General features: G+C 41.9%; 1 protein-coding gene and 1 pseudogene across 1 annotated transcript; one reads left to right on the forward strand and one right to left on the reverse strand.

Annotated features, from left to right (window-relative positions):
- Nucleotides 1-23236: 23236 nt before the first annotated feature.
- Nucleotides 23237-60174, reverse strand: LOC142140326 (uncharacterized). The gene is made up of 5 exons (XM_075198119.1): nucleotides 59634-60174; nucleotides 32114-32174; nucleotides 28896-29021; nucleotides 24196-24588; nucleotides 23237-23365 (listed from the first exon to the last, which is right to left on the reverse strand). The coding sequence occupies exons 1-5, from the start codon at nucleotides 59673-59675 to the stop codon at nucleotides 23304-23306; spliced, it is 684 nt and encodes a 227-aa protein (XP_075054220.1). The 5' UTR covers nucleotides 59676-60174; the 3' UTR covers nucleotides 23237-23303.
- Nucleotides 45233-45350, forward strand: LOC142141927 (5S ribosomal RNA; annotated as a pseudogene).
- Nucleotides 60175-69907: the final 9733 nt, after the last annotated feature.

Here is a 69907-nt window from a genome sequence, read left to right on the forward strand (position 1 = left end):
CTCAGTGCAGGCGCCCGCCATGTTCTTGGTGGGAGAGACAATCAGAGTCACAACACAGGTGTGTGAAAGCTCCGCGTGTGACGTGAGCCCGCCCATACGTGCTCAGCGAACCAATCGGAACGCAGAGGCCCCCATTTTGTGTTATAGACATTATACCAAAATGAGGGCTGCAATTTTCACCAGGCGTGAGTTGAGAGTTCTTGCAGAGGGTATGGACAATGTACCCTCTGGAAGGTATGTGTCCAACAAGGTGAAGGTGCGGGCCTATCAAAGGGTCCGCAGACACCTCCGCCTCCGATATAACATTCGGCCGAGCACCGTTCAGCTACAACGGCGGTGGAGCGATCTCCGGCGCCGCCAGCCCCAGCTTCTGGAGGAGCTCCGTAGGGAGATCAGAATAAGTGAGTTCTCTACTAATCGCAAAAAAAAAGTCAACATATATATATATTTGCTCTATGGCCCTGATTCATGAAGGATCCTTAACTTGAGAAACTTCTTATTTCAGTCTCCTGGACAAAACCATGTTACAATGCAAGGGGTGCAAATTAGTAATCTGTGTTGAGCATAAATTAAATACTGACTGTTTTTTCATTTAGCACACAGATACTTGATAGATTATTTGTACACGGAAGTTTAAAGTTGATAATTGTGTGCTACATGAAAAAACAGTCAGTATTTAATTTATGCTCAAAACAGATTACTAATTTGCACCCCTTGCATTGTAACATGGTTTTGTCCAGGAGACTGAAATAAGAAGTTTCTCAAGTTAAGGATCCTTCATGAATCAGACCCTATGTTTGTAAATATGTTCACCCTAAACACCTGACATGGCCTACATAACAATGTGCAAGCACACTATAAAGGTCATGCCCCTTCCAGTGCACCCAATAAGCTTTGGCTCCTGTGTCCTAAATTTGTGTGCTATCCATTTACTGCCCTAAATGTTTTTGTGTGACAATTTTTACCAATAAGTGTGGTTTAGGAAATCAGGCATTCTAAGTCTTGACCCGAGTGCTGTAACTTGCTAGTCTAACCTTAAAAACATTTTGGAGTGGAAAATGTGTTGTCATTATTGGGTCAAGATTTAAAAGGCACGTTTCAAAGACAAAACACCTTAGTGTTTAGACTGATTTTTGCAAGCTCCCATAAGATGCAAACAGATTAGATAGTGTGCTAGATATAGCTAATCAATCATTACTTAACTGCCTATTTAGACTCTTTTAGACTGTAAGGTACTCCCAACAAAGGGTGATTTCCAAAGTATACTCAACATTCAAAGATTTTGACCTCCATCCACTAATTCGGTGGTCCTGTAAAGAGAGAACTAATTGACCAGGGCCAAGGGAGTTTGCTGACTTAAAAGCACCTACATGAAAAAAACATACTACGGGCAAATGTGAACAAAACCTAATTAGGCGGCCAGTAGTATGTTTGGGGAGTGTGGTAGACAACACATGCAAATATGGAGCAAGCCTCCAAACTCCACACATATGAAACTATCATCAGGGAGTTGAACTCCTGACCCCAGTGCTGTGAGGCAGATGTGCTAACCACTAGACCACTGTGCTGGGCTGACAAGTCATGTGAAATGCTTTGTGTTCATCATGTTTACCTCCTTGCATTGTTAGTAGCAAATATTTATGCCTGCTGACAATGTAAAGTTGATTAAATATGTATGATCACCTGATTGTCAAAATACTATAATTTTTTTCAAATGGTGATTGTGTTAACATGTCCTTTTGTTTATATTTCCTTTTTTCAAACAGACCGGGCACGCTGGGAACGCCGCCAACGCCGCCGGGCATTCATCGAGGCGCAGGCAGCTGAGGAGGAGGAGCAGCAGCCAGTGGCGGTGGCAGTGCCACTGTCATCGGAGGAGGAGGAGGATGCGGTGCCAGTGGCAGTGGCAGTGTCGGAGGAGGAGGAGGAGGCGGTGCCAGTGGCAGTGGCAGTGGAGGAGGAGGAGGAGGAGGCGGTGCCAGTGACAGTGGCAGTGGAGGAGGAGGCGGTGCCAGTGGCAATGGCAGTGGAGGAGGAGGAGGAGGAGGAGGCGGTGCCAGTGACGGTGCCAGTGGCAGTGGAGGAGCAGGAGGAGGAAGAGGTGGTGGCAGTGCCGGTGCCAGTGGCAGTAGCGGTGGAGGAGGACGAGGAGCAGGCTGACCGGGAGCCCCAGGATTTTGCGGACTCCACATCGGCCAGCCAAGAGGCAGTGGAGTTGGAAGATTGTAAGTATTTGCGATAAGTGATGGACATAGTTATATAAGATTGACATGTGCATTATACTTGTACATAATCCCTGCTGTGACATATGTTGATTAAATGGTGCCTTAAATGCCACAGGTTGAACACTTATAATATCTGCCTATACATTTTAGGCGCATTAAACACTCAAACCACAGCCATAGCCATCTTAACACATGGGCACGCAGGGCATTGGGCAAAAAAATGTGGCCGCTAGCCTGGTCAACTCGTCAGTATATTAATGACTTGTTTATAAAATCTAATATACACCAAAATCGTTGGAATTCCTGTGAGTGATTGTATAGGTAGTGGCCCATGTAGTGCATAGACCTGGGGCCAATAATGCTGGATAAGACAACCCTGTACATGGCCCTCTCCCCGTGGCTCACCAGAATTTAGTACATTGATTCGAATGCCTTCTCAATGTCTAATGTGCGTGCAAATGGTTTTGTGGCCAGAGGCATAACTTTTGGAAGTAATGTAACAGTAAACATCTCTAGTAAATCCTGTCTGTTTGATGAAATATGTATCCATGTATGTAATGTTTAATTTCTGATTTCTTTCAGCACCCACTGAGGAAGCTGCCAATTGGGCTCCACCACCACCCACCGCAGCAGAACTTATGGCCCACATGGGTGAAATAGCGGACGACCTGGAAGGCCTCCACCTACATTTGGCAAACATTGTAGCCAACATTCGCTTCAAATTGGCGTACTGGGGTCATTTCAATGATAAATTTTTTGTATTTTTTTTTCTGATGTAAATAGTTCATAAACATTGTTGCGTTGTACAAATATATACGTTTATCAAAAAACAAACCTTGGTGTGTGTGTCTTTATTCATCTCATTACACAACATGTGGGTATAAATAATAGTCCGAAAAGAGTAATGAAGAAAGATGTTTTGCTTATAACATCATTTGTATAGCACAAAAGGATTTCTTTAGCTGCTTGCATGTTATCCAAAAGTAACATGTGCCCTCCACGAACAAGCCACCCCTATAAGAGGTATTGCATCTGTAGGCCCTGTGTGCAAGATAAAATCCAAAAATGTCAAACGCTCTAGCTAGTTACCAATTCCCCCAAATACATATGTCATTGTAGTGATAGTCCAAGGTTACATTCAAGTAACAGAGCAAAGCCAGTGACACATTGAAGAGAGCCTCGAAAGTGTACCCAGAAGTGGCGTCAGTGGTGTAAGGCAGAAGTGCAAGCGAGGCAAAGGACCATGGTACTGGAGTGTGGAGAGCGGCCTGTTTGGATACAGCTGAGTACATGACAACGTGTACGCCATGGATCCAGATGAAAGTCTATTTGCTGACAATGTTGCATTTACCTCCAAGGAAGCTGTCACCTACAACACCCCCCCCCCTCTTAGTCCATTTAGAATACTCAATGTCAGCATGCACCTAATACTGTGCATGTGAAGTATAGGCCGTGAGGCTTCTTGGATTTTCCCTCCAAATAAATATTTACTTTCAATACAGTATAAATCAGAGGGCATATTTTACAATATGGTTGAGCGTGTATAACAAATGCAAAATAAAAAAAGAAAGCATTGTGTCCCATTTCTTGTTAGGATAATGATTCCAGTCCACACATTAGTTATGGGTATGCTCAGTATTTGAACTCATGTCTGCTGTGTTGTGAGTCCAAAGTGCTAACCAGTGAGCTACCTGTGAGATTGGTATTTTGTAAGTAATTTGTGTGAATAATGTAGAGTAGTATTAAGTGTGAGGTGTCTGTGTAGCACGCATGCTGTATTGTTGGTGTTGTCTGTGTATTTTCATGTCTCAGGTTGGGGGTAGCTGTCCCCATTTGCATACAGTCATTCCTGAGTTGTAATCCAGACAGAAACCCTTCCTCTGTGTGGAGGTTGTATACACTCTTGTGTGTATCCTTTATGGAAGAGTATGCTATGCATTCATTTTGCTGAAAAGGCAAAGATGTATTCACACCCCATACATTTTAATACATTCGTTATTCATGTGTTTTTAATGTAGCCATGTGCATGCATTTTGCATACTATACGGCGACTTGAAATCGAAGAAATCCTAAACACAGATCGTGAGCAATGTGTTTTTTACAAGTGTGTATTAGGTTAATTAGTAGCAAAGGAAAAACAACCGTCCAGAGTGTTGCACATCATTGTTATTTGTCAGTGATTAATGAGTAGAGAGCTATGTCGTAAAAATAAGCCCCAGGCATTTATGTTGTGTTGTGTGTAAACAAACTGTTGGTCCCTCCCACAGTGGGCGTGAGGTTTGCATTGCTTGGCTTGTCGTCAATCAGTTGAGAGCCGTCGCTTATGCGTGTAGCATGTTTAAAGATCCGCAGGTGGGTGTGTTTTCTAACGTTTGCGCTGCTTATTTCCATCACTTAGACCACATGGGGGTGTGTTTTTGCTGTTTGAGGTGCTTATTTCGGTTTACGTCACTCAAAGTATGCAAGGCAGATGCGTATGCATTTGCGAACTTGATGAATTGGGCCCCAGGTGTGTAAGTATTAGTTTTGTGTAAAGTGTATTAATAGAATCTGGAGTGCACTTTGGTTTGAGGCAATTCTTAGACACTGTTAGTTTTCAAAGGATGGTAATTATACAGTAGTATGACTCATTAACCTTACTATTTAGCATTGAGTTAAGCTATGAGCCATATTTGAGTATGTTTGCCTATTGACGCTGGTTTATTGTTACTGTTATCTTGATCTTGAACTCACACACAGAGAAGGAGGAGGCATATAACTCGGCTCATGTGGCTACCAGATCTGTCATAGAAAGGGCGTTTGGAGTCCTAAAAGCGCGATTTTGCTGCTTTGACCAGTCTGGTGGTGCACTCATGTATGAGCCGAGGAAAGCTTGTAAGATCATCACTCTGTGTGTGGTGTTCCATAATATTGGCATCCGGAGTGGGGCTCCAGGGGTCATGGACGAGGTTGCTGGGGTGGACGAGGACGAGGACGAGGAGGAGGAGGAAGATCAGCAGTGCGTGGCTCCAACTTCAGGCAGTATGTGGTGGAGAGATATTTTTGAGGTAAAATAGTTATTTGTACTGTTTCATTTTAAACAACAATGCTCTCTTCAGTAATAATGACCAAGCTTTCTCAAAATATAAATCACTAATGTATGGACAGACCAAATGTGGATAGAAATATACATGTGCTAGTGAAATGTGTTACATGTGTCCTAATAGTTAAATCAATGACAACCTGTAAGTTAGTTTTAATTTGTGTGTTGGATGTCTCGTTAAATGCCTCAAAGTGTTTTTTGTGAAGTGCACCTTAATGTGTTTGATTTCAACTACTGGCTAATGTGCCTACATCAATGTCCTTGTGTTCAAATGTAGAGTACAGTTTGAACAGTCCAAACATTGCACATTTGCTGCTTGTATTAGCTATTTAACTAAAAGGCAGAATGGTCTAGTATGTAAATGTCCACTAGTGTAAAAGTGTTAATTGCAAAAAATTGTATTGAAATTTGAGCCTAACACTGGTCAGTCAGGCATGTGAGTTTTATATGTTATTGTGCAACACATGCAGTGTTGAGAAGTGCACATTTGAGACACTTTGTTTGTGTTTTTTATATATACAGGCTGTTTCATCCATCAGGCCTATTGTGCTGGACTCAGTGCCATAGCACTTTCCATTGGAGTTGGTGGATGTGGCCATGGTGAAGGCTGTTGACAAATGTAAGTATCTACTGTGTTTTCAGCACTAAAATGTAACTGTCAAGTATGTGTGCTGCATACAATAATGACGTTTGTAAGCATTAAATGTGTGGGTCTGCTAAGTCAACGTATGGCCATGTGCTATGTATGTTACTTATGGGTTTGGGGTTACTTTCCTGTCAAATAGAAACTTTGAAACCAAGATATAGCTCAAACACATAAGCCAGTATTAGAGAATACTGTGTAGAACCTTACCAAACCTTTGGAACATTACAATACAGTGGCCACCTTCTAGTGCACCAAGGCATAAACTAGGTACATAAATGCAAGTTAGTTGTGAGCTAATATTGGCTTAGTAAATGTTTGTTTCACATTCAACAGGGCACGTTGGTCTGGATTTTGGAGTTGTGCATTACATGTTTCCCTACATGTTGAAGTATTTCTCCAATGCTCCAAGCCTGCTTATGTATTTCTTCACTTTGGCCAGATTGTCAGCTCTTCACCCAAGGAACTTTGCCACACAGACCACTGACTTCTTTGCTATGTCTTAGCCCAAGTAGTGAAACAGTCCAAGCTCAGTGGCGCACGCAGGGGGGGTTTCTGAGTCTCCAGAACCCCCCCCCTGCGCTAACTAAGTGGCCGCTATAGCTGCACTGTCCTATACAGCAGCCGTGGCGCTGTCAAAGAAGCGTCCGCGGTGGTGCTGTAGTGTATACAGCACCGCCGCAGACGCTTCTTAGACAGCGCCGCGGCTGCTGTATAGGACAGCGCTGAAGAAACGGAGCTGCTGCGCATGCGCAGCAGCTCTCGCGGGGGGTGTTTTGTTTTTTTTGGGGTCGGGGGGAAATCTCCCCCCCCCCCGACAATCCTCCGTTCGCCCCTGAAGCTGGTTTGCGTTTTGGAGTTGTGCATTTTGTGTTTCCCTACATGTTGAAGTATTTCTCCAATGCTCCAAGCCTGTTTATGTATTTCTTAACTTTGGCCAGATTGTCAGCTCTTCATCCAAGGAACATTGACACACAGACCACTGACTTCTTTGCTATGTTTTTGGTTGCAAGTTTGGAATCATCTATGTAATAAATAAAACTTAGTCTGCAATAGTGTCACCAATCTGTCCCCAGGAAGTATTTGCTGATTACTATACTGCAGTACTTCCTCTTTGCATACACAACAATCCATACATAGTGCTTTTGTTACCATTGTGGAACATGTCTACTTGTACAATATATTGAATCAATGTGTGGTTCTTTTTTCCTTTTCCACAGACACACCGTAGCCTACAAACCCACTCTCTGCAGTGGATTTAAACTAATAGCCATTATGGTTAGTTAGGAGGTTTGTATGTGTGGTTGCTTGTTTACTAGGCAATTTGTAGTCTTTTCTGAGCTTGAAGGTCAACATGGTATGTGTACACAAACCTCTTAATTTTGAAATAGACTCAGTCAAAAAATGTCCCTTAAATGTTAGAAGAGTTGCCTCAAACACTACCAAGCTTTGGACCTTTTGCCAAACAGGGCCAAAATAGACTTCTGCCTCAATTGCCACTTTGTTAACAAGTGGGCCCACACCCAAATGGCAACCACAAAACCCACACAAAAAACAAGGTAAACGCGATTGTTTCAGACGCTAGTGGAGCATTTTTTGAAGGCTGTATCCACATTACCTGTAAAACAACTTTGGGACAGCAGATAGACCACTATCCACCCTTTTCAGTGTGTATTTACATTGTAAGCTATTTGTGATATGTAATATATCACCTATATTGTTCATTGGTCCAGCCATGCAATGTTCCATTCACGGCCCACACAGATACTCTGTAAAATCTGTGTGGCTTATCCAGAAGAATGGTCGGACATCTATGAGTGGACAGCTCGGTGCTCCATAAATGTTCGTATCAAAGAAAACGCCAATAAATTGCTACATAGATGGTACTATGTCCCCTCTAGGCTCCATATCATATATCCTCAAACAAGTCCAACATGCTGGAGGGACTGTGGCCACACTGGTACCTTCATGCACACTTGGTGGGACTGTCCCAAATTGCGCCCGTTCTGGACAGAGGTTCTCGCACTAGCAACAACTATACTCGATACTCCTATACCCTCCGATCCTAAGTACATATTACTGCCTCTACCTCTCCCAGACCTTCCAACACACACCCATAAGCTCTTCAGCATGTAATCAGTGCAGCTACTTGCCAAATAGCTGCCCACTGGAGGAACCCCGTTCCTCCAACGCTCCAAATGGTCTGTGGTCAGGTCTGGCACACCTATCAGATGGAATATATCAAAAGCGTGCTTAGGGGCTCCTCCGTGTCCTTCAACAAAACTTGGGGGGCTTCATATTGCAATCAACCGCTACTTCAATTCTAGTCATGTTCGGTTTGTTACTGGAAATCCCAGATTTAATTATCACCTTCTGCTAAAAACTTAAAAGCGTGAATTCCACCTCCCCTCCCTTAACCTTCCCAATCTGCTCTTTCCCTTCCCCCATTTTGCCCTATACCATCCCCTTACTCCCCCTTCTTTACCTTTTTCTTTTTATTTGTATAATTTAAAACAAAATAACATCTCTATGGTACCATGCTCATATGAAGCTGAATTCGCTTTGTAAAAGCACTGTGAGTGTGTTACACACACTGCTAAATTTGTTAAACTTGTTAAATTTATATGTGCATTTGTCATCTCACTAATGTACCTTTCAAGAGTTTTATATTCTGTAATGCTGTTCAAGATTAGATGTTATTAATAAAACATATTTAAAAAAATATATATATCTGTGCGGCTTTTCCAGTGTGGATAATGTAGAAAACTGAACATGTTAATGTGACAAAGTACCATGGTGATTTTGTAGTTGAACTAAGGCCCTGATAGAGAAATGACTTATAGACACAAGGTGGCTAAGCTCACAGTTGTCTAACTAGTACTATGGTTACAGTCATCCAACCTAAATAGGGCTTTAGAACAAACATTTGATTTGTACCGTTTCTGCACTTCTTGCTTTCTACGCTCGAAGGTTGAACTTTCATTTATTTTTCTGGTGATTTCCGCCCATTTTTGAGCGCGTTCATGCCCCATTATTGGTCGATCCTCAGTGTGGAAAAGCAAGATCGCTTGCTCAACAAGTACTTCTAGCTCCGCTTCAGTAAAATTTTGCCTCCGGCGGGTTGGCAGCCCTTGGGCCCGCTCCGAGCTGGGTCCTGCATCAGACATATTGCTCTAAAAAAGAAAAGGAGTGTGTTTATTGGCAAAGCAAACAGTCAGGTGCAAAGATTGCATTTGGCAGACTCCAACCTATGTATCAAGCATATGCCCCTTAATCTAAAAAGCCTTGTTGTTTCTATATATAACTAGGGGTGTGCACCGGGCACTTTTAGTGTTTTGGGTTTTGGGTTCTGATTAGCTTGAGGTTTTGGGTTCTGATTTGTTTTGCCAAAACACCTGACGAAAGGTTTTGGTTCTGATATCGGGTTTTGGGTTCTGATTAATTTTTTAAAAAGCATAAAAAGCACTAAAATCCTGTTTTTTGGTTGTTTTCCACTCCTACGCTATTATTAACCTCAATAACATTCAATAACAATCATTTCCACTAATTTCCAGTCTATTCTGAACACCTCACACCTCACAATATTCTTTTTAGTCCAAAACGTTGCACCGAGTTAGCTTTCTGGACTGCGTAGTGGAGTGGGTCCGGTACCAAATTGGTACCGGGGCCACAATACCTCCGCCTTCAAATGGTCTCAATTCCACTGCACAGCTGCCTGCTCCTACATCCTCTGCAGCATATACAGGGTGTAGTTCGAGCGTGTCAATGCCTCTTGTTTTTGACGATGACAGGTCATTTTCATTAATTTTGGATTTGGACCCAACACTGAATGTAGTTGATACGCATCTATCTAAACTGCGTAGTGGAGTGGCCCCAGTACCCAATTTGGTACCGGGGCCACAATATATCACCCTCAACTGGTCTGAATTCCACTGCACAGATAAAAACAAAGAACATAGTATTAAAAATGGCAGTTCCCCTTATTTGGAACTAAAGAAAAAAAGAACGTAGTAATAGAAATGGCAGTTCCTCTTTTATGGAACTATAAAAACAAAGAACATAGTAATAGAAATGGCAGTTCCCCTTTTTAGGAACTACAGAAAAAAAGAACGTAGTAATAGAAATGGCAGTTCCTCTTTTATGGAACTATAAAAACAAAGAACATAGTAATAGAAATGGCAGTTCCCCTTTTTTGGAACCATAAAAACAATGACCATAGTAATAGAACTGGCAGTTCCTATTTTTTGGAACTACACAAACAATGACCGTAGTAATAGAACTGGCAGTTCTAATTTTTTGGAACTACACAAACAATGACCGTAGTAATAGAACTGGCAGTTCCTATTTTTTTAGAACTACACAAACAATGACCGTAGTAATAGAACTGGCAGTTCCTATTTTTTTTGAACTACACAAACAATGACCGTAGTAATAGAACTGGCAGTTCCTATTTTTTGGAATTACACAAACAATGACCGTAGTAATAGAACTGGCAGTTCCTATTTTTTGGAACTACAGAAATAATGAACGTAGTAATATAACTGGCAGTTCCTATTTTTTGGAACTACACAAACAATGACCGTAGTAATAGAACTGTCAGTTCCTATTTTTTGGAACTACACAAACAATGACCGTAGTAATAGAACTGGTAGTTCCTATTTTTTGGAACTACACAAACAATGACCGTAGTAATAGAAATGGCAGTTCCTATTTTTTGGAACTACACAAACAATGACCGTAGTAATAGAACTGGCAGTTCCTATTTTATGGAACTACACAAAAAATGACCGCAATAATAGAACTGGCAGTTCCTATTTTTTGGAACTACAGAAATAATGAACGTAGTAATATAATTGGCAGTTCCTATTTTTTGGAACTACACAAACTATGACCGTAGTAATAGAACTGGCAGTTCCTATTTTTTTAGAACTACACAAACAATGACCGTAGTAATAGAACTGGCAGTTCCTATTTTTTTTGAACTACACAAACAATGACCGTAGTAATAGAACTGGCAGTTCCTATTTTTTGGAACTACAGAAATAATGAACGTAGTAATATAACTGGCAGTTCCTATTTTTTGGAACTACACAAACAATGACCATAGTAATAGAACTGGCAGTTACTATTTTATGGAACTACACAAACAATGACCGTAATAATAGAACTGGCAGTTCCTATTTTTTGGAACTACAGAAATAATGAACGTAATAATATAATTGGCAGTTCCTATTTTTTGGAACTACACAAACAATGACCGTAGTAATAGAACTGGCAGTTCCTATTTTTTGGAACTACACAAACAATGACCGTAGTAATAGAACTGGTAGTTCCTATTTTTTGGAACTACACAAACAATGACCGTACTAATAGAATTGGCAGTTCCCATTTTTTGGAACTACACAAACAATGACCGTAGTAATAGAACTGGCAGTTCCTATTTTTTGGAACTACAGAAATAATAAACGTAGTAATAGAAATGGCAGGTCCTCTATTTTGGGACTGCAAAAATATATTGTTCTATAATATTTTTTATACTTTTTCATTTATTTTTTTATATATTTTTTTTAAAACATTTTTTTATTTTTTTTGGAGATTTTTCTTTAATTTTTTTAAAGATTTTTGGCTAATTAACAAATTGATATGGACTTATCAGAAACAAATACAGGACAAAAGCACCACTGGACTCAGCAGCACAGACACTGGCCAAAGCACCACTGGAATCAGCAGGACAATGCACTGGAAAAAGTACTGCTGCACTCAGCAGGACAAAGCAGCACTACACTAAATAAATCAGCAGGACAGAGCACTGGACAAACTACTAATTCACTCAGCAGGACAAAGCACCACCTTTGTAAAGTTATCAGCAGGACAGAGCACATCAACTTCCCTCTTCAGTAACCACAGGAAGAATGAAGCTGGCAGCTGCGAGCGGGGCATTTATGAGATCCGAGTCTCGCGAGATTCGACGCGAGACTTGGATGTCATAGCCTCTGTTTGGATGCATTTGGCGGCCGGAAGTTCCCGAACAGTGCTCGGATCCCGTCGGATCCGCACTGTTCGGGTGGGCTCGGATTAGTGAAATCCGAGCCCGCTCATCTCTATATATAACCAACAGTCACTTAGCCAACTGTATTTTGAAATTAGTTGCCTAAAAAAACTAATTCAACATTCTGCTAATACTACCACTCTCCACTTTATATTTTATTACATTGTTTATCATGTTGGCAACACAGTTAACTCACCTATCTCCCATTCAAAATCCTGAGCAGGAACACAACAATGTGATTGGAAATGTAAGGCGATTGCAAAATAAAGCCACCACCAGGATTAAGAGTGTATACTATAATTTTTTTTTTGATTCATCCAAATAAGTGCATAGATACATTTGCAGTAATCTGACCATCAATGCTAGTATCTACTTGATAGTGTGTTTTGTAGGGAGAAACCCATTAGCAGAGTGTAGCACTAAATTGTATACTTTCCATGTACATTTTGAGGGCAAGGCCAATCTTTCTTTGTTGAAAGCAAAGTAACCAATATTTCATCCTAAAAAGCTGGCTCCATAATGTGAGACAAACATTTTTTCTCACTAAAAATATATCACATCAAATTGTACTTACTGTTTGTTTGATTGATAATAATCACCACAAAATGTCTCAACATCGATAATACGCTTGGCCTGCCCTGAAAAATAGCAAATGATCACGATTGACAGCTAAGTCCAAGTGGGTTTAAAAGCATAATTTGATTAATAAACCGGGTGCACACTCTATTCATAATTGCAGAGCACAGAGTACTCGACTCACCTGCGACGGCCGCCATGTTTTAGGATGGAGAAGCAACCATTACACACACAGGTGTCAGAAAGATCCGCGTGAGACGTGAGCGCGCCCATACGTGCTGAGAGAACCAATCACTGAGCAGAATACTTCCATTTTGATTGCTTGCGAAAATCAAAATGAGGGCAGCAATCTTTATCCGACGGGAGCTCTGGTGCCTTACTGAAGGCATGGCTAATGTGCCCTCAGGTAGGTACATTAGCAATGAACTTAAGCTGCGGCGTATCAAAGAGTTTGCAGACACCTTGCCTGCGATACACCAGCAACAGGACTGTGGTACAGCTCCAGAGGCGCTCGAGCGACCTCCGGCGCCGTCAGCGCCAGCTGCTGCATGAACTCCGTCAGGAGATTATAAGAAGTGAGTTCTCTATTAATCGGCAAAAACACGTGTACACATATATCTTTTCTATATGTTTGAACATATGTTCACCCTAATCACTTGATATGGCCTACATATCAATGTTCCAGCTCCTGTCTCCTACATTTGTCTGCTGACCTGTCACTCACCGGACCATGAGTGCCTCTGCGCTGGTGCGTGGTTCTCTAGCCTTCCTGCCGGCGTCTGTCCTGAGCCGCGGTCGTCCGCCATCTTGATGGACTGCGCATGTGCAGCACCCAAGAACTCTTATGACCTTTGTTTTTAATCTAATTGGAGGATCAGGCACCTCTCCCTATTTAAGGCACCTGTGCTCATTACCTCGTTGCCTAATCTTGAGTCTCATTCCCTGTGAGTCTCTGAAGGTGTCTCCTGTGTCCTGCTCGTGTTTTCAGTTCCCTGCTGATTGCCTGCTCTACTCATCGGTGGTTCCCATACCCGCTACTGACTCCTGTGTCCTGCTCGTGTCTTCAACTTCCTGCTGATTACCTGCTCTGCTCATCAGCGGTTCTCATACCCGCTACTGACTCTTGTATCCTGCTCGTGTCCTCAGCTATCTATTGGATTACCTGCTCTGCTCACCTGCGGTTCCCATACCCGCTTCAGCCGTTCAGCGCTCCTGCTGTGCCTGCATATCCTCGTGGACAAGCTTCTCTACTCATCAGCGGTATGCTTACTTGCTATTGACTTTCAACTGTTACCTTGCATATCCGCTTAGGACAAGCTTCCCTACTCAGCAGCGGTATCCATACCCTCTATAGACTATTAGCTATAACGCTGCATATCTGTTTGGAGCAAGTTCCTCTGTGCTCTCATTGTATTCATACAACTATTGACTCTATTCATTCCTCCACTTATCCTCACCTGGACAAGTCCTCATCTCCTCGCAGTGGTACAACTTGCTGCCCGCAGACCACTGACGCCTCCTCTACCTACCTGCACCTGCACAAGTCTTCTCATCACAGCAGTGGTACAACTTGCTGAACGCAGACCACTGACTTCCCGCTACCAACCTGCACCTGGACAAGTCTTCCCTTCACAGCAGTGGTACAACTTGCTGAACGCAGACCACTGACTCTCCCATTACCTTCCTTCACCTGCTCACGTCCACCCGGCTCTCCGTGGTTGAAACCTGTCTTCCACTATAGCTGCAAGTCGCTGACTAATCTACCAGTATAGCTGCAAGTCACTGACTCATCTACCAGTATAGCTGCAAGTCACTGACTATCATCAGTTCCATTGGCATCCTCTCTCCATCTGCTGTTATATACGTTCCACTATTCACTCTACTGCCAGAGGACTGCTGTGCAAACTCCGCCCCTCTGGTAAGCATAGTCACCTGGTGAATCCTGGTCAGAACTCCTAGTGCCCGTGACATGACCATTTAGTTGTCTGAATGTCTTTGGGAGAAATTTTTGAACATTAAGGGAGGTTGAATCAGGATTTCCAACTCTTGACCCCAGTGCTGTAACTTGCTGACCTAACCTTAAAAACAGATTGGAGTGGCAGATGTTTTGTTATTATTGACAAAACATTTAAAAGGCAGGTTTGAAAACCCAAACACCTTAGCGTTTTTTCCAATTATTTGAAGGTCTCATAAGGTGTAAGCAGATTACCTACTGTACTATATATAGCTAATCAATCATTAATTAACTGGCTATTTACAATGTGAGGTAGTCCCAACAAAGGCTGATTTCAAAAGTATACTCATCATCCAAACTATTTGATATCTCTCCACTAATTCAGTGGCCCTGTACAGAGAGAACTAATTCACATCATTACCAGCCACATGGGAGTTTGAAGACTTAAATTCCCTAACATTTACACACAGACAACTCGCAATTTGTTAAAAAAACCAAATTACCCGCCCAGTAGTATGTTTTGGGAGCGTTGTAGTCAACACATGCAACTATGGAGCAAACATGCAAACTCCACACAGAAAAGGCTATGGTCATGATTCGAACGCCTGACCCCAGTGCTTTGAGAGCAAAGTGCTAACCACTAGGCCACTGAGATATTCCATATCCCTGTACCAAAAACAAACATTTGTGACCGGTCATGTGAAATGCTTTGCGTGTATCATGTCTAGCTCATTACTTTTAAAGAAGCTAATATTTGTGTCTGCTGGCAATGAGAAGTTTTTTAAAAATGTCTGATCACATGATTATAGTACTACTATTGTTTTTTTATGCTGAATCTGTTAACAATACCCTGTTTATTTGTGCCTTGTTTACAACAGACCGGGCACAGTTTGAACACCGGCAAAAGCGTCCAGCACCACCAGCCGGTGGGGGAGGAGGAGGAGGAGGATGAGGAGGAGCAGCAGTGCCAGCCGGTGGTGGAGGAGGAGGACCAGCAGCGCCAGCCATTGGTGGTGCTGGTGGAGGAGGCTGACCAGGAGGAGGAGAGGTCGGAGGAGGCAGCGGCAGCCAGCCAGGAGGCAGAGCCCTTGGGAGATAGTAAGTATTTGCTCTAACTGCTGGACATATTTGGATAACATTGGGATGTCCATTATACTTGTAAACAATCCCTGCTGTCACACATGTTAATTAAATGGTGACATAAATGTCACAGATTTAAAACGTAACGGTCCTACAAATTTTAATTTCTTTAAACACTAAAACCACAGCCAGAGCCATCTTAACACATGGGCACGCAGGGCAAGGGCGACACAAACAGATGGGCCTGATAGCCTAGTCAACTTGTCAGTATGTTATTCTATTTTTTTGGAATCCAAATCTAAACCAAATTATTGTTAATTCCTGTGAGTGGTTGTGTAGGTAGTGCCCCACTGTAGTGCTTTGCCCTGGGGCATACAATGCTGTTAAGACCACCCTGTCCACACCCCTCTCCCCGGGCCACACCAGAATGTAGTACATCTATCAAAATGCTACACCAAAGCCTTATCAATGACTATTGTGTGGCCAAATGCATTTGTATCTAGAGGCCTAACATTTGAAAGTAATGTAACAGTACACATCTCTAGTAAGTCCTGTCTGTTTTACAAATTAGGTTTGGATGTATATTTATTTTTGTTTTTTTGGTTTCTTTCAGCACCCATGGAGGAAGCCCAAATGTGGTCTCCCCCACCACCAACTGTGGGTGAACTCATGGCCCACATGGGCCAATTTGTGGAGGAGCTGGAAGCCCTCCACAACCGCCAGGGCCAAATCATTGGCGATCTACGCTTTAAATTGGCCTACTGGGCCTCATTGTTCTAATGTTTTTGTTTTTTTGTTTTTTTATTGTAAATATTATTATTTTTTATGTAAATAGTTGTAAATCATTCCAAAACTTTAAATTTATATAAGTTGATAAAAAAGAAATCATTGGTGTGTGTGTCTTTATTCATCTAATTACCCAATATGTGGGTGTAAGGATAAAAGAGAAAGTATATAATAATCCGAAAAGAGTAACATTTAAATAAGATGGTTTGTTTAGAACACCATCATCATTTCGATAGCAGAAAAGGTTTTGATTAGCTCTTTGCATGTCATCCAAAAGGAACATGTGCCCTCCACCAACAAGCCACCCCTGTAAGAGGTATGGCATCTGTAGGCCCTGTGTGCAAGATAAATTCCCAAAGGTTAAATGCCCTAGCTAGTTTACAATTTTCCCAAATCATGAGTCGTTGTAGTGATAGTCCAAGGTTACGTTCAAGTATCAGAGCTAAGCCAGTCACACATTGAAGAGAACATCGAATCTGTACCCAGAAGTGGCGTCAGTGGTGTAAGGCAGAATGCAAGCGAAGCAAAGCTCCATGCAGGGCTCATTTAACAACATTTTGGGCCCACGGGCAAAGCAGTGCACCGGGGCCCCTATATATACATTTATATTTAAAAAAAAAAAAAGTGACTATATATATGGGCCCTGCAGCCCAGGGGGGCCCGTTGGAGGCAGCACAACAAAAAAAACCTGAAAAAAAAGAAAGAAAATACTTACCTTGCGGTCAGCTGGCGATCCGGCTCCCGCCATGATCTCCTCCTCCGTCTCGCTCCACAATGGATGTCGGGCGGGCGTGATGATGTCACGCCCGACCTGCACTGTGAGCGCCACATGGAGGAGGAGACCATGGAGGGAGCCGGATCGCCAGCTGACCGCAAGGTAAGTATTTTCTTTCTTTTTTTTCAGGTTTTTTTTTTTTGTGCTGCCTCCAACGGGCCCCCCTGAGCTGCAGGGTCCCCGGGCACCTGTCCATTGTGTCCAATGGGAAAGACAGCCCTGGCTCCATGGTACTGGACTGTTTTGACCGTTCTGTTTGGATAAAGCTGAGTACATCACATAACCTGTACGCCGTGGATCCAGATAAAAGTCGGTTTGCAGGCAATGTTGCATTTAACTCCAAGGAGGCTGTCCCTTACAACCCCCCCTTAGTCCATTCATAGTAATAAATGTCAGCATGCACATAATAATGTGCATGTGAACTGCGGGCCCTAAAGCTTTTCGAAAGTTCCCCCCAAAAAATGAGTTTATTACAATACAGGATAAATATGAGGGCATATTTTACAATGTGGTTGAGCATGTAGAACAAATCAAAAAATAAAACTATTGTGTCAAGTTCCTTCTTAGCTTAATGATTACAGTGCACAATGTGCACACAATGTGCACACAATTGTTATGGGTATGCTTGGTATTTGAACTCATGCCTGCTGTGTTATGAGCTCAAAGTGCTAACCACTGAGCTACCCGTGAGATTCCAATTTTGTCAGTAATTTGTGTGAATAATGAAGAGTACTATTAAGTGTCAGTTGCCTGTGTAGCACGCATGCTGTATTGGTGGTGTTCTTCCAGCTTTTTTCAAATATCAGGTTGTGATAGTGGGTAGCTTTCCCACTTTCCATAAAGGCAGTTATGAGTTCCAATCCAGACAGAAACCCTTTATCTGTGTGGAGGTTGTATACACTCTTGTGTGTGTGTGTGTGTGTATGCTTTATGGAAGAGTATGCTATGCATTCTCCTGAAAACCCAGATGGATTTATAGTACAACATACATTTTTATTGATTCATAGATTCATGCTTTTAATGTAGCCATGTCCATGCATTTTGCGTACTATATGGGGACTTGAAATCCAAAACACAGAAAGGCCTTCAGCAATGTGTCTTTTAGGTAAAAGTGTGTATTATGCTAATTAATAGCAAACGAGAAACATCAGTTCACAGTGTGCCACATCATTGTTATTTGCCAATGATTAATGAGTAAAGAGCTATCCCGTGAAAATAAGCCACAGGCATTGTTTTGTTATGTGTAAACAAACTGTTCGGACCTCCTACATTGGGCGTGACGTATACATTTCTTAGGTTCAAGTCAATTGCTTGTGATCCCTCGCTTGTGTTTCTACCTTGTTTAAAGATCCGCAGGTGGGTGTGTTTTTTTGAATTTGCGATTCTTATTTCCATTCCTTAAGTGTAGAAGACCACAAGTGGGTGTGTTTTTGGAGTTCGAGGTTCTTATTTATCTTGCGTAAGTGTCTGCGTCACTCAAAGTATGCAATGCAAATACGGATGTGTTTGCGTACCTTGATGAATCGGGCCCCTGGTTTGTGTTTATTTATTTCATACAATATCTGGACTAAGTTTTGTTTATACTCTGCTATTCTTGGATTCTGTTTTGTTTTGCCATGTTCCATCTGCAACCTCAAGGCTCCATTATTTTTACTACTAAGTGTTTGTCATACAATAAATCAGTTATTCTATTCTACTACTACTGACTCCATTTACTATCATTGCAAGCAACCAATTACCATATGAACAGGCAGAGCACTGGCTGAAAGAAGATAGCCGAAGGTGGGCTTCACCCAGAAGTGAAATGGTGGGAGACAATGAAATTATTTGTTATTTTCAATGTTAGAGAGCATATGTGAGACATTGTAGACAGGGAGAGCAGCAACACTAATAAAAGCTCATTAGGCAAATAGCAGCAGCTTCAATAGTAATTTTAAAAATGAAGATAGACCAAGGTGTACTGTCCTCAAAACTGAAAGCTCTTGTAGCAGATGATCCCATCATGATCCTATGGGGATATATCAACATTTTGATTTTGAAAATATAAATTTTTAATTTTTATTGAAACATTCTGCTGTGTACCATATGAAAGCCCATAAAAGAGGTTTAAAATTAAACCTTTCCCAACTCTCTCGCTCAATCAGGTGAGCTACAAATGCAATTTAAAAAAAACGTTAAAAGCAAATCTTTTGTTTAAAAAGTGCAACTTTAAAGGCATGTAACTTCAAAACCAGCGCATATATGTAAGATTTGGTGGTTTTCTTTACACCAATGACAGCATTTATTATACCAAATTTCATTACAATCTGAAACGGTCAGTTTGAAACCCTGTGTTGATGTGGAATGAACCACCTATCTCATCAGTTTACAATGTGTTTCTCTCCTGACCTCATTGGACCTTTGGAATAAAAAAAAAATCCTTCCTGTTCTATGCAATCTTTGTCAGCAATAGAAGTTACTCTGCAATCCTAAACAACCTACTGTCTGAGATTCTTCAGTTCCTGTACCACACCAACAATTTCTTGGAGATTTCTCTGCATGGCTCCCTCACTTCTTATCTTCCAACATCTCCACCATTATCCTGGGTGATTTTAACATCCCCATTGCTAATCCACATTTTAATGATGTTTCCAAACTATTCTCTCTAACCTCTTCCCTCTGTGTTTCCCAATGGGATGAATCTTCTACTCATTGGGATGGCCATTGCATTGAACTTGTTTCCTCTAGTGTATGCTTAGTTTATGATTTCCTTAACACTCCTTTCTCCCTATCAGATCATCACCTTCTCAGCTAGACACTCACCCCCAGCACTGTAACCCCTCTGTTGTCAAACTCATACCTGCAGAAATCTTAACTCTATTAATTTTCAACAGTTTTCCACCTCTCTCCAACACCTTCTCTCCCCAATTTCTACATTCTCCTCCCTTGATATGGCAGCACATAATTTTCACGAAACCCTAGCAACAGCCATTGATCAAGTGGCTGCAGAGAAAATTCATACTCCATGTCTACTTCGATGCCAGCCATGGCACACTAAAGTAACACAAAATCTTCAAAAACTAAACTCGTAAAACAGAACGTCACTGTTGTAAATCTCGTACCTCTGATTTATGCACATATGCGTCATTCTACCACTCATATTAAAATGCTCTGGACACTGCAAAACAAACATACTTCCAGTTACTCATCTCTGCTCAGACTTCTAACCCCAAAGACCTTTTTAACATATTTAAATCTGTTCTCAACCCTCCCAACCCAAATTGTTCGACTATTATCAGTGCCCAGGATCGTGCTTCCTACTTCAATGACAGGATTGATAACATCATACTAGAAATGATACAATCTTTCTCGACAAGCAATCAGCTCAATTCCTTCCCAGCATTCTCTGACACCCTTTCTTCATTTGATCCCACAAATGAAGATGAAGTATCTACTCTCTTTTTATCTTTCTACTCTACCTCCTGTCCTCTTGATCCTAGACCCTCACAAATCTGTAGATTCCTGTCTCCTGTGCTCATTCCATGTCTAGCTAAAATCTCTAATCTCTCTACTGGTAACGTCTTTGCACAAGCACGCAGTGATTACTCCAATTCTGAAAAAACAAAATTCTGACCCAAACTATCTTTCAAATCACTATCCCATCCTTCAGCTCCCATGCCCCTCCAAGCTTCTAGAGAGACATGTCTACACTCTCACATGCTTCCTATCCGTAAACATCCGATTGGATCCTCTGCAGTCAGGCTTTCATTTTCAACAGAGACTGAGTTGACTAAGGTTATCACTGGTTTGATCACTACACAAACTAAAGGCCATTACGCTCTTTTAATTCTCCTGCATCTCTCTGCTGCATTTGACACTGTTAGCCACTCTCTTCTCATACACTACAATCCCTAGGTCTTCAAGACACTGTCCTATCCTGGGGCCTGATTCATCAAGGTACGGAAATGCATCGTTCCGCAGTGTCATTTGCGTAGCATACTGTGAGAGATGCAGATACTTACGCGAGAGAAATAAGAATCTCAAACTCAAAAAACACACTCACCTGCGGTTCTTTAGACAAGGTAGAAGCATAAGCAACGGATCCCAAGCAATTGACGTTAAGCTAAGAAACGTATACGTCATGCCCAATGTGGGAGGTCCGACGAGTTTGTTTACACATATCCAAACACAATGCCTGTGCATTATTTTGACAAGATAGCTCTTAACTAATTAATCATTTTCAAATAGCATTGATGTGGTACACTGTGATCGATGTTTCTCGTTTGCGATTAATTAGCGTAATCCAAATTGTTATCTAAAAGACAGATAGCTGAAGGCCTTTGTGTGTGTTTTGGAGTTCAAGTGGCCGTATAGTACTCAAAATGCATGTACATGGCTACATTAAAAGCAAATGAATAAAGAATCTATGAAAATGTATGGTGTAGTATAAATCCATCTGAGTTGTTAGGAAAATGCATAGCATACTCTTCCATAAAAGATACATACACAAGAGTGTATCCAACCTCCACAGAGATAAAGGGTTTGTGTCTGGGTTAGAACTCATGACTGCCTTTTTGGAAAGTGGGATAGCTAACCACTATCACAACCTGATATCTGAAAAAATAGGAAGAAAAGCAACAATACAGCATGCGTGCTACACAGGAAACTGAGACTTAATAGTACTCTTCATTATTCAGACAAATGACATACAAAATAGGAATCTCACAGGTAGCTCAGTGGTTAGAACTTTGGACTCACTAAACTGCAGGCGAGTTCAAATACCAAGCATACCCATAACATTTGTGTTCAGATTGTGGACTGTAATCATTCATCTAACAAACACCTCAGGAACTTGGATTTTGTTTTTTTATTTATCCTACACGCTCGACCACAATGTCAAATCTGGCCTCATATTTAACATGTATCTACCACTCTAATGCAACTTTATTATGGCAAGTTCCTTTTTTCATGCCTGACAATGTCAATGTTTGAACTTTCATAAAGCGGCATGGACCACAGTTGACATGCACATTATTATGCGCATGCTGACATTTAATACTATGAATAGCCCAAGAGGGTGGAGGGAGGGGGTGGATTTGGAGGGGACAGGCTCCTTGAAGCTAAATGCCACATTGCCGGCAAAACTAGTTTTATCTGGATCTATGGCTTACAGGTTATGTCATGTACTCAGCTTTACCCAAACAGAACACTCACCACACTTGAGTAGCATAGTGGTTTCCAGCAGTTGCACTTCTGCCTTACAGCACTGAGGACATGAGTTCAAATACCAAATATTGACTCATCTCTGTACAGTTTGGATGTTCTCTTCAATGTGTAATTGGCTTTGCTCTGACACTTGAAGTTAACCTTGAATTATCACTACAATGGCACATGATTTGCAGAACTAGTTTATTAGCTAGGGCATTTGCAATATACCTTTTAGAATTAATCTTGCCCACAGGGCACATTATTTATGTATCTGCTATTACTACGGATGGCCTACCTATTGGAGGGGCGTATTGTTGATGGAGGGCATATGTTCCTTTGGCTGACATGGAAATAGCAAATGCAAACCTTTTTTTCTTCAGCTACTGCTTGTGCTTGGATGTGATTTCACCATCTTCTTGTGTAGCAAAATACTATAGCCAACACCAGATCAGCATGGTGGCTTATAATTTAGCACCTTTGACTCCCTGTGCTGGAGTTGGATTCCTGACCATTGCCTTATGTGTATGGAGTTACTGTTCTTCCTATGTTAGTATGAATTTCCTTACAAAATACACTTTGTGTATCTTCATTTGCTGATAGTCACAATTAGTAGGGCTATATAAATGTTGCAGCGAAGATGGATTTGTGTAAAAAAAAAACCTGTCATTTAAATGTTTGGAATCCATATCCATTCTTTATTGACCATAGACCCACATATTGTGCATTTGTAATATATTAATAAAGACACACACACACACCAATGATTTGTTTAGATAATTTGTGATTATTGTCAGAAGAATACAAATTTCAAAACTATTTACATTCAATATAGAAATAACTATTTACATAACTAAAAGAAAATTAACAATGTGCCCATTCCCAGATTTTTTTTATCAATTTTTTAATTTTTTTTCTTCATGTTTTTGAATTTCCATTATATACTTGTTTATTTCAACACTAAGTTGTTTTGCAGATGGGTGGGGCACATTCCAGATTGCTCCACGTGTGCTGTAAAACAAATAAAGAAACAAGTCCATGGCACACTAATTTTACAAGCAGACAGGACTTACTAAAGACGTGTACTGTTACATGACTTTAAACTGTTAGGCCTCTTGCTCCAAATGCATTTGGCCGCACATTAGACGCTGATAAGGCTTTTGTGTTGCATTTTTTGAGATGTACAAATTTCTGATATGCCCCAGGGCCTTGGACAGGGTCGCCTTAACAGCATTATAGGCCCCAGGCCAAAGCAGTACACTGGGGCCCTACCTACACAATCACTCACAGGAATTAAACCAAAATTGTATTGAAAATTCAGCTCATCCTTATTGGTACCTCCAACAAATTCATTGTTTGACCATTAAAACGTCTGCTGCAGAGCAGACATTAATCTATAAACAATTGCCTAATATAACATGACCCTTGATTTGGTAAAGCAAGATTTTCCATACCATCATACAAACGGAGGTGGCTGTAGAAAATTCCAAGCAATTTTTTATTATTAATCAAGTGTTCAAACACACCTTTGCCTCACTTTATTACATGAGATTTGTTTTAGAATAGCATTTTAAATCAATAGAATAATATACTGACAAGTTGTCAAGCCTATCGGGCCCCTCTGCTCATGTGGCCCCTGCCCTGTGTGCTCATGTGTTAAAATGGCTCTGGCTGTTGTTTTCTGTTGTACACAAACTCACATTTAGATGGCCATTATGATTGAAACCTGTGACATTACTGTCACCTTTTAATCAACATGTATGACAGCAGGGATTATTTACAAGAATAATGGACATTGGAATGTTTTCAAAATCAGAAAAGCCTTTCCTGTAAATACGTACTCTCTCCTAACGCCTCATCCACTTGAGGCAACACCAGCTGCCCGTTGTCCTCCTGGGCCTCGGGTTCAGGCTCCGCCGCCGCCTCCAATTCCGACTCAGCGTCACCAGATGCGGAGATGGAGGACTGGGGCTCAGCCTCAGATTTGTCGGGCGACTCATCATCTGCCTTGCCCTGCCCCTCCACCTCCGTCTCTAGGTCGGCCTCGCCTTCGTCATTGGCGTCGCCATCCCCCTCTGCCTGCTGCTGCACTGGTGGCAGTGGCTGCTGCTGTGCTGTTGGCAGTGGCTGCTCTGGCTGCTGCGCTGGTGGCTGTGGCTGCTCCGGCTGTGGCTGCTGCTCATCCTCCTCCACCACCGGCTGGTGCCGTTGCCGCTGTTCCAAACGTGCCCAGTCTGTTGGAAACAAGCCACAAATAAACAGGGTATTGTTAACAGATTCACCAGCTTAATAAACGATAGCAGTATGATAATCATGTGATCAGACATTTTAAATAAAACTCATTGTCAGCAGAGACAAATATTAACTACTACTAAAGAAAGGAGATAAACATGATAGGCACAAGGCACTTCACATGACCTGTCACAAATGTTTATTTTTGGTGTCAGGATGCGGAATATCTCAGTGGCCTAGTGGTTAGCGCTTTGCTATCACAGCACTGGGGTCAGGAGTTTGAGTCCGGTTCATAGCCTTATCTGTGTGGAGTTTGCATGTTTGCTCCATTGTTGCATGTGTGGACTCAAAATTAGCCACCCAGTAGTCTGATTTGGGAGTGTTGTAGATATTAAAAATTGACAGTAGTCTGTGTGTATACTGTCAAAGTCAGCAAATTGGATAAAGTCATTTTAATTAATATCGAGCAAACTTGATTGTCTTTGTCTGAAATTATGCATAGAGCACGCTACGGCGTGGAAGGGCGTATCCAGCCGCAACACGTGGCAATAACAGTTTTTACACTTTTGTATACATTCGCACAAACACCCACATTTGTAAATAGTACACATTAGTCGTAGTTGCAACACATAGTTATTTATGTTGAAATATAGTAGTGTTTATGTGTAATATTATAAGTTATATGCATATTAGTGATACATATGGTTCAGGTTAAAGGAAATGTGTCATGTCTGATATCATATTAATCCCCTTTACATCAGTAGTTGTCCGGTGCATTCGGCGAATAGATCGCACATTGCATACTCTAGTTATTGATGTTAGGGAATAAACCTTTAATATGAGGCTGATTGTAAAATGCTAATGGACTGGTTGTAATTGGAGTTACAGCGGGAAGAACAGAGCACATCCCCTGGAGAGATGACCCTCACCTTTGGATTCCTTAGATTAAACCAGCCTATGATCTACAATCCCCTGGACCTTCCTTAAACTTGGACCAATAGAAGCAAGCCACGCCATCTGCATTGTTTTACTGTATTTCTGTTTGCATATAAGCATGAGCTTTTCATCCGGAGATCAGACATCTTGTCCACAGACTTCAGACCTGAATGACTGTTCGCTGGATCCAGAGCACCTGCGATAAGTAACGGCTGTACTTATTATTATTTCGCTTGAATTATTCTGCTTCTTTTTGAGAATAAATATTTGTGCGTTGGAAACACAAATCGAGATTCGACAATCGTTATTGGATAGCGACAAAACGTGCATAACAATATGTTAGGGAATTTAAATCTTCAAGCTCCCATGGGGCTGGTACTGATGTGAATGAGTTTTCTCTGTACAGCGCCACTGAATTAGTGGAGGGATATCAAATACTGTGGATGATGAGTACTTTTGAAATCATCCTTTGTGGGACTCCCTCACATTGTTAATAGCCAGTTAATGAATGACTGATTAGGTATATATAGTACAGTAGGTAATATGTTTTCACCTTATGGGACCTTCCAAATCTTTGAAAATGAGCTAAAATCTTTTGGTTTTCAAACCTGCCTTTCAAATGTTTTGGCAATAACAAAACATCTGCCACTCAAATCTGCAAATGGTTTTTAAGCTTAGGTCAGCAAGTTAAATCACTGGGGTCAAGAGTTGGAGATCTTGATTCAAAAACCTGCATTAATGTCCTGAAGTTTCTCAATAAATCATGTGGGAAAGTAAATGTCCAGCAGCCAAATTTAGGAGACAGGAGCCAAGCAGGTTGGATGCATTGGAAGGGGAATGACCTTTCCAGTGTGGAGAAAGATTGATATGTAGTGTAGTGGTAGGGCATATCAGGTGATTTGGGTGAACTATATGTTTATACACGTGTTTAGCGATTAATAGAGAACTGACTTCTTATGACCTCCTCTCGGAGCTTGCGGAGCAGCTGTGGCTGACAGCGGCGGAGGCCGCTCCACCGCCTCTGCAACTGCACTACCGTCCGCCAGCAGTTGAATCGAAGGCGTATATGCCGATGGACTCGGACTTGGAGATACGCCCGCAGCTTCACCTCATTCGAAACATATCTGCCCGAGGGCACGTTATCCATGCCCTCGGTCAGAACACGTAACTCTTTTCTGGAGAAGACTGCGTACCTCATTTTGTGATGAAGAAGTGTTGTGCAGTACTCTGCACTCTGGTTCTCTGAGCACGTATGGGCGTGCTCACATCTCGCACGGATCTTTCTGACACCTGTATGTGTAATGGTTGCTTCTCCATCCAAAAATATGGCGTCCGTCGCGGATGAGACGAGTACTCTCTGCTTTGCAGCGAGGAAACCTGGTTTCTCTATTAAATCAGTTATTTAATCCCACCCGTCCTTTTCCTTCTCTCCTGCAAATTTGCAATTTGACTGAGCAGGCGCTGGCATATTGTGGACATGACAGTTTTTTGGGGGCAGAGATTTGACAAAGATGTGTAAACCTTGTTAATGGAAAATGGTGAAATATTGATGTGTTTTATTGAGAATACACATACAATTACCCATTCGGCATAAGTGAACAATAGGAAGTCTCATACCAACATGAAGAAATTACATACAGTGTATCTGACCAATTGTAAGGCTCAAATTCAATCTCAGTGTGGAACTGAGCTCAGAGATGCTATGGGAATGAGTAGCAACAACATTAATTACTAGTGTTACTGTGTGCTATGCTAGGGCAGACACTCTAGGGGGACATGGGGATAGTAAGTAAATCTTACACCGTATAGTGTCAGTTTTCCCCTTGTGGTAACTTGGATTTGATGCTGTCATCAGAAGGTGTTTGAAATTGAGTATAGATTTGTTGTAGGGTAATGGCTTTTCAAAGTAGAACTGTACGAATGTTTGTGGGGTGCTTTGCCTACCTGTCGTTTGGATTGGAATATCTGTCTTTGATTTGGTGCATGCAATTTTTGGACTCTACATCAAGTTGTGTCATGTTTGCACAAGTTAACATTAGCCCTTTCCTTTAAAAACCACAGTGCCTGTTGGTCACAGGATGGCCATGCAGACATGGCATATTCCTAGCCTATTAGCTATTTAGGCACACAAAACTCTGCTTATTGATTGGCTCTAATTCTAAACACACCTTTGTGTAAACCACTATGTTTGGGGTGGGGTTTAAAATCTCACTACAGATTGTGTGGCAGAGTTCAGTACTTATTGCTTGCCATTCTGGAGGATGGTCACTCTGCTACATGAGGATAATGAAATTGTGGCCTCAGAGTGGTATTATGTGTCACACTTTGAAAGTATTTGAGCTACCTTACATGTAGACACATGTTAAAGCAGGCATTGGTCTTACTCTACACAAAATAGGCCCAACATATGAATTACTCACACCCACTACTTGCAGATATTCCCAGCATGATTGTGTTTTAAGGCTATTGTTAGTTTTCTTCACGCCACATTAGCAATGTGAATGCTAGTAGAAATTACTGAACTAATTCTTACACCCCAATCCAATATGAACATTTGAGTTCACATCCAAAATACACACACATTTTACTAGGCTTCAAAGTGTGTATATGTGTGTTGCTGCAAAGGAACATTGCATGACTGGACCAATACACAATATAGTTGATGTGTAACATATGAACATATAGCGTATGAAGCCGACCAACAGTGCTGTCCAAAACGGAAATTCAAAGTTATGTGGAGACCAACTCCAACAGATGCTGAACTTGCATCTGATACAACAACCTTGCCCTTGAATATGTGGACTTTGTGTGTAGCATTTATCTGTGGCCACGATTCTAAACAAAGTTGCGTTTGTGTCATAAGTGTATTTTGGGCCTGTTGGCTTCAACAGGTCCTAGCCTAAGAAGTGTTGTGGCCAATGCCATCAACATTTAAGAAACACACTTTTACAGAGGTGTATTGCAAATCTCTATAAGTTCACGGACCATGTTGAACGTGCACAATACCACATTCTAATACGTGGTACAACCAAAGAGACTATACTAAATATACAAATATCTCTAATGTTTAAGGTAAAAACCACTACATATAGTGTGATTTCAGGAGAAGGGCATTACGTGGCTAAGGGCCAAAAACCAAACATGCCATCAATATCTTGGACAAGTAGACATGTGCCTAAACGTTCCCCAAAGGACTATGTATGGATTCTTGTGTATGACAATACAAAGAACAGCAGTGTAGTAGTCAGCAGCTATTTGATTGGGACTGTTTGATGACACTATTGCATGGTCAGATTTATTGTTAACAAACATGATTCAATAGTTGCAGCAGAATACATAGCAAATAAGACAGTGGTCTGTGTGCAAAAGTTACTTGCAATAAGAGTAGACAATCTGGGCAAAGGCAAAAAACACATAAGCAGCCTCGGAGCATTGGAGAAATACTTCAACGTGTAGTGACACACGAACTGCTGAACTCCAAAAGGCACACCAGCTTGGCCTGTTGAATGTAAAACAATTACTTCAGCAAGATTAGCTCACATACAACGTTAAATAATGTACTTAGTAAATGCCTTGCTGCACATGAAGGTGTCCCCTGTAATGTAACCCGGAAAGTGTCTTGTAAAGTTCAACACATTATTCTCTGTAATACTGCCTTGTGGGTTTTTCCTATAGCTTGATTTAGCAGTGTGATTTGTGTCATTTTTGCCTTGAAAGTCCCCCCACAAGAAAAAGTTACTAAATTTGCAAATTGGCTATTGTCCACATTGCAGAGCACCAAATGAACCTCACAAATGTACCGTTTTTGTGACACTAAAATTTAATGCAGCACCAACACTTTACGATTACATATTATTCCGAACACTATAGATACTTTCATTCGTCCACTGGCTTCACTATGGGCACATCCTCTCAAACGTTGTGACATCTGGTGTTCAATATTAAACTATAACATTTGTAAACAAATTAATCCTTGTCAGACCTCAATATAGAGTGATATTGAATGGGAGATTTTGCCACAGGTGGCTATAGTACAGGAGCAGTTAGAGAGGTAGCAAGTGACCCAGAAGAGAACTGTGTCTAGATGGACAATGGAGTGAAGGATGTGTAGGGTGTTTTTCAGTGTCCAAAGCAGCAGAGAGTTACAACTGAATGAGTATCTCAAAAACATTCTAAATAATATTTTTGGAAACACAATGACAGTAAGCAAATGAAACATAAATAAAATATAAGAACTTCTACAACTTTCTAAACTAAAATTTTAAAAGACATACAGTTAGGTCCATAAATATTGGGACATCGACACAATTCTCATATTTTGGGCTCTATACACCACTACATTGGATTTGAAATGAAACAAACAAGATGTGCTTTAACTGTAGACTTCCAGCTTTAATTTAAGGGTATTTACATCCAAATCAGGTGAACGGTGTAGGAATTACAACGGGTTCTATATGTGCCTCCCACTTTTTAAGGGACCAAAAGTAATGGGACAATCGACTCCAAAGCTATTTGATGGACATATGTGGGCTATTCCCTCGTTATTTCATCATCAATTAAGCAGGTAAAAGGTCTGGAGTTGATCCTAGGTGTGACATTTGCATTTGGAATCTGTTGCTGTCAACTCTCAATATGAGATCCAAAGAGCTGTCGCTATCAGTGAAGCAAGCCATCATTAGGCTGAAAAATCAAAACAAACCCATCAGAGAGATAGCAAAAACATTAGGTGTCGCCAAATCAACTGTTTGGAACATTCTTAAATAGAAAGAACGCACCAGAGAGCTGAGCAACACCGAAAGACCCAGAAGACCACAGAAAACAACTGTGATGGATGACAGAAGAATTTTTTCCCTGGTAAAGAAAACCCCCTTCACAACAGTTGGCCAAATCAAGAACACTCTCCAGGAGGTAGGTGTATATGTGTCAAAGTCAACAATCAAGAGAAGACTTTACAAGAGTGAATATAGAGGGTTCACTTCAAGATGTAAACCATTTGTGAGCCACAAAAACAGGAAGACCAGATTAGAGTTTGGCAAACAACATCTAAAAAAGCCTTTACAGTTCTGGAACAACATCCTATGGACAGATGAGACAAAGATCAACTTGTACCAGAGTTATGGGAAGAGAAGAGTATGGAGAAGGAAAGGAACTGCTCATGATCAAAAGTATACCACCTCATCAGTGAAGCATGGTGGTGGTAGTGTCATGGCGTGGGCATGTATGGCTGCCAATGGAACTGGTTCCCTTGTATTTATTGATGATGTGACTGCTGACAAAAGCAGCAGGATGAATTCTGAAGTGTTTTGGCCAATATTATCTGCTCATATTCAGTCAAATGTTTCAGAATTCATTGGACGGCGCTTCACAGTGCAGATGGACAATGACCCGAAGCATACTGCAAAAGCAACCAAAGTGTTCTTTAAGGCTAACAAGTGGAATGTTATGCAATGTCCAAGTCAATCACCTGACCTGAATCCGATTGAGCATGCATTTCACTTGATGAAGACAAAACTGAAGGGAAAATGCCCCTAGAATAAGCAGGAACTGAAGACATTTGCAGTAGAGGTCTAGCAGAGCATCTTTAGGGATGAAACCCAGCGTCTGGTGATGTCTATGTGTTCCAGACTTCAGGCTGTAATGGACTGCAAAAGATTTGCAACAAAGTATTAAAAAGTGAAAGTTTGATGTAGGATTGTTTAGTTTGTCCCATTACTTTTGGTCCCTTAAAAAGTGGGAGGCACATATAGAAACCGTTGTAATTCCTACACCGTTCACCTGATTTGGATATAAATTCCCTCGAATTAAAGCTGAAAGTCTGCAGTTAAAGCACATATTGTTTGTTTCATTTGAAATCCATTGTGGTGGTGTATAGAACCCAAAATATGAGAATTGTGTAGATGTCCCAATATTTATGGACCTGACTGTACATATTGGTTTCCTCACATTGCTTAGAAGTGTTGCAAAGCAGCTCATGCATGAACCCATCATGCTTGTCTTCTTTCTGTTTCAAATATCAGATAAAAAGCAAACAACCTTGGCCCAATTCAAAGTTACAAATTAGTTGCCTGTGTTCTTTGTACACACCTGTACTTTCAAGCATTCAAATCTACAGTATGTTATCTTAACTAACACAAGTTCACAAATGACAACAGGAATAACATAACTAGATACTTACAAGCTGCAAAAGGCTAAACCTCCATGTGGTTCCCGCAGCATGAAATGGACATTGGCAATCCACCTTGATTAATGATTCTTTTTAGCTGAGCCACATATGTTCCAGCTAAGGCCTGTTAGGCCAAAATCAAACCAAACTCTACCAAACAATCCTCATCATTATTGTTCAAACTGCTATGGCTATAAAAGGCACATCTGATAAGTTCACCATGCCCAGAGGCAGTCCTTCCAGCAGAATTTCTATTTAGCAGAAATCAAATGTACACTTTTGATTCCGTCCCAAGTATCTGGTCCCAACATTTTTATATGTTTATAAAAATGAAACAGGCCTTTACATTCATCACAATACAATAGTTTGTAGGGACTGACAGATATTACCCAAAGTGTGACATAAACCATATTTGAATGCATATTTACCTTGCAAATCAATGTTGAATGTCAGTTGTCTTGGCTCCACAATTTCCTGAGGGCTGGGGAACTGTTGGATAAACATGCACCATGGCAATTTCACAAAACCACATACGATTTAAAATAATAGGTATAAGAAAAGCTTCACAACACCACAAAAAAGGGTTGAAATTCAATAGACAAATAACACACATTAAAATGCACATTACATCTGAAAAGAAAGACACACTGTTAGTGTGTAACATAAAACATCTTACAAACATTTAAAGTGCCTATAAAAGATTCACTTTAAATATAAATCAATACAAATAAAAGAGATCACCAGCAGCAAAACACACTAAGGGCTAGATTTACTAAGCTGCGGGTTTGAAAAAGTGGGGATGTTGCCTATAGCAACCAATCAGATTCTAGCTGTCATTTTGTAAAAGGTACTAAATAAATGAAAGCTAGAATCTGATTGGTTGCTATAGGCAACATCCCCACTTTTTCAAACCCGCAGCTTAGTAAATCTAGCCCTAACTATGGAGTCCTAACCAACTTCAAGTGTGCATCAGACAGTATTTTATAGGGGATTGTAGTGAGAGAAGTATATGCAGGTGTATAGGACAGGTATAAGCTGACGAGATCTGATGCTGGGTCTATGCAACGCTGGTTATGAATAACTCTCTTTTCATTTTATAATGATTAAACTAAGTTTGTGTTTATTTCTCATTGTAAAATCATCTGATATGCATTAGACTAGACGTTGCTATTTTGATTTTGAAACCACAAAACATGATCATTTCTGTCTGTTACTATGAAGGTGTGTTCAAGTGTTCAAATAATTATGGTCAGGAACACATTTTTAGGCACATAGTTCATGTGCTGTTTGGTATGGGTGTTTCAATCTGAAGTATACCTTAGTGGTTAAAGACATGAGCTGCCAAGGGCAAGGTAATGAGTTTGAACCCTGAATGATGCCTGTATCTGGCTTAACTTTGTATAATTCCATGTTGCAGTGGATGTATTCCACTCTGTCACTTATATAAGAATGCTTTAGTGTATGTTTTGATGTGCTATACGGCATGTTGAACAGTGTGGTCAGCTACAACACAGAAAAGCAGTTGTTCCAAATTACTTGATTGCAAAGACATAGGAAATATCCACTGAAGAAAGTAAAAAAACCTAAGTGTCCAAAATAACCTAAGAAAAAAACAAAAAATGTGAAGTGCTAGCAATATTATTATACTGTACTTTTGGTTAGTATTAATATACATGGATACATTTCCATATGCTGACATTTTCACTCTGCATGTACCAATGCTTTCTGTGTAAAATATTTAAAAGTATTGACATTTTTAACAATATTTTAAGAAAACAAACTTATGATAGAAGTTGCTGCTCAGCTTTTATTTGTTTTATATTTCATTGTCATCTTGTTTTTACCACTTGTATATTGGTGTAGCAGTTAGCCAATCCACCTTGCAACTGTGCAAGTATGAGTTTGACTCCTCACCAATGCTCTTGTGTCTGAGGAATCATTAATATCCTTGCCATATTTGTGTTGATGTTAAAAGTGTCCCTGGGGTAATAGTACGTACGCTAGGCTTAAATTAGCATAAATCATGCGTGTAATGTGCATAAATATAATTGTGAGTTATATGTATCTTATTCGTGGTTTTTATTGCAAACGCACCATCAACAACTGTCAAATAAGCCATTTAACATTGAGAGTAATTTTAATGTGTTGTGTTGTGATTCAAAAGAGTTTTAAAATAAATCTTTATGCCAAAGTGGAATGTTTGTGCTAGATTAACAATATCTAATACTTTTAACCATGCACTCAGCCATCAATTCCGGATGGCGGAATAGATAGGGAATGCACTCAGCACTCCATTCCGGCAGCCGGAATGGATAGGGAATGCACTCAGCATTCCATTCTTGCATACATGAAGTCAGTTTTAACAGATAACTGTAATCTATAGGAGTAATCTCCAATATATATATCAATGGAAGTATGTAGCAAAGTTGATCCCCATAATCCAGAGAAAAATATCTGTGTAACATACCAAAATGCAGTATACAGGCCTATAAAAGACAGGCATCTTTACTCAAGACCCAGCAAGCAGCAGAGGGTGCTATATTAAGCTGACTAATTCCGGCGTACTGGCATTCCGGGAGTTTTGGATTTAACCCAAAGGCACAAAATATCAGCAAACATACACTTTACAGTGGCATTTATTACAAAGGTGTCTGTAAGGAAAAGAGGCTTATTTTACACAAACGTACTAATGGAAAATGTTTAATATATATATATATATATATATATATATATATATATATCCCTAAGTAAATGTTACATTTAAAAAAAAAAAAAAAAATCTAAAAATTTGTGTATTCATATTTATGTATGTTGTGCATATTTAGTTGTGCATTTTAAATGCGCACAATGCATTTAGAGCAGTTTAATAGTTGTTTTAGCTAACTGTTTTGGACTTAAACATGACCCTGAGCTTCCATAATTTTTAGCAAGGATTTGAGACCTGATTGACGTCAGTTTCCCGTAAGCAGACAGAGGGAACGCCTACTCCTCTTAAGTTAAAATCCATAATGCCTAATCTTCTCAAGTGATATCTTATCTCTGCCCACTCCATGCCCACTCTCCTCCCATTCCCACCCCTTTCTTCTCAAGTGGTCAGCCAACATCGCAAATGTATTTGCGATGGAGTTTGAGACACATATTCCTTTCTGCGCCGGATATAGTCAGTTTGAGCAGCGTATTATGGTGTTTTACGCACCTTAACTCCCTGTTTTACGCGCATGCGCAGAGACGATTATCGGATTATCTGCATAAGAAGGCAGATCCGTACCTTGATGAATCGGGCCCCTGGTTCTCATTCTACCTTTCTAATCGCTAGTTCAGTGTTAATTTCTCTGGATCCACCTCTGCTCCACTCACTTTATCCATTGGAGTACCACAAAGCTCAGTACTAGGTCCTCTGCTGTTCTCTATCTATATCACTTTTCTAGGAAAACTAATAAGCACCTTTGAATTTCAGTATCATCTCTATGCAGATGATACACAAATTTGTCCTCTCCTGATCTCTCGCCATCTGTGTTGTCCTATGTTACTGACTGTCTTTCTGCCACTTCATCTTGGATGTCCTCTCGCCCACTGAAACTCAATTTTTCAAAAGTTAATATTCCCGTTCACCAACAGAGTTTACCTGACATTTCTATTTCTGTTAACAACATGACCATAAATGCCACCACGCTAGCTAGCTAGCTAGCTGCCCAGGTGTCATCCTTGACTCAGAACTATCCTTTGGTCCTCACATCATCTCTATATTTATATCATGTTACATACATTTAAAAAACCTTTGCAGAATATGCACATATCTTTCACAAGATACTGCAAAAATTCTAATTCATGCACTCATCATATCCCGCATTGACTATTTTAATTCCATCTTTACTGGTCTTCCCCGAAACACACTCTCACCCCTACAATCTACAGTATTTTGCATGCAGTGGTTAGATTGATTTTCCTTGCAAATCGTTCTTCCTCTGCAGAGCCGCTCAGTCAGCCTCTACATTGGTTTACTGTTTTTTTACTTCTACTATCCTAAATTAATTTTCATATATAGGTTGCTCTATGTTTGGATTTTTCTTGTTTCCTATTATTATTTTACTAATTTGATTCATTGGTTGTGATTGGCGCTGACTTTTTAGTATCTTTATTATTGTAACAAATAGGCCATCAAAACTGCACCAACATACATATCCTCACTTCTATATCTCCTAACTCGACAACTCCATTCTGCACAAGATCTTCGTCTCTCATCCACTCTCATTACATGCTTCCATTTCCGTTTACAGGACTTTTTTCAAGCTTCACCTACTCTATGGAATTCCCTCCCTTGCACAATAAGACTTTCCTCTGGTTTACAAGTTTTCAAGGGTTCTCTGAAAACGTGCCTCTTCAGCCAAGCTTATAATATGCCTCAACCACCTCTTAACGTTACTAGTTTACCCTAGTTTACAAAATTCACACAAGACTAACTCTCTGACCAACAGTACTGTGTGACTGGATATATAGCATACAAATCACTTTTTACCTTTGCACTCTGGCTGGACCGATATGCATTACGTAGACTTAACCTCATGTATTCAACTCTCACTGTCCCATAAATTGTAAGCTTGTGAGCAGGGCCTCCTCCCCTCTTTGTCTGTATTACCCAGTATTGTTTATTACTGTACATATAATACATAAAATTCTGTGCTTAGACCTATATGTATGAAATAATTAGTGAGTGGGGAAGGGTTGCAAACTTTATATCAATTATCATCATCATCATCATCATCATTTATATAGCGCCAGCAAATTCCGTAGCGCTTTACAATTGGGAACGAACATTAATAAGACAATACTGGGTAATATATACAGACAGAGAGGTAAGAGAACCCTGCTCGAAAGCTTACAATCTATAGGACAATGGGAGTTAGAAACACAAGGGCATGTGCTACAATTATATGGTACAATCATAAATATGACAACGATAAACATGAAATAAAAATGAAATAAAAACACGTGGTACAGCAAAAAAGTCAATAATGGGCTGGAGTGAAATTTGCCCAATATCGGTACTGAGGCAAGGAATTGAATGCAAATGTTCATAAGTTAGGTCGCATCCAGCGGCACCTCGGTTAAGCAGTTCAAACCATGTGGGTCAGAGTCTATACTTGCGCTTGGATGAGTCCAGGGGATGTGTAAATCCACGGAAATCTGATAAGTAAAAGTCAATTTCCGGAAACCTGTACTGATCCTGGGGAAGAGTGATGGTGAGGACTGCCGTACAGACAGATGAAAGAAGCTGGTATTCACGGTGTGTGGTAAGGGATTCGGAAGTACTCACTAAGTTACATGATGTTTGCCAATAATGGCACGGGATGGAATTGTCAAGTAGCTAACTCATAGGGATGCATGCAGGTTATATGTGTCTTACTAGAGAGTGGTGTCAACATGCAAGAGGAAAGAGGTAATCACAGTGGAAACAGTGTGAGTACTGTCTCGCTAGGTACGGAGGTTGACTCTCAGGATCACGCACCATGCAGGACCTGATATTCCCCAGTGTTAACACACTGGGTACTGATCAGGCTCACCCAGTATCGCTTCCGAGTTCGGGATGGGATCGTGCAAGGACTAGGTGGTATGCCAGCATGGTGCGGATCCAACCTTGCCTTATGCGGGTGATAGCTTATAGACAGCTGCATACGTCAAAGTCTATGTTGAGACCATCAGGGGACTGTGTCCCTAGTTCTTAAATCCACTTGTGTTCCTCTTTGTAAATATTCTTAATGTAGTTGCCACCTTGCCAGTTCTTCTTGACCTTTGAGATAGCTGTAAATTTGAGTAGTGACGGGTCACTATTGTGCTTGAGATGGCAATGGTTTGATACGCTTTGAGTGAGTAAACTTTTTTTGATATTTCGTATGTGTTCGGCTAACCTAATTTTCAGTGGCCTGATGGTACATCCTACGTATTGAAGTGAACATGGGCATTGTAGAAGATAAATGACTTCTTTGGTATTGTTAAGAACCCCTCTAGCCGGTACAGCAAAACCCGGTGTCTGCTCTGTAAGTCTGGTGTTCACTGGAGCCCCTAGTGGTGGGGACAGACTTGGCTGCAGACTAACAGAGGGTCGTGAAATGTGTACCGGCTGGGGAGAACCCAGGAAAGCAGAGTGAAGTCCAGGCAAGGGTCGTGGGCCGGCTGCAGACAGCGAATCCAATAAACAAGCCGAGGTCAGAGGTCACAGGCACGGTAGCAAGGTCCAAGATACAGACAAGAAAGGTCGGGGTCACAAGCAAAACAGGCAGGGTCCAAATCCAAGCAAAGGGTCTTACTTGAAAAATCCAACAGAGTATCCACAGGACAGGAACTAGGAGCAAACAGGTCAGCAGGACTGAGACAGAAAAGCTATAACCGACAGTGAGGCTTCAGACCTCACTGCCATAAATACCAGAGTCAGCCAATCAGAGCCTAGCTCTGAAATCACCCACAGCCCCTGCTTGATAAATATATTAAACGTAATTAGCCCACAGGCTATGTATATTTTCTGCGCACGCGCCCGGCTGTCCCCAGCCGCCGAGGACAGCCGGGTGCCGGTGCTACTACAACTGGCCTTGGCAACGGCCGGGTATGGCTCCGGAAATGAGGGCACCAGAAGTGAGCTGCAGCGGCTGTGAGTACTGCCGCGGCTCGTAACAAGTATCGCATGTGATCAGATCTTTAATATTGTATGTTCGTTGAGTAGTGGAAGATTGAAAAGATTGGATTGGCTTTGTGTTTCTGATGCCACATGTTCTGCATGGTAGACATTTACCACAACTATAGAATCCTACTTGGTGTTGATATGGAGTCAGAGTGGTCTGTACAATGGTTTTGGGGATGAAATGGTTCTTTACGAGTTTTTTCTTGAGAACAAACTAGCGCTATATAAATAAATGATGATGATGATACTGGTTTATACTTTGACAAACAGCATTACTACTCCAACTCAGCTTTTTGGCAGCCAGCTTACTTTGAATTTTTCTGGGAGTACTGCGGCCTAAACATAGTGTTATTCTCTGTAGTTCTGTCCCAGCTGTTTGCGAAGCTCACTCTGCCCCATCCATCCTGTCTGCTTGCTAGGCAGCTAGAATGCTGTTAATGAATTAGGCAATCGTGATTGCAATCACCGTATTAGTTTGCTGGGGAACTCATGCCTAATGACCATTCTAATAGACTTTCAATACAATTTAAATAGCAGAGACCGCTTTGAGCATTGTGCCTGCACCTCATTTACCTGATGTTTTGCTGACTACCTTGCTTATTGATTGTATGACTGCTTGCGAGCAGGGTCCTCTTACCTCTCTATGTATTACCCAGTATTGTTTTATTACTGTTTGTTCCCTATTGTAAAGCGCAACGGAATCTACTGGTGCTATATAAATAAATAATGATGATGATGATTGATTGCCTCTTGTCTAACCTGCTGTCTGTTCCTGAATATTCACTGTTTTCTGCCTGTCGAGACCCTTTTGCTTTGTTTACTGGACCTCTTTTGCTCGCTAACATTCCTGACTTCAGCTGGCCTCTGTTTATCCAAGTATGTTGCCTACCTTGACCATTTGCTGTCCATCTTGTTATCTCTTGTCTTCCATCTGGCATATCTTCTCAGTCCGCCTGTTCCATGAGTCTCCATACACCTGTGATAATTTCTTACTACTTTGAGCATCCAAGTACCAATGAGAATATTGCTCTCTACAGGAAAGACAGCTTACTAAAGGTGAAGACCTCTTTTGGTCTGCTTCTAAGAATATATCTGCTATCAATGGGAGCCATTACACATAGAACTGCTTATATGAAATAATTGTCTGCTGGATAGGAAAGAAATCTTTCTACACCACTCTGCCTGCTGATAACGCAATAAGGGGTTCTGGACTCATCTCAGTTGCTTTTGGACTTTTGTTGCCTTCAGGTGATCAGGAATATTGGCTATTCTCCATTACCGAGATTGCATCTACGAGTACTACTGTCTGCTATCAGAACTACTATTATGAAGTACTAAAGACTGCCATTGTCTCAGTTTCATCAATATACTTTTTATAGAAGACGATAGACCAAGCTTGGCAAAGGCCATAATGTAAAATAGTGCAAGATGTAATTGATTCTGGGCCCACCGATAGGTTAAAAAGGACATGCCTGACCACCATCATGCAACCCCTGAACATTGCAAAATCTTCAGGACTTCTAGCGACCTTTGTAAGCTACAGATCTGAAGGAGTCCTTCAGTAGCACAAACAAATTTTTCCTCCACACAATGTCTCTCCAATTACTTACTGTCAATGTTAAAGGGCTGAATATGCCCAAGAAGCGCTCCACACTTTTGGCAGCCTTAAAGAAGAAACACGCAGACATAGTCCTCCACTACATGCGACATTCCAGGGCAAGCTTTTTTCTGAAACGTTTTTTGGCTCAGACACTTCTAAACATTGGGGAGTGGCCATCCTTGTCCGCCCATCAATACCACTGGTGGTGTTCCACACAACCGCAGACCCAGATGACCGTTTCTTCATCCTAGTGGGCACTCTAGGCAACTTCCTATTACACTAATTTGTTGCTATGCTCCCAACACTGGTCAGATTCCTTTTTTCCACAAACTAATCAGCATTGTTAACAAACATGCCAAAGGCCATTTGCTCATGGGAGGCAATTTTAATATGATTATAGATCCCATCCGAGGCCCACCTGTTTACCTGGACAGATCACATGGGAGTATCCCTCCAACTAGATATAGTGAATCTCCCCAAGCAAGGCCCGACATGGAGACTAGATCACACTTTTCTACTCAGTCCTGCGACATGCCTAGAATTGACAGAGGTACTCACAGAGACTGGCCCAGAGACTGCGGCATAGATGCAAACGTAATGCGATTTCCTATATTAAAAATTCTCAGGGACAACTAACAATACAAACCAAACTTGATACTTAAAGAATTCCAAACTCATTACTCCTCACTTTAGAACTTGAATGCCTCAAACCCGCCGCCTCCCAACCTGTACAAGAGGATAGACACTTACTTGCGTTTCTGCTACCTCCCACAACTCTCTGACTCGGCTATTGAGTTACTCAACTCTGATATAACAGAAGAGGACACCACTTCAGCCCTTCGCAGCATGAAGGTTGCCTCTGCTTCGGGCCCAGCGAAATATTACAAAGCATTTACATGTGTCCTTATCCCTAAGCTTACCCATTGGTTTAATGTAAATCTTGAAGGGACTACCTTTGACCTAGCTACGACTCGAGCCAGGATCACGGTTATACCGAAAGAAGGCAAAGCCCCTTCCCCTTGTAGTAGCTATCACCCCATTTTACTACTAAACATAGATCTGAATATATACGCTAAAATGCTCGCATACAGAGTAAACTCTTTACTCCCCAATTTGGTACATCCCGATCAGGTCAGATTTGTTCCAGGGCGTCAGGCTGTGGACACTACTAAACGAACCATAGACCTTATCCACCACATATATGAACATGAACAACCCTCCCTCCTTCTGTCCCTGGATGCAGAGAAGGCGTTCAACCGCGTTGGTTGGCCCTTCATGATAAAGACCCTCTCTGTCTATGGCTTCCAGAAATGTTTCCTCACTGGAATCTCTGCCCTGTATTATAACCCCCTGCTTCAGTCCAGGTGAAAGGTTGCATCTGGCCCTCCTTTCTTATCCGAAACGGGACCTGAGAGACTTACCCACTGACTCTTCTCCTTGGGTTCAGCTAAATCCTTATATCACCGGTATACAGTTCACACAAGACATCACTCTATTTGGATGATATCCTACTCACCATTACCAGCCCCTTAAACTCACTCTCTAACCTATTTCAGGAACTCAACACCTTTTCCATACTTTTTTTTAAAATCAACACAGCTAAAACAGACAGCCTAGATTTTTACATCCCTCCCAAATTGAAACAAGTCTTGGAACTGAATTTTCCTTTTCACTGGAACTCCAACCACAAAATTAAAACACCTCTGTCAGGCTAACTATCCCCGCATGATAAAATGTATTTAAAAAGAATTGATGTCCTCATGATATCTTGGGTGGGACGGATCACATCAGTGAAAATGAACTTACTCCCTAGACTGCTCTATCTCTTCCACACTCTCCCCATTAGTGTTCCCCCCTCAATCCTCAAAATGCTGCAGACCTCTTTAATGCATTTTGTCTGGTCGAATAAGAGAACTAAGATCTCTGCTCGTAACCTCCAGCGCGCTCCCATGGCAGGTGGCCTTGGTATTCTCAATCTGCGCAACTATTACTATGCGGCCCGATTTGCTCAATGTGTGCAATGGTTTTCCCCCCCTGGAGCCAGGGTCTGGGTTGATATAGAATCAGATCTATTGGAGGCATCGCCGATTTGCTTAACTCTGGCTCCCTACTGCACAACGCCCATCCCCAATTTGCTCTCATCCAGTAGTGACCCTTTCCCTCACAATCTAGTCTTGATGTAATAGGATGGCCTCTCTCTCTCCCGCCCCCTCGATATTGATACCTCTCTGGTCTAACCCGCGCCTTTACACCAGGCTTTTCCCATTCTATGTATAACAAGTGGGCAGGAGGATGCAAATTACTACTCCTAAGTCACATTATCACAGTTCTCTGACTTGGTAAGGCTCTGTGGGTTTACAATGGGACAGTTCCAACAATATTTACTAGTTTGGAAGGATCGCGCTCTCTAGAAATGTACTGCAAGAGCTGCTCCAGTTGAGGGTATCCCTCCCTCAATAAACAAAAAATTGGAATCTGATTATTGCCAATTAGCCATCCAATCATTTGAAAGTGGATGGTTGCAAGAATTAACAACACATTCTGAATCTATTATTGAAATAGATCATCAAACACAGACTCCTGTAATCCCAAAACCCATTACATCACCATCAACCAAGGACACTAATAGGACACTATACTCCACCCCACAATCCAAACTCAATGGTAACGTGAGCAACATTAACACAGAAGACATCAGCATCGACCTCTCCAATCCCATCAACCAGGTCAGTCATTTTTTAGGTCTAGGCCCGAGGTTTTTGGGACTAAGCCAACTAAACATAAAATCACCAACAACAAAAAGAAAGTTAGGGCAACTAGACGGGGCGGAAGGGGAGGCCATGGAAGGAACGCCAAAATCAAAGAGAACATCGCCCCCATAGGTATTTTTAATTTGAGTGAGCATATTCTCACACCACATGAAATTAGTGTACTTAACAAAGGATTGAAATTCGCCCCTACTAATAAAATGAATAAATTTGAAACATTTTTAGATATCCACAAATACGTAAGGAAATTAACCCTAAAAAGATATTTTTCTAAGACTCCTGTGGAAGCAACAGTTAGACAGAGTCCGGACTTATACAAACACACTAACCTCAAACCCCCCTCTCACTTTTATCCCAAACAATTCAAGAGTAAAGAAATAACTACATTTGAAACCTTAGTACTATCAGATCTGGATAAACTAAAAACCACAAAGAATCCTTATTCACAAATGAACCTCACCAATGAGGAATATAAAGCTTTGAGAGATCTACAAAAATTAGATGAGATAGTAATAAAACCAGCAGACAAAGGGGGAGGAATTGTATTACTCAATCGATCAGATTACCTAGCTGAGTTGGACCGTCTACTGTCTGACACAGACACCTATCAACATTTAAAAACTGACCCCACCTTAGAATTCTCTAGTACTCTTAAAGATATTTTACATGAAGGCCTCGATAGAGGCATAATTAACCTCAATGAATACAACTACATCTACAATAAAAACCCCACCATCCCTGTAATCTATTATTTGCCAAAAATCCATAAACACCTGACCAACCCCCCTGGACGGCCCATTATATCAGGGATCGGCTCTATTACATCAAACCTATCCCATTACATAGACATGTACTTGCAACCGTACGTGAAGACACAAGCAGCCTATCTGCAAGATACTACTCATGTTCTACAACTCCTAGAGGACATAAAATGGAAACCCAACTATTGGTTAGTTACATGTGATGTGTCTTCCTTGTACACTATCATCAAACATTCAATAGGACTAGAAAGCGTTAGGTCCTTTTTAGAATCAGATACTGGCATTATGCCACAACAGGTCGATTTCATTGTATCAATCATTGAGTTCATCTTAACTCACAACTACTTTTGGTATGAAGGCGGATTCTACCTACAACAACAAGGCACAGCCATGGGTACCAGGTTCGCACCCAGCTATGCGAATCTGTATATGAGTTATTGGGAAGAAAGATTCATTTGGTCTCAACATGACTGGAGTGCGAACCTGATACTATGGAGACGCTACATTGACGATGTTCTAATCATTTGGGAGGGATCCGAATCCACCCTACTCCTATTTCTCACATATATTAACAACAATGAGTATGGCATAACATTTACAGCTCAGTACAGCCAATTATCTATACAATTCCTAGACTTGGAGATCTTTATCAAAGATAACAAGGTCATGACAAAAACATATCACAAGCTGGTTGATGTCAACAGTTTCATTTTATCTAACAGCAACCACCACCCTAACTGGCTGCGTAGTATTCCAATTAGCCAATTTACTCGAGTTAGACGTAACTGTACAGAGGTGGAAGATTACATTGTTCAAGGACAGGAGATGCAGGAGCAATTTCTCGAGAAAAAATACGATCCTGATCTAGTCAGCCAGGCCTTCAGTCAATTGAAGAACGCTGACAGAGATCAATTGCTCAAATACAAAAAGAACACTATAGATCCAAAGAAAGTAGAACCCACCAATACAGATAAGGTATTTTTTGTATCCAACTATTCACAAGACTCAGACAGACTAACACGTATTATTAAAAAACATTGGCAGATCCTAATGCAGGATGATGTACTCGGATCCATACTTATGGACAAACCACAGATTGTGTTTAGAAAAGCCCCTGATTTTAAACGAACACTCACGTCCAGCTATATTCCCACTACAAATTCCACGAGCAGTAAGAACTGGCTACAAAACAGCAAAAAGGGATTCTATTATTGTGGACAATGTTCAAATTGTACCAAACTGAAATGTAGAAGCACCAGACCAATTACTGAATATCGGTCGATGAATACTGGGCAAACATTCAAGATTCATGAATTTATTACGTGCACGAGCAGCAATGTTGTATACTTATTACAATGCAAGTGTGGCAAACAATATGTGGGTAGAACCATTAGACAATTGAAGGTTCGCATAAGGGAGCATCTGAGAAACATCAACATTGGATATGAAAACCACCATGTCTCTAAACATTTTAAAGACATGCATCAGTGCGATTATGATGGTGTAGAGTTTATAGGGATCAAGAAAATTAATAAGAACTGGAGAGGGGGCAATCTTTTAAAATCACTGAACAAAGAAGAAACAAGGGCTATATACCATCTTAAGACACTAGCCCCATTAGGTCTTAATATAGAATTTGATTTATCCATTTAATATCTAGCATGTTCATATGATGAAAGCACAAATATATTCCATTACAGGTATTGGCGCCTCGGACAGACTACTCTAGGAGGTGAGTATAGTGAACCTAAGGTCATACCTCTCTGGTTATGCCCAATCTCGGTTGATCTTGGAAGCGAAGCAGAGAGGGCCAGGTAAGTAGCAGGATAGGAGACTACCTGCGAATACCTGGTACTATAGGTCCTATGTCTTCCCCCGGGAATCATGATCCCTGTGCGTCCAATACAGGAATACTATTACACCATGCATGGGCTGTATCGGCCCAACCAGCACTGTTGGCTCCATTATCCACATAGTGGACATACAATATAGACATACTAATCCCCTTTTTTATTTTTTATTTTTATATTTATTTTTATATTTATTTATATTTTTATTTTTATTTTTATATTTATTTTTATATTTATATATTATTTTTATTTTTATTTATGTTTTTTATTCCGATATATAAATCTTGTGTGTATATATATGTATATATACACATATATATATTTATTTAATGTATTAACATATAATGCCATCTTTTCTGCTTATCAGTTGTTTAGTAGGACAATACATATTAACTTCAGGTTAAAATTCTCCAGATCATAAATCTCATTTAAGATGATTTTTTTCACCCACTTTTGTGTTATATGTCAGCAGTAACACTACACAATTGGAATTTTTGTTTTCAGCTTCATACTTGCGCATATTGGTACACCCGCGCTGGTTACCCTATACATACCATCCCCAATTGTATTCTAGTGATGGACCTTATATTTACAGTCATTCTCCTTACAATTAACCTATATTTATTATACCAGCTACCCACATTGTATGCTTAATCAATTATATCCATTTAACATTCTATGGAACAAATAACAATACATTATGGGAAGTTTCATTTAATATCCATTTATATCAGTTTTAGGTCACCACGCTGAGATGTAATGTAACTTTTAATCACCCAATGTTAATATGCGAGTTGCATCAGGACTATTATTGTTTTAATGTATATTGGACTTTATGACATGAACCTCCAGCCAACATCTATACACGGATAACCAATTTTTTGGATAACCAATCACCTCTTTCTATGCTTTATTTAAACATCCCATTATGAACACAAAATAAACCCTTGAAAAAGTCCAGCTAGGACGAAACGCGTTGGGACACGCCCACTTCACGTAACGTCAATCTGACAGGCACCACGAGGGATTCCCTACAGAACTATGCCCTGCACAGCTCTAACTCGCAGGAACTAAGAGCGATCATACCACCTTGCCGCGCGGCCGCTGTGAGGAATCATAACAGCAAGTACTTAAACTCGAGCATCACTATTTTTATTTTTATTTTTATTTTTATGCATATACTTTTTAATTTTTATTTTTTCAATGGGAGAATAATTGTACCTCCTATCAGTTGGTGTCATGGCAACACCATATACATCTGCACCATAATTAGGACGGCTATAACTCTACACCAGTCTCCTATATCTGCTATTTTATTCGGATCAAATACTAATCCACTACATGTACAATTGGCTGGAGGCCATCAATTCTAAATGTACCATCCTTATGGTTTGACTGTTCACCACGTATATGGCTATTAATGATTGGTATTTAAACATGTTGATTTACCATTGTATTTTTTATTGATTGTATATAGTGTTATACAGGCGATTTTTAACCTAATTTGTAATAATTGGTATGTATTAAATTGTATCTATTTGCCATTTTTTGCACTCAGGTTTTTTACTAAAACTGTATTACCAACAAATCATTATTTATTATTGATTAACTGGTTCTATATCAGTGAGGCACATATAGACAATGAGCGCCTAGTTAATTCTGCCAACAATATTTACAGATCAGACATTTCCATCAATCGGTCAAAACCCAACTATTAGCTAGCTAGGACTCCCACTGTGTTCGAGAACCTGTGTCTTTCTAGATCTTCTTCAAAAGGTCTTATCTCAGTACTGTATAATACATTGCTCCCTCTCACTTCGGATGTAAAGGGCCGGTTTCAGATGCAGTAGGAAACAGTCACTAGAACATGAAGTTTGGTCATATATTTATAAATGGAGAGCACGGGTGTGGTAGGATTTATTCCCACTGACTATGTAGACAAAGTTTTCAACGACAAAAAAATAGTGATGAGTGTGAAAGCGAAGAGCTGAAAATATGGACTTACCATATTACTGAAAGCCACTGTTTCTGGCAGCTTTATATCTCTCCACAGCAAAAATGCGACTTTTATAAACAGCTACACTAAGAAATTATGTCACTTGTAATGGCTGAAAAGGCCGCTTTTAAATCGGCAATGGCCGGACCCAGCGCCTGGATTACATTATACAGGCATTGGGTCTGGCCATTGCCGCTTTAAAAGCAAAATGGCACTAAATTGTACATACCCGCATACTTCATTACCAACTTAAAAGCAGTGTTAACAGCGTCGCCTAGGTCACTGACGTCATAAAGTTGCGCCGGCGTCTTCCCTCATTGGGATTGGTTGAAGTTGGTTCACAGAACAGTCGTCATGGATCCTCATCGGGAAGCAGCTGTCCGGACTGAAGATGTCAGGGTAAGTGTTGTCGGTGTAGTCAACATCGGTATGCTTTATATATATATATATTAGGGATGAGCGCACTCGGATTTATGAAATCCGAGCCCACCCGAACGTTGCGGATCCGAGTCGGATCCGAGACAGATCCGGGTATTGGCGCCAAATTCAAATGTGAAACTGAGGCTCTGACTCATAATCCCGTTGTCGGATCTCGCGATACTCGGATCCTATAAATTCCCCGCTAGTCGCCGCCAACTTCACTCGGGCATTGATAAGGGTAGAGGGAGGGTGTGTTAGGTGGTCCTCTGTCCTGGTAGATCTCGTGCTGTGCTGTTTAGTTCTGTGCTGTGCTGTTTAGTTCTGTGCTGTGCTGTGTTCTGCAGTATCAGTCCAGTGGTGCTGTGTGCTGTGCTCTGTCCTTCTGAGGTCAGTGGTGCTGCTGGGTCCTGTGCTGTGTCCTGTTCAGTCCAGTGGTGCTGTGTCCTGTGCTCTGTGCTTCTAAGGGCATAGTTATTTCCCCAATATTCCCCTGTGTTTAAAAAAATAAAAAAAAGTTTTTTAAAAAAATACCAAAAACTACTTTAATTTTTTTTAATTACCACAAAATTTGCACAACCAATCCTGCAGTATAAGCCCATTGGTACTGCAATATTACCAAGTTCACACATTCAGCAGTAAAAGTCCAGTGGTACTGCAATATTACAAAGTTTACACATTCTGCAGTATCAGTCCAGTGGTGCTGTGTCCTGTGCTCTGTCCTGCTGAGTTCCGTAGTGCTGCTGGGTCCTGTGCCGTGTCCTGTTCAGTCCAGTGGTGCTGTGTCCTGTGCTCTGTGCTTCTAAGGGCATAGTTATTTCCCCATTATTCCCAAGTTTTTAAAAAATAAAAAAAAAGTAAAAAAAAAAAAAAAATTAAAAAAAAAAAAAAATATATAATAATTATAACCAAATTTGCAAAACCAATCCAGCAGTATAAGTCCATTGGTACTGCAATATTACAAAGTTCACACATTCTGCAGTATCAGTCCAGTGGTGCTGTGTCCTGTGCTCTGTCCTGCTGAGGTCCGTAGTGCTGCTGGGTCCTGTGCCGTGTCCTGTTCAGTCCAGTGGTGCTGTGTCCTGTGCTCTGTGCTTCTAAGGGCATAGTTATTTCCCCATTATTCCCAAGTTTTTAAAAAATAAAAAAAAGTAAAAAAAAATAAAAAATTTAAAAAAAAAAGAAAATATATAATAATTATAACCAAATTTGCAAAACCAATCCAGCAGTATAAGTCCATTGGTACTGCAATATTACAAAGTTCACACATTCTGCAGTATCAGTCCAGTGGTGCTGTGTCCTGTGCTCTGTCCTGCTGAGTTCCGTAGTGCTGCTGGGTCCTGTGCCGTGTCCTGTTCAGTCCAGTGGTGCTGTGTCCTGTGCTCTGTGCTTCTAAGGGCATAGTTATTTCCCCACTATTCCCAAGTTTTTTAAAAATAAAAAAAAGTAAAAAAAAATAAAAAATGTAAAAAAAAAAAAAATATATAATAATTATAACCAAATTTGCAAAACCAATCCAGCACTATAAGTCCATTGGTACTGCAATATTACCAAGTTCACACATTCTGCAGTATCTTGTGCTACATATAATGGAGACCAAAAATTTGGAGGATAAAGTAGGGAAAGATCAAGACCCACTTCCTCCTAATGCTGAAGCTGCTGCCACTAGTCATGACATAGACAATGAAATGCCATCAACGTCGTCTTCCAAGCCCGATGCCCAATCTCGTAGTACCGGGCATGTAAAATCCAAAAAGCCCAAGTTAAGAAAAAGTAGCAAAAAGAGAAACTTAAAATCATCTGAGGAGAAACGTAAAGTTGCCAATATGCCATTTACGACACGGAGTGGCAAGGAACGGCTTAGGCCCTGGCCCGTGTTCATGACTAGTGGTTCAGCTTCACCCACGGATCTTAGCCCTCCTCCTCCTCCCCCCCCTACAAAAAATTGAAGAGAGTTATGCTGTCAGCAACAAAACAGCAAACAACTCTGCCTTCTAAAGAGAAATTATCACAAATCCACAAGGCGAGTCCAAGGATGTTGGTGGTTGTCAAGCCTGACCTTCCCATCACTGTACGGGAAGAGGTGGCTCGGGAGGAGGCTATTGATGATGTAGCTGGCGCTGTGGAGGAACTTGATGATGAGGATGGTGATGTGGTTATTGTAAATGAGGCACCAGGGGGGGAAACAGCTGATGTCCATGGGATGAAAAAGCCCATCGTCATGCCTGGTCAGAAGACCAAAAAATGCACCTCTTCGGTCTGGAGTTATTTTTATCCAAATACAGACAACCAATGTATGGCCATATGTAGCTTATGTAAAGCTCAAATAAGCAGGGGTAAGGATCTTGCCCACCTAGGAACATCCTCCCTTATACGTCACCTGAATAACCTTCATAGTTCAGTGGTTAGTTCAGGAACTGGGGCTAGGACCCTCATCGGTACAGGGACACCTAAATCCCGTGGTCCAGTTGGATACACACCAGCAACACCGTCCTCGTCAACTTCCTCCACAATCTCCATCAGATTCAGTCCTGCAGCCCAAGTCAGCAGCCAGACTGAGTCCTCCTCAATACGGGATTCATCCGAGGAATCCTGCAGCGGTACGCCTACTACTGCCACTGCTGCTGTTGCTGCTGTTAGTCGGTCATCTTCCCAGAGGGGAAGTCGTAAGACCGCTAAGTCTTTCACAAAACAATTGACCGTCCAACAGTCGTTTGCCATGACCACAAAATACGATAGTAGTCACCCTATTGCAAAGCGTATAACTGCGGCTGTAACTGCAATGTTGGTGTTAGACGTGCGCCCGGTGTCCGCCATCAGTGGAGTGGGATTTAGAGGGTTGATGGAGGTATTGTGTCCCCGGTACCAAATCCCCTCGAGATTCCACTTCACTAGGCAGGCGATACCAAAAATGTACAGAGAAGTACGATCAAGTGTCCTCAGTGCTCTTAAAAATGCGGTTGTACCCACTGTCCACTTAACCACGGACATGTGGACAAGTGGTTCTGGGCAAACGAAGGACTATATGACTGTGACAGCCCACTGGGTAGATGCATCCCCTTCCGCAGCAACAGCAACAGCTGCATCAGTAGCAGCATCTACAAAATGGCTGCTCATGCAAAGGCAGGCAACATTGTGTATTACAGGCTTTAATAAGAGGCACAATGCTGACAACATATTAGAGAAAATGAGGGAAATTATCTCCCAGTGGCTTACCCCACTTAGACTCTCATGGGGATTTGTGGTGTCAGACAATGCCAGTAACATTGTGCGGGCATTAAATATGGGCAATTTCCAGCACGTCCCATGTTTTGCCCACACCATTAATTTGGTGGTGCAGCATTACCTCAAGAGTGACAGGGGTGTGCAGGAGATGCTTGCGGTGGCGCGCAAAATTGCTGGACACTTTCGGCATTCAGCCAGTGCCTACCGCAGACTAGAGGCACATCAAAAAAGCATGAACCTGCCCTGCCATCACCTCAAACAAGAGGTTGTGATGCGCTGGAACTCCACCCTCTATATGCTGCAGAGGATGGAGGAGCAGCAAAAGGCCATTCAGGCCTACACAGCCACCTACGACATAGGCAAAGGAGTGGGGATGCGCCTCAGTCAAGCGCAGTGGAGACTGATTTCCGTGTTGTGCAAGGTTCTGCAGCCATTTGAACTTGCCACACGAGAAGTCAGTTCCAACACTGCCAGCTTGAGTCAGGTCATTCCCCTGATCAGGCTGTTGCAGAAGCAGCTGGAGAAAGTGAGGGAGGAGCTGTTAAGCCATTGCGATTACACCAAGCATGTAGCTCTTGTGGATGTAGCCCTTCGTACGCTTTGCCAGGATCCGAGGGTGGTCACTCTTTTAAAGTCAGAGGAATACATTCTGGCCACCGTGCTCGATCCTCGGTTTAAAGCGTATGTTGTGTCTCTGTTTCCGGCGGACACAAGTCTACAGCGGTGCAAAGACCTGCTGGTCAGGAGATTGTCCTCTGAAGAGGACCGTGACATGCCAACAGCTCCACCCTCATTTTCTTCCACATCTATGGCTGCGAGGAAAAAGCTCAGTTTTCCCAAAAGAGGCACTGGCGGGGATGCTGATAACATCTGGTCCGGACTGAAGGACCTGCCAACCATTGCAGACATGTCTACTCTCGCTGCATTGGATGCTGTCACAATAGAAAAAATTGTGGATGATTACTTTGCTGACACCATCCAAGTAGACATGTCAGACAGTCCATATTGTTACTGGCAGGAAAAAAAGGCAGTTTGGAAGCCCCTCTACAAACTGGCTCTATTTTACCTGAGTTGTCCCCCCTCCAGTGTGTACTCGGAAAGAGTTTTTAGTGCAGCGGGGAACCTAGTCAGTGAGCGGCGAAGGAGGTTGCTTCCTCACAACGTTGAAAAAATGATGTTTATAAAAATGAATAATCAATTCCTCAATGAAGTACAGCACTGCCCTCCAGATACTACAGAGGGACCTGTGGTTGTGGAGTCCAGCGGGGACGAATTGATAATGTGTGATGAGGAGGAAGTACACACTGTAGGGGGAGAGGAATCAGAGGTTGAGGATGAGGATGACATCTTGCCTCAGTAGAGCCTGTTTAGTCTGTACAGGGAGAGATGAATAGCTTTTTTGGTGTGGGGGCCCAAACAAACCAATCATTTCAGCCAAAGTTGTTTGGTAGGCCCTGTCGCTGAAATGATTGGTTTGTTAAAGTGTGCATGTCCTATTTCAACAACATAAGGGTGGGTGTGAGGGCCCAAGGACAATTCCATCTTGGAACTTTTTTTTTTGCATTATATGACCAATCAACAGTCGTTTGCCATGTTCAAAAAGTAAAACCAAATTTAAAAAAATTCAAGAAATTAAACCAAAAGTAAAATGCCGTGTCATAATTTAAAACAAGAGGTATTGACGTGCTCTAAAACTACTGTATTGTTGTTTATATTTTATAAACACTACACTTGAAAGCTTGAGTCTTTCAATAAAAAAGTAACTGTCCATTGCACGAATATTTGCAACAGGGACAATTTTAGGGTTAAGAAAGTCAACTAATAACACTTCGACGCTGTCTGTCTTTATAAACACTACACTTGGAAGTTGGAGGAGGTATTGTGGCCCCGGCACCAAATTTACTACCGGGGCCACTCCACTGTGCAGTCCATATTTAGGTGTATCAGATATTAAACAACGGTGACAGTTGATGCCCAATTTTTTAATTATATTGTGGCCTCGGTACCAAATTGTGTACCGGGGCCACCACACTACGCAGTCCAGATACTTGTTTGGTGGAATTCTGACACGTTGAGGGTTTTATTATTATATTGTGGGGACCACTCTATCTATACCACACTACAACTCTATACCACTCTATTTAATATTTTAATTCTATTTAATACTTTAATTCTATTTCATACTTTAATTCTATTTAATACTTTAATTCTATTTAATACTTTAATTCTATTACTAATTACCATAAAGAGGAACTGCCGCTTCTATTTAATACTTTAATTCTATTAGTAGTTACCATAAAGAGGAAGAAAATAAACCAATTTTACCAAAAGTATAATATGACTTAGACTTACAAACACTACACTTGAAAGATGGTGCCTTTAAATGAAAAAGTCAGTCTTCATTGCACGACTATGTGCAACAGGGACAGTTTTTTGGTTTACAAAGTCAACCAATAACACTTGGACCCTGTCTGTCTTTAACATACTTGATGGGATCTCAATGACGAATTGTCTGTACCATGTTTGGAGGAGGTATTGTGGCCCCGGTATCAAATTGGGTACCGGGGCCACCCCACTACGCAGTCCAGATACTTGTTTGGTGGAATTCTGACACGTGGAGGGTGTATTTATTTTATTGTGGCCCCGGTATCAAATTGGGTACCGGGGCCACCCCACTACGCAGTCCAGATACTTGTTTGGTGGAATTCTGACATGTGGAGGGTGTATTTATTTTATTGTGGCCCCGGTATCAAATTGGGTACCGGGGCCACCCCACTACGCAGTCCAGATACTTGTTTGGTGGAATTCTGACACGTGGAGGGTTTTTTAATTATATTGTGGCCTCGGTACCAAATTGTGTACCGGGGCCACCACACTACGCAGTCAAGATAGATAGATGCGTATCATAGATAAAGTACATTCAGTGGTGTGGGGCAAATTGAAAAATATTCAAAATGCACTGACATTATCAAAAACAAGAGGTTGTCACACGCTAAAACTCCAACATGTATATGATGGAGAGGATGGAGGAGCAGCCGTATGTGTAGTGTAATGCAGACCTGTTGAAGGTTTTTTATATATTTTATTGTGGTGCCCAGTGCCCACTCCTCTAGGCAGTCCAGGTACATTTATTGGTGCGATTCATAAAAGTTCAGGGTTTTTAATATATTGTGGTGACCCACTCCTCTACGCAGTCCAGGTACATTTATTGGTGCGAATCAAACAAGTTGATGGTTTTCTTATTATATATATTGTGGTGACCCACTCCTCTATGCAGTCCAGGTACATTTATTGGTGCGAATCAAACAAGTTGATGGTTTTCTTATTATATATATTGTGGTGACCCACTCCTCTACGCAGTCCAGGTAAATTTATTGGTGCGATTCATAAAAGTTCAGGGTTTTTAATATATTGTGGTGACCCACTCCTCTACGCAGTCCAGGTACATTTATTGGTGCGAATCAAACAAGTTGATGGTTTTCTTATTATATATATTGTGGTGACCCACTCCTCTACGCAGTCCAGGTACATTTATTGGTGCGATTCATAAAAGTTCAGGGTTTTTAATATATTGTGGTGACCCACTCCTCTACGCAGTCCAGGTACATTTATTGGTGCGAATCATAAAAGTTCAGGGTTTTTAATATATATTGTGGTGACCCACTCCTCTACGCAGTCCAGGTACATTTATTGGTGCGAATCATAAAAGTTCAGGGTTTTTAATATATATTGTGGTGACCCACTCCTCTACGCAGTCCAGGTACATTTATTGGTGCGAATCATAAAAGTTCAGGGTTTTTAATATATATTGTGGTGACCCACTCCTCTACGCAGTCCAGGTACATTTATTGGTGCGAATCATAAAAGTTCAGGGTTTTTAATATATATTGTGGTGACCCACTCCTCTACGCAGTCCAGGTACATTTATTGGTGCGAATCATAAAAGTTCAGGGTTTTTAATATATATTGTGGTGACCCACTCCTCTACGCAGTCCAGGTACATTTATTGGTGCGAATCATAAAAGTTCAGGGTTTTTAATATATATTGTGGTGACCCACTCCTCTACGCAGTCCAGAAAGATACCTTGTTGCAACGTTTTGGACTAATAACTATATTGTGAGGTGTTCAGAATACACTGTAAATTAGTGGAAATGCTTGTTATTGAATGTTATTGAGGTTAATAATAGCCTAGGAGTGAAAATAAGCCCAAAAACTTGATTTTTAAACTTTTTATGTTTTTTTCAAAAAAAATCCGAATCCAAAATTTTAAATCCGAACCGAGACCTTTCGTCAAGTGTTTTGCGAGACAAATCCGAACCCCAAAAATAACGAAAATCCGGATCCAAAACACGAGACCTCAAAAGTCGCCGGTGCACATCCCTAATATATATATATGGTGGGACTGTCCCAAACTACGTCCGTACTGGAACACTGTCCTTTCTTTAGCTTCATCAATCCTTGGTATCCCTTTGACTCCAAAACATGTGCTTCAGCCCCTACCTATTCCATACCTCTCCTCTCACGCCCATAAATGTTTTAGACATATAGTTAGTGCAGCAACTTGCCAAATAGCTTCTTCTTGGAAGAATCCCCCAACGCTTCAAATGGTCTGCGGTCGGGTCTAGCACACCTACCAAATGGAAAATATCACAAGCATCCTGATTGGCTCCTCCATGTCTTTCTACACAGTTTGGTCCCCCTGATCTTCATATCATAATCAGCCCTTGATCCAATTCTAACTAGTACTGAACCTGTGACAAGGGGCCTGATACAATGAGGAAAGATAAGATCCGTTCCTTGATGAAAGTTTCGCTGAGTACTTTACTTAGAAACGGGGTCAGATAAGAGAGTCGCAATTCAATAAGGAACGTAAAGTCGAAAAACACACCCACCTTCAGTCCTTTACGCAACGGAATAGAAGATGCAATGGATCCTAAGCAAGTAACTCACTTAACAAGTTCTGCTATGTTTACATCCGCTACGTTAAGCTAAGAAATACGTCATGCCAAATGTGGGAGGTCCGACGAGTTTGTTTACAAATGTTAAAACACAATCCAGTGTATTGCAATGCAGCTGTAACCTCATTATTCCTTTTCACATTTACCTGTTTTGTAAACCTTGAACCAATGACTTTGGAATGTTTTTAATTACCTTAATCCACACACCTTCTTGCTCTGCTACATGAAAGAAAGATCATATGATGGGTTTGTTTGAGTTTGAGTTGAACTGAGCGCATGTTGACGCTAGCATAAATAAATATGCATAAATAATCTTTAAAATTTATGTTGCTCTAAAATCTTGTCCCGAACGTAAAAAATGCATAGCGTACTTTTCCATAATCGATACATACATAGTACAGTACATGCAACCTCCACACGGAGAAAGGGTGTGCATCAGGATTAGAACTCATGACTCCATTTTTGGAAGGTTAATTAGCTAACCACTAAGGCAACGTTCTTTTTGAAAAAAGAGTGAGAAGCTCAACAATACAGCATGCGTGCTACAGATTAAAGTGCTAGCTAATAGTACTCTTAATTATTATCCAAAAATATATGCCAATTATGAACCTCACAGGTACCTTAGTGGTTAGCACTTTGGTCTCACAAAAGTGGCGTCATGAGTTTGAATACCAAGCATGGCTGTAGCATCATTTAATGAAAGAAACACCAGAGGAGCTTTGGACAAAACCAGCTTGTTTTTTTACGTCGTTCAAAGTGATCTACTACACGCTCAACCACAATGACAAATCTGCCCTCATATTTTACATGTATCTCCCACTCAAATGCAACTTTCTTAGGGCAAGTTGTTTTGTTTTCTTGCTGACAATGTTAATGTTTTAACTTTCCAAAAGTATGATGGCCCACAGGTGACATGCACGTTATTATGTGCACGCTGACATTTATTACTAGGAACGGTGTGTTGATTTGGAGGGGACAGGCTCCTTGGAGTTAAATGCCACATTGTTTGGAAACCGTGTTTTTTCCGGCATTACGGCTTATATATTATGTTACGTACTCAGCTTTACCCAAAAAGAAAGCTGACCACAGTCAAGCAGGATCGTGGTTTTAGTTGCTTGCACTTCTGCCTTACAGCAATTAGGTCATGAGTTCAATTTTGTATGTTCTCTTAAATGTTTGCATGGGTTTACTCCGATGTTGTAAGTTAACATTTAAAAATAGAGAAGCTCCAGGCGCTTAGACAACATGAAATAAAAATCAAACATAGACAACATGATGTTATTTAAAATATAATAAAAACACAGATAAATACATATATATACCAAAAGCTTCTGGCCAGATAGCTAAAAACAAAAACAAAATCAGATCAATAACAAAAAATAAAAATCAATGGCATGAATAGCAGCGATATAAGTCAAAAAATAGGCTAGGCAAATAATTTTGCAAATAAAACCATCCAGCAGGAGTCCTCAATCTCCTCGCTAGTCTTAATACAAAGTGGGGAGAAAGCGGGGAGAGAGTCCACTACCGAAGCCTTCCAACAGAAAAAAACAAAAAAAAGGGGGATAAAAATTAAAACACTCACTCTGTGGTCGTATAGCGGTAAATATACCATCCGATGGAAGTCCTCAACCCCTCGTGAAAAATAGTCAAGGAAGGTAAGAAAAAGTCCACTCACGGAACCTCTCAGGATACAAGTGAAAGGAATGCATAAATTACCAGAGAAACAGTTCCAACTGTCACATCTGCGCCTGTAATGAAACTTTGCATCCGGCTTTCATCAGTCATGTGATCCCGTATAGCTGATTCCGCTACTTTCAGTACATGGAAAAGGTGTATATTAAAAAGGGTTCTGATCAATCAAAACAAGTAAAGTCCATACCTATGCTTTTCGGCTGTAGATAGTAAAGGCTTCGTCAGGATCCCTGACGAAGCCTTTACTATCTACAGGCGAAACACGTAGGTTTGGACTTTACGAGGTGCCGCAGGAGTCTACCAGTTTCTCCCCCTTTTAACTACTATATGGGCGCAGAGTCCGTGGACCTCTTGACCTGTTCCGGGAGTCTTTGGAAGGGGAGCTACCCACCCAGGATGTCTCTGCGGTATAGTATGTGTTAAAGTTCAGAGATCGGTTAGAGAATCTCATGGGGCTCGTGTAGGCTAAGCTAGCCGAAGCGCAGGCAAAACAAAAACTTGGTATGCGGCGCATACCATACTTGGGTGCGCGTGCCAGACTATTTGAGGTAGAGTAGAAGGTCCTTGTTCTGATACCCATGCTCCAGAACTAGCCCAAGGCTGCCTGGGCTGGACTGTATACAGTCTCAAAATGCCGGTGTGACATCACTTACATGGTGTCATTTGATAACTACAGTAGGTGACAGCGGACCTACCACTTAAATATGTTGAAGGCATACCATGAGTGTGTGAAGTCAGTAGCAGTGGTTTGCTGCATACTGACTGAGGAACCAGGAAGTGACCTACTTCCTGACCTCCTTGCGGATGCCAGAATTGAAGGTGATATAGAGGAAGTGGGCTGGGATGAGCAGTTGATTAACCGCAAGAGGGAGCAGCTTGAGGCAGTGCTTTGACCCTTTGCAACTCAGTACAGTTGAAAGCCCTGTCGGACTTCCTTGGTGATGCACCATGTGGACACTGATGAGTATAGGCCAGTTAAGCAACCCGCTTATCGGGTCTCACCAGAGGCCAAAGAAAGTATATACAAGAAGGTACAGGAAATGCTAGAGCTAGGGTTGATCCAGCCTCATTCTGGATTCCACAGCTGTGTCTTTGCTGTCTGAGAACCAGTGTGGACACTGGGAGCAAGCCCAGAGAGGATGGAGGATCCTGGGGGAGAAGTGCAGGAAAGTCCCCAGGCTTTCGGGCCTAGCTTAGGCCATGCTCCTAAGGAGCATAATCAAGCTGAAAAAGACAAGGCGAGTTCCCAGGCTTTTGGGCCTAACACAGGCCCTACTTTGAATGTGCAAGCTCCAGGGAAAACCTTGATTATACCTCAGGATGGAAACGAGGCCCAGCTGCAGAGGCCCAGTCATGGCACTGTGTTGAGAGCATACACCCAGAAGAGTATCCAGACTGTGGATTCAGCTGTTTCTACTGCAAAGGCCCAGGGGCCTATATCAGGCTCTGTACCAAGTAAGCCTGTTGCTACTAACAACTTGGTGGTGAATCCAGCTATCACTAAGGTGGTGAAGACTCAGGAATCTAACACAGACCCTGCATCTAAAAATACTACTGCAGTAAAAAGGCACAAGTTCCTAATGCAGGCTCTGTGCCAAGCAAGCCTGCCTCTGGAAATATGGAAGTAAGTTCAGTGACTGTAAATATAACTGGTAGTATGGATGTGCAAGCTAATGTTGAACCTGTATTATGTGAAGTGGCTATGGAGACAGTGCCTGCTGGCAACACTGATACGGCACAGAAGGGGTGTGTGAATATTGTGAATATGTGCCTCTCTGAATCAGCTCCCAGTGAGAAAGATGAGTCTGCGGTTAGGGAGCAAATACTAGACCTAGAATCTGGGATTGCAAGGGTTAAAAAACAAATTGTTGCAAAAAAAAAGGAAACAGAACAATGCTTATAGCACTGACAGGGTAACCTTCACAGCAGAAATTAAAGAATTGGAAGAAATCCTTCTTAACAAAGAACAAGTACTGCAAGGGTTAATTGAAAAGTTACACTCACCATCAGAAGAATCATTGTCTGAGAAAGAGGAGTGCTTGACATCTGAACCCTTGCCTATTAATGCTCCTGTTGTTTGTGATGTTCAAGGTCCAATGGAGACCATTTTATATAATAATATAAGAGTAATGGAGGTTGACTTGCCAGTGACGGAGCTGCAAGAAGCCGCGGCCATTATAGATAGGGAGATGGTGCCTGCTGCAGTTGCTGTGGTTGGCTCAGGATCCCCTGTCTGTAGCCCGATTCCTGTGAGTGCAGGCTCCGTGCCTGTTATTACTGATGCAGCTGCAGCTGTGATGTATCGGCCTCACCCTGTGTGTGTGGTCCATTCAAGCCGCAGCGATGCTGCTGGCTCTCGTGTTGTATTGAAGCCTATTTCAGTGTCTGACAGGAGCGCGTGCAAGGCATCGGTGAGTGCAGCTGTGTCGGATCCCCCATTGCCTGTCTGTGCCAATAGGAATGAAGCCATCTTATCCTTGCCAGCAGTGGAGGTTAACTCTGCAAGTAGAGGGGGCGGAGCTGTGGTGCTGGTGATCGGGAGAAATCTGCCAGTGTTTGCTACTTCCGTGCCAGTGAATACAGGTATAGTCCAGCAATGTCTGAATAGATGTGATATGAATAATGTGCAGGGTTATGTGGTAGATACTGTTTATGGTCTATTATGTGTGCCTCCTAGAGCAAAGGCAGCCTTGATGTGATTGAGTCAGCTGCAAAATACATGCCAAATATGCTGCCACAGGATATTAGGGTAAAAAAGCAGTTTCTGGTGTAAATAGTAGTGGGAGTTTGCGGGGGGTTAAATCTGCTGTTGTAACAGCTCCCTGTTTGGTGATTACTGATGTGCCCTCTGCAGTAGTAAACCCTAATCCTATGTGTGAAGCTTCCGTTCCTGCACCAGTTGGGGTACCTGGTCCCATTTCCTATGCTAAGGCAGTATTGGGAGTGGTGCCTGGTGTTGCAGCACCTACTGTCCCTCAAATGTGTATCAGAGGGCAGCCCCCTAAGAGGAGGAATGTTGTTCAATTGAAATGTGTGAGTGGTGAGACACCTACTAGACCTGCCTTTTTGGATAGTTTTGATTATAAAGCTAAGGATCTTTTTGCATGCATACATCCTGTGAGTTCTCCTGATTTTGATGTCAGCTTTTGTTCTTACTATGGGTTGCAAGATTTTTGGGCTAAGTGGGGAAGGCAGAAAGATACAGAGCCATGGTCCAATTTCTGAGCAATCCCGGTCAGGCGCCAAGAAAGGGTGCGTGTGACCATATTAGTTAGGAACGAATCTCTACCTAAATCTGACTTGTGTTTTTGGTTAAAAGGATACGCGGACTTAGCGTCCCCCTTGGAGAAAGTTCCCGATCCGAGCCGCCATGTCTGGGGTGGCGGGTGGTGTGCCATTTTCCATCTGCGATGCACGGAGGCTGGTGTGCTGCACGTACCATCTGCGGCCTTTATTGGTCGCGACCGGATTCAATGCTTTTACCCGGGCCAGCCGAGGATGTGTCATCACTGTGGTGACTTCCGCCACCTCAGCATGAATTGTCCCGTTCAAAAGTGTGGCCATTGCAGGGATCAGGGACATGAGGCCAGGTCATGTGTAAAGATTAAATGTAATTTATGTGGTGAGGTTGGTCATCCCTTTAGTCGCTGCCCTCACGCCTCCCACAATGCATGTGAAATATGTTATATAGGACTGGTTCAGGCTGCAGAGTTAATGGAAATAGGGGTAAGTGTGCCATCTGTGGTGAGCCCTGTCCAGGCCCCAGGTCCTTCTTCTGTATCTCCCCCCCCCCTCCCCTACCAGGACCTTCTTCAGTGTCTGCTACCGCTCCCCCTCTCCCCTCCCAGCCGGTGTTGGCCCAGTCCACTGTGCCAGTTGCAAAACCAACAATTATGGAGGAAGAAGCCCCCTTTACAGTGCAAGGGAAGAAGGGGAGAAGGAGTCGGGCTGTAAAGTCTGGTGAGGAAAAGCTTATCCTATCTAACCGTTTCCTATCCTTCTCAAGTGATGAGGAGTCAGAAGGAGAAATAGTGAGGGGTGAGAACGGTAGCTTGCAATTTAGGCTTAAGGTCACGAGGAGGAGGAGGAAGGTCAAAAGCCCATCCCCATTAAGGGTAGAACCCAAATATAAGAAACCAAAGGACAAGTCAAAAAAGAAGGTAGCAGGTAAAATGACAGCTAGGGTTCTGATTGGGGAAAATTTCTTGAAGGCACCTTTAAGTTTGCGCAAGTCTCTCCTTGTGGAGGAGTTGGCCACAGTAACCTCTTCCTCCCCGGGAATATCTGCCACCCCTTTAGAGATCTCTCACCCCCCGGAGGACTCTTTCCCTCCATTGGTTCATTCAGTTTCCTCCAAAGCCTCACCTCCTGTCCTGGTATCGTCTATTCAGGCCCCTTCCCTCCTGGTTTTCCCGGATATTCCAGACCCTGGTCCCCCACCCCCTGGTCCACCTGATCCGACAAAGGTTAAGGGATTAGTGGGTCTGCCTAAGGCAGGCACGGAGGGTGAAGTGAATGTTGGTAGTCCTCCTATCTCTGCCATTTCTTCTGGTATTGTTTCCCCTGGGCCGGATAAGATGACCTCCGAAGATGAGGAGGTAAACCTTCTTGACACCGATATGGCCGGGGTTAGTGTAAAAAGATGGGGCTCCTCTGACGAGGACTCCAGTAAGCAAGTAAAGAGAAAGTGATCTGGGTCCTACTTGCTATAACTCAGAATGGCAGTTTCCCAGCCCATAAAGTTTGCCACTATTAATGTGGCATCCATCTTGTCTGAACGTGCTCACTATATGGCCTTCAATTTTTTCAACACGCTTGAGGTTGACATTTTATTTTTGCAGGAGACTAGGGTGGGGCAGCTTGCGGATCTCCATAAGACGAAGCGGGAGTGGAGACGTGGCCCCTCATTCTGGTCTCTTGCGGCTGAGCCGTACAGTGGGTTGGCGGTCCTTTTTACCAACATGATAACTCTCCAGCGAGTTATAGAGTTACAGGCAGGTAGATGTATGATTTTAGATGTCAACCTGAGGGGGCATAACCTGAGACTAATTAATATCTATGGTCCACAAAGCAAGTGGGACAGGAAATGCCTTTTCGAGGAGATAAAACCGTACCTTTTTACAGCCCGGCAGTTGGTTTCTGCAGGTGATTTTAACACCATCATCAGGCCAAAAGACAGGGGGGGCGCACAGACTACTCTGGGCTATGATTCTAATTTTTTAGTTAACATGGTTAGGCAGGCAGGTCTGGTGGATGTGCACATTCGCCATTACCCAGACCTCACAGGTTTCACCTTTATTTGAGGTAGTTGTAGATCTAGAATAGACAGGGTTTTTGTTAAGGAGGGCTCGATGACTTCGGCACCAGTGCTGAGGCCTGTGGAGTTCTCCGATCACATTTGCCTGTGTGTATCCTTGAACGCCTCAGAAACTCCTCAGAAAGGTAGGGGCCTTTGGCGCCTGAACCCTAGGCTCCTTGAGGAGGTGATCAGACAGTCCTTCAGTGACTTCTTTGAAGCACAGGAGTCACTTTTGGAGGCGGGATAGAGTAGGTCTGAGTGGTGGGAGATGTGTAAAAAGAGGACTGGGAACTTCTTCCGCAACCTCGTAGCCAGAAAGAACTTGCTGAATGAAAATTCCTACCAGACCTTGAGAAGGAAATTAGGATTCTTGATCTCTGAGCAGGGAGATGGTGGGGAGATCTCCTGGGTGAAGGCTCGGATGAAGGAGTTACAGTACAACCGGTTTGCTTCCTTGGTTCTGGAAAGGGATTATGGGAAATTCCACTCACCTGATCCTTACCAGAGTTGTAGGAAGTCTGTCAATGCTAAGGAGGTGAGGGGCCTGTGTGATGCCGGGGGTGTTCTCAGGAAAGATAAGGAGGGCATTCTCGGTGTTGTACGGTCTTTCTACTCCTCTCTTTTGTCTGAGAAGCCACTCATCAGAGAAAAGATGGACCGGTTTCTGAGGGAAGACACCCGGACTTGTGAGTCCCGACAGTTCGTTTGCTGCCTTGGGTGATGAGATAACAGCAGATGAGGTCAAAGTGGCCATAGATCAATTATCTATGAAGAAGTCACCAGGACCGGACGGCTTGACCTCCGAGTTTTATAAGACCTTTAAAGACCTTTTGACCCCTCGTCTTGTGGAGGTATTCAATGAGAGCCTGGGCAGAGGAATCCTTCCTCCCTCCATGAGGCTGTCTGCTCTTATTTTATTATCTAAAGGGAAGGACCCGTCACATATTGAGAACTGGCGCCCCATAGCCCTTCTCAATACTGACAGGAAGATTCTGGCAAAAGTAATTTTAAACAGGCTGATGACGATCTCCATCCAGATTCTTTCTCCCTCCCAGCACTGCACCGTGAAGGGCCGCAGCACGTTTATTGCTGTCCTTGGGATCCGGGAGGCCATTGAACGCTGCCGTGCTGAGAAGTGGGGGAAATACTTACTAGCGTTGGATCAGTCGAATGGCTTTTGATCGGGTAAATCATGAGTACCTGTGGGCTCTCCTTCTGTGGTATGGGCTCCCGGTGCGGGTGGTTAATTGGCTCCAGACAATCTACAGGCAGGCCGAGAGCTTCCCTCTTGTGAATGGTTGGGTGGGTCCATCTTTCGCGGTTGACTCTGGTGTAAGGCAGGGTTGCCCCTGAGCCTTCTTCTGTATGTGTTCGCCCTCGACCCCTTCATTCGGAGGTTAGGTGGCAGCACTGCAGAGGGTGTGCGACTGGGCCCGGGTCGTCCGCTGAGGGTCGTGGCCTACGCCTATGATGTCACTTTTGTCTTGTTGAGTCCCGCGGAGGCATTGGAGGTGGCAACTCTAATCAGTGGGTACTCCAAAGCCAGTGGCTTAGAGGTAAACCAGGAGAAGAGTGAGGTTTTCTGGATGGGGGAGGAAGGCCAGCAGTTTGACCTTCCAGACACCCTCCCCCGGGCCAGCCAGGAGATCGAGATCTTAGGCATTAAATTCGGCCCTGGTGATTATGCCAGTCGAAATTTGGAGGCTAGACTGGTTGTAGTTACCCAGAAAGTAGAGAGCTGGAAGAGGTGGAAGCTATCTCTGAGGGAAAGGGTAGACTTGACCAAGACCTTCCTGATTCCAGTTTTTCTGTATGTTAGTTACGTGTGCCTCTTGCCGGAGTCTTTATGGACCAAGGTCTATGCCATGTTTTTCCAGCTCTTATGGGGGAACCGGTTGAACCTCATTAAGCGAACTGTGACCTATAAATCGAGGAGGGAGGGAGGCCTGGCGGGTGGTGAATTGGCTTCGTACTATTTACAAACAGGCCGAGAGCTTCCCTCTTGTGAATGGTTGGGTGGGTCCGTTCTTTGTGGTCAACTCTGGAGTAAGGCAGGGTTGCCCCCTGAGCCCCCTCTTGTATGTGTTTGCAATAGATCCTTTCATTCGAAGGATTGAAGTCAGCTCGATAGGATGGGTGCTGTTGGGTCCGGAGAGTCCTTTGAAGGTGGTGGCCTACGCGGACGATATCACTGTCATCTTGTCGAGTCCTGCGGAAGCAATGGAGTTAGCAACTCTGGTCTGCAGGTACTCCGAGGCCAGTGGCTTGAAAATAAATCAGGAAAAGAGTGAGGTTTTCTGGATGGGGGAGGAAGGTGGCAGTTTGATCTTCCGGACAGCCTTCTCTGGGCCAGTAGTAAGATCAAAATTTTAGGAATTCAATTTGGACCTGGTGATTTATGTTAAACAAATCTGGGAGATAAAACTGGAGGAAGCTTCTCGGAAAGTGGAGAGCTGGAGGAGGTGGAAGCTTACTTTTAGGGAAAGAGTAGACCTTGTGAAGACCTACCTGATCCCGGAGTTTCTCTACATTAGCTACATGTGCCTTTTGCCACAGTCTTTATAGTCTAGGGTTTATGCAGTTTTCTTCCTTTTACTTTGAGGGGAATAGGCTGAACCTGAGCAAGCGAACTGTGACCTACAGAACGAGGAGGGATGGTGGCCTGGGTATGGTTACCCACTGCTGTTCTTTCTAACAACTTTTGTTAAAGTTGCACCTTTAGTAGTCTATTTCCTGAGACTCCTCTTCAATGGATAGGTGGCTTCAGGATTTGGGTGCAACCCTTCCTTAATGTTTAGATGGAAAGTGGCAGGGTAAGGAGCTTCCGGGTCCGACATGGATATCTCCTGGCCTATGCGTCTCTAGGATTGAAAGTGACAAGACGTTGGGGCCTGGAGGCAGGAGAAGTCAAGAACTCCTCTAGAAGGGAGTTGGAGAGGAGAATCCTGCACTCTCACTTCTGGGTTCAGCTGTCACTGAGGGACTGCCCAGGTGATATATGTTCGGAGGGTCTTTCCTTGGTCATTTAAGGGAGAGTGCCTATAAAATTTTGGGATATTGCCTGGCTCTCTTTCAATGGGAGACTCTATGTGAGAGGGAACCTGAGGTATAGAAGGGCCAATGATCATGGTTGTCCACATGAGGTGTGTACAGGGAAGGAGGAGACCATGGACCACTTCTTGCTTGAGTATCCCGTTAACATAGAAATATACAGGAGAGTTTCCAGGTCCTTGGGCACTCCTTGCCATCTGGCGCTCAGTTACCCTGAATGGGTCTATGGAGCCCATCTGTGGCTGCCTATCCTTTGAGTGAATACATATCATTATTTTTATATATGGCTTTGCATATATCTAAGTGTTCAGGTTATCTCTACTTTGCTTAAGAATACTTTTGGGGGTTTGTTGTGGTTTTTGGTGGTTGGGGGTAGTTTGATGTGTATTTTGGGGTTTGATGCGTGATGTTATTATTTTATGATATTTATTGTATTTTCTTTTACTTTGGACTTTCTGTTGGACTTTTATGGGGCAGATCATCCCCTGAAGCATATTTATGTTCTTTTTATTTGGGTGCCTCACTCTCATTAATTTGTCTGTATCCGGTTGCAATATATATATCTATATATATATATATATATATATATATATATATATATATATATATATATATATAAATAAAAACATTTTCAGCCATTATTAGTCCATGGGCATCCTCCATTGTATTGGTTCCCAAGAAGGACAAGACAACGCTGTTTTGCGTAGGCTACCGCTGGTTGCTCTAGTTGACCGTGTCTGATGCCTATCCCCTGCCCCGAACAGATGCTCTGTTATACGAGTTGGCTGGAGCAAAGTATATTTTCACCTTTGACTTGAGCAAGCGGTATTGGCTATTAGATACCACCGACTCCAGAGGCTCAAGAATGATCGGCCTTCATCACCCCATTTGACCTGTTCGAGTTTAAGTCCATGCCATTTGGGATGAAGAACATGCCAGCCACCTTCCAACATGTGGTTGATTACCTGCTGGAAGGGTGTAAAGGCTTTGCTTAGGCTTTTTTGAATGACATTGTCATTTTCAGTAAATCCTGGAATGACCATCTGAAACATGTAGGGCAAGTGTTGGAGAAAATTCAGTGGGCAGGTCTGACCATCAGAGCAGACAAGTGTCAAATTGGGATGTCAGAAGTGCAGTACCTGGGTCATCGTGTGTTGGGAGGTAGGGTTACGCCAGAGCCAGCTAATGTAGAGGCAATCCGAGACTGGCTCCAGCCCACAACCCAGAGACAAGTACTGACCTTCTTAGGGACCGCAGGGTACTACAGATGTTTTGTCCCAGACTTTAGTACTGTAGCAAAGCCGTTGATGGATCTCACTAAGAACAACTACCCAGGTTAGTTAACTGAACTCCCACTTGCGAGCTGGCATTTCAGCCATTAAAATAAGCCCTGGTTCATGCTACAGTGCTGTTGGTGCCCAATTATGACAAGGACTTTCAAGTGTAAACTGATGCATCACAGTATGGGTTTGGAGCAGTACTTAGCTAGGTGGTACCAGATGGGCAGAAGCACCCTGTGGCCTATTTGAGCAGAAAACTGCTAAACCTGGAGTATGCCACAATTGAAAATGAATGTTTGGCCATTGTTTGACCAGTGAAAAAACTTCAGCTTTATTTTTATGGATGACATTTTACTGTGGTGACTGATCATATCCTTTAAAACAAACTTCATGGGAAAATGGCCGATTGTTATGCTGGAGCCTGGCAATTCAAATTTATGGGCCTGATTCATCTAGCAATGGATCCTTATCTTTCCACATTGTAAGTTGCGTAGTGTACTCTAAGTAAAACCAAGGGATCCGCAAACCACATGAGCAACGCAAAGTCGACAAACACACCCACCTGCAGTTCTTTAGGCAACGGAAAACAATAAGCAGCGGATCTCAAGCAATTTACTTAGGTTACAAAATCTGCAACGTTCACTTACGCTATGTTAAGTTAAGCAATGTATACTTCACGACCAATGTGGGAGGGCCGACGAGTTTGTTTACACATATTAAAACACACTTCTTTGGGTATTTATACAAGACAGTTGTCACCAAATTATTCCTTGTCAAGTTTTACATAGTTGGTATACTTTGAACAATGATTTTGGATTGTTTTTAATAAGCGTAATCAACACTTTTCCTAAAAGACGGATTGTATGATAGCTTTGTTTGATTTTGAGTTCAAGTGGCCGTATATTATGGAAAATGCATGTACATCGCTCAATTAAAGAAAAATGCCTAAAGAATCGAAAAATATGTATATAGTTTTATAATTCCATCTGGATCGTTATTAAAATGCAAAGCGTACTCTTTCATAAGTGCTACACACACACATAGCAGAGTGCATACAACCTCTACACAGATAAAGGGAGTGAGTCTGGATTTGAACTCATGACTCCCTTTTTGGAAGGTGGAGTAGCTAACCACTAACACAAACTGCAATTTGTAAAAACAGGGAGAAGAGCAACAATACAGCATGCGTGCTACAGAGGAAAGTGATAGTCAATAGTACTCTTCATTATTAATACAAAATACACACAAAACAGGAATCTCACAGGTAGCTTAGTGGTTAGCACTTTGGCCTCACAAAACTGCCATCATAAGTTCAAATACCAAGCATATCCATAACATCTGTGTGCAGATTGTGGACTTTAATCATTAATCTACAAAACACCACAGGAACCATTTTTTTTTTTACTTTGTCGTACACGCTTGACCACAATGTCAAATCTGCCCTCATATTTAACATGTATTTGCCACTTCACTGCAACTTAATACGGCAACTTGCTTTTTTCATGGCTGACAATGTTAATGTTTGAACTTTCATAAAGTGTCATGGACCACAGTTCACATGCACATTATTATGTGCATGCTGACCTTTATTACTAGGAATGGCCAAAGAGGAGGGCGGGGGTGGATTTGGAGGGGACAGGAATTTTGAAGTTAAATGCAACATGAAAACAGGAAACCTAGTTTAATCAGTATCTACGGCTTACAATTTATGTTATGTACACAGATTTACTCAAACAAAACGCTGACCAGTCGAGTAGCATGGTGGTTTGCGTCACTTGCACTTCTGCCTTACAGCCCTGAGGTCATGAGTATGAGTTCAATTCCCAACCATGGACTGATCTTTGTGGAGTTTGGATGTTCTCTTCAATGTGTGACTGGCTTTACTCTGACATGTGAAGTTAACCTTGGACTACCACTACAATGGCACATGATTTGGGGAACTAGTTAATTAGATATTGCATTTGCCATATACCTTTAATGAATCTTGTCCCCAGGGCACATAAATGATGTGTCTGCTATCACTACAGATGGCCTACATCTTGTGGGGGGTGGATTGTTTGTGGAGGGCACATGTTCCTTTTGCTGACTAGAAAACCTTTTTTTCATCAGCTACTGCTTGTGCTTGTATGTTATTTAGCCATCTTCTTCTCTTGCAAAATATTACAGCTAACATCGGGTCAGCATGGTGGCTTAGTATTTATCACCTCAGATTCCCTGTGCTGGTGTCATGAGTTTGATTCCTGTCCATTGCCTTATGTGTATGGAGTTACTGTTCTTCCCATGTTATAGTGTGGATTTCCTTACTTACGTTTCAAAGACTAGAAACACGATGTTTCTTCATTTGCTCATAGGCACAATTAGTAGGGCTATATAAATGTTGTAACAATGATGGAGTAGTAACAAAACTATGTAGCTTAAATTTTTTTGGGTTTGATTCTAATATCCATTCTTTATTGTCCTTAGACCCACATGTTGTGCATTTGAAATATATTAATAAAGACACACACATACACACACGCCAATGATTCTGTTTGCTAAACGTATCTTCTTTTTAAAACAAACCAAATATTTAAACTATTTACAGTGTGTAAAACAAAAACTATTTACATAAACATAAATAATAAAAAAAAAAATACTCATACAGAGTA

This window comes from Mixophyes fleayi, chromosome 2 (genome assembly GCF_038048845.1).
Source record: "Mixophyes fleayi isolate aMixFle1 chromosome 2, aMixFle1.hap1, whole genome shotgun sequence".
In the NCBI taxonomy this organism is placed as follows: domain Eukaryota; kingdom Metazoa; phylum Chordata; class Amphibia; order Anura; family Limnodynastidae; genus Mixophyes; species Mixophyes fleayi.

Excerpts from the sequence above, each read along its gene's own strand:
- LOC142140326 (XM_075198119.1), bottom strand. The coding sequence starts at position 59,675 with ATGTCAAGCACTCCTCTTTCTCAGACAATGATTCTTCTGATG. Across the intron at positions 29,022-32,113 it reads ATTCAACATTGATTTGCAAG|GCCAAGCTGGTGTGCCTTTT; the intron begins GTAAATATGCAT and ends TACATTCAACAG. Across the intron at positions 23,366-24,195 it reads GGATGAGGCGTTAGGAGAGA|CACACGTGGAGCAATCTGGA; the intron begins GTACGTATTTAC and ends TTTGTTTTACAG.